Source organism: Peromyscus leucopus, chromosome 10 (genome assembly GCF_004664715.2).
Source record: "Peromyscus leucopus breed LL Stock chromosome 10, UCI_PerLeu_2.1, whole genome shotgun sequence".
Lineage (NCBI taxonomy): Eukaryota > Metazoa > Chordata > Mammalia > Rodentia > Cricetidae > Peromyscus > Peromyscus leucopus.
Genome location: NC_051071.1, coordinates 61777698 through 61849786, shown reverse-complemented (window position 1 = coordinate 61849786; position 72089 = coordinate 61777698).

Below are 72089 nucleotides of genomic sequence, written 5' to 3'. Positions count from 1 at the left end.
CCTTTATCCAGGTCTTTGGATGTTCTCGGAGAGAAGGGATGGAGCGGTTGATCCCGCTGGAGGACTGGAGGACCACCCAAAGGCTTAAGGCTGAGTTGCGCTTACGCTAAGGTGGGGTACTGAAACTACGCAAACGCTTTCCGCTTTGACTTTGTCCCCGCCGGGTCTTCACTCTTTAGCAACCTCACTGTCCCTCAGTCCCCCGAGGAACAGAACTCCGAGGTTCTCCAGACCTGACTTCCAGGGCCCTGTGACTGGTGCCTCAGAGACCACAAGGCTTTGGGGTCAACTTGACCCTACCTCTGAGTCTCATATATAGCTGTGTGGCTCTGGCCAGGCCCTTGGCGTCTCTGGGCTCAGTTATCCCGCAAACAGGCAATCTCAGTATCCACCTTACACATTCATGTGACGATCACACAAACAAGCACATTCACGGGCTTAAAAAATAAGAGGTTGAGACGAAATTCATCTGCTGTAAACCGGACCATTTTAAAGAGAACAACTAGCTCTGGCACACGTACCTGGAATCCCAGGTAACCTAGGACAGCGAGTCGCCCCTACCCCTCCCCCCCCCATTTGACCCCCGAGAAAACTGAGTCTTTGTAAGAGCCCAAGATTCAGCGAGGCTTGGTAATGTGCTGGTTTTCCTAGAGAGAACGTGGGCCAGACAGAGAGACTCACCCAGTGAGGGCCTAGGTAGTTAGCCGGCCACACAAGTAGGGTAGGGCAGGGCCCATTGCATTTGCCTCTTCTGTGTGTAGGGGTGGGACCTTAGACGAGCACAGATCTGGGAAGCCGAATCATCCTGAGACTGTAACTTCTACGTGGGATCCTGTGGAGGCAGGGAAACGTCCCGTCATCAGTATAGGATCCCGCACGTCCCTTGATTTCCCTCACATTTAGGAAGTGTGCACTTCACGCTACTCGTGGTAGCCACCAGGCTGATGCAACAGATGAGTGGATAACCTGCCGCACATGCTTATAATATCACCAGCTATAAAAGGACAAGAAGCCAAGAGCTGATTGTACTGCATACCTGTAATTCCAGCATCGGGGAGATTAAAGGCAGGAGGTTCAGGGACAGCCCTGGCCACATAGTAGTAGGGGAGGCCAGCCTTGGCTACATGAGACACTATCTCCAAAAGCGGTGGTGGGAAGGCAGGAATAAAATTCAGTTAGCTCCATTGGTCTCCCGAGTCTTAATGGCCTCCTTCCAGAAGGAGAGGTTTCAATTCTGAGGAAATAGCTGTACAACATCACCTTTTTGGTGGCATTAGAGATCGAACCTGCAGCCTTACCACAGGACAGGCAGGGGCTCTACTACTAACCCACACCCCCAGCACAACTGCTGACTTCAGTCGTTTCTAACAGGTCTTTTCTGGACATTCGGTCGAAACCTGAAGAAGGTGAAAGGAGGGGAGGGGGAGAGGCTGAGAGGCGAGCAGGCCCCACCCGTGGAGATCAGGCAGTGGACCACCCCCAGGTGGGTGCCAGGCGAAAGCGTTGTGAGGCGGCAGGAGTACCACCAGAGAGCGAGGGGAACCCCCCAACCACCTCCACCCGGAAAAGACTTGGGCTGCAGAGGAAAGGGCTAGAGGGCTCGGTGGAAGTGACAGAGGCTTCCAGAAGCTTCCTAGAATATTTGAAGTATAGCAGAAGTCCTCACCCTTGGTTGCCCAAAATTTCCATCTTGTTGAAACCCTAGCTCTGGATGCCAAGCCCAGTCCAAACAGGTCAGACATGCCCTCCATTTCCATCTCCAGGCATCGGAGGACAGACCTACAGACATTTCCTCCAAGGACCTTTTCTTTCAAAACAAGGTTTCTCTATGGATCACAGGCTGGCTTCCACCTTAGCAGCAATCCCCCTGCCCCAGCCTCCTGAGGGCTGATATCACAGATGTGTGCCATCATGCCCAGCTCTTCTAAAGATCTCGATTGGTTTTATTTTGAGATTCTAGGATTGGGCAACACTTTCTCCCATTAAAAGTCGCCTAAGGATGGGCTGGGATGGTTTTGGGGAGACCCGCTGAGAGCAGAAACAGAGAACCAAGGGTCCCTTTCCCGGTAAAAACCAGATCAGGGAAACAGATAAGAGAAAAATAATTGGGATGGTGTCTGTAACCCCAGCCCTCTGGAAGCTGAAGGCAAGAGGGTTGCCTGGAGTTTGAGGCCAGTTTGGGACACATAGTGAGCTCAAAGCCGGTGTGGAGCTACAGCGTGAGACCCTACCTCAACTCCTTCCTCAAATAAAAATTTTTAAAAAAATTAAATAAATGAGGATTGAAGAGGGAATGTTATTATCATGCCAACTAAAATTGGCCTTTTCAGGGAATTTCATTATTAAATCTTCATTGCCTGGTTTCTTGGCAGGTCAGAAACTCAGTTTCTTCAGTTTGGTAATGTGGTTGGCATGAGTGACTCCATTTTGTTTTCCAATCTGGTTTGTTGGGGCCAGGCACAGGAACTCAGTCCCAAACAATGGCTTCCTCTAGCTTTATTTGACATGTGCTATATAAACAAAAGATGCCAATGACTCATCTTTGTATCTAAAAGTAAGATAATTTGTGACATGCTCTGGAAACTACAGAATGATGATGGGTTTGCTGGGAACAAGCACCTGTGTTGGACTAGACAGTCCTGCAAAGCCCAGAGACCTTTTAGGATCCTACTGAAGCAATGCAAATACTGGAGGAACAGTGGTTTGTGTAGAAGGCAGAGCCATGTGTGATGCAAAGGCCCTGTGGTCTGCAGGTCAGTGTGGCTCGAGTCTGAAGTGTACTAATGGACATGAGATGAAGTCAGGAGAGAGCTCTTGCCAGGCATGATGAGGTTTCTTCTCTGAGGATGCCTGGACGTCTCTCAGCAGGGAGATGACACAGTCATCACAGTCAGATTTGGGACTTGAACTTATTTCAGTGACTGCTCTGTGGCCACTGCTCTGAGGAGAGAGGAGCAAGCGTGGTGATAGGGAGTCGCTCATGCTGAGGCCACAAGTTGCTACAACCGCACGAAGCTGTTCTCTGACCTTCCTAGAAGTCAGAGCGGTACAGTAGCGGCCTGCTTCAACTGCATGGCAGTGAGGATGCTTCTGTCTGTGCGGAAAGGACACCAACCAAACGGTCCGTTTTCTACCCCCCTCTGTCTCCAGCCTTACAAGGAAAGACTTTCTGGATCTGTTTGCATTTCCCACCAGCCCTACATAAAAGCCCCATTAGAAACACGTCCTACTGTTTTATGCAATGAAGTGTTGGCTAAGTCTAGAGCTGAATAAAAAGCCAATCAAGATCTTTGAAGTTAATTTCTTTTGGTTGAGTGTGTTTCTCGAGATCTTTGAGAGCAGATCTTCTGTGTCCTCTTCACTATTGAATTCCCACTGTCTAGGACAGGGTCTGGTACTGGGAAGTGCTCAATAAATGTCCGGATGAATGCTGGTGGGATGTTGAACTTAGAGAGCTATACTTCCCTCTGGGGCCTGGAACACTTCGTACGCGCCTTCATCTTATTGGAATGACCCAGATGTGCTGTGTCCTCCTCCACAAGGGCAGCAACCAGTTGCTGTATTACCTTCAACATCTACTACTTGTCAAGTATACAAAGCATGCTCAATAAAATGCTCTTTGTATCAATGAGGAATGGAGATGAAGATGAAAATGTCTCACTCTCTTTTTCTTTTCTATTTTTTGAGTCAGAGTCTCCTGGATCCCAGGCTGCCCTTTAATTAAGTATGTAGCTGAGAATGACTGTTAACTTCTGGGCCCCCTGTCTTCATCTCTCAAGTGTTGGGGTTACGGAGGTGACCCGTGGTAGCTTAGTTTATGCAGTGCTGGGGGCTGAGGTCAGGACTTGTGCATGCTAGGTGAGCAGTGTACCAGCTGGGGTGTATCTCCAGTCCTGAAGATCTGCTTTCATCCACATGTGACAAAGACCCCAAATAAAAGTGGCTGTTATCAACAGAAATGTCATTTTTTCCTTACATCTAAATCTCAACTTATATGCACTTGGCTTCATGAAGTGTGTGTGTCTTTTTCTGTAGCCAGAGGTGACCCATTAGCTTTTCTGCTTTCCAGTACCCAGGAAATCGGGAATTTATCTACATGTAGGACTTGAAATTAGGTCACTTCAGCTAATGTCCCATTGGCTAGAGCTGAGTCATGTAGTCATTTTTAGAAGCCACGGGGCTGAGAAATACACTCCCACAGAGAGGGGTGGTGTATCCAGACTACACTTTATTAACGTGGTGGTGGTGGTGGCGGTGGTGGAGGTGGTGGTGGTGGCGGTGGTGGCGGCTGCGGCGGCGATTGGAGAAAAGGTCTAGACAAGTATCTTTGGCTGGCCTGGAACTTGCTATGTAGAGCAGGGTGATCTTCAACTTGTAGGGAACCTCTGGCCTCTGTTTTTCTCAAGTTCTGGGATTCCAGGTATGCACTACCAAGCCCAGTTTACAACTGTGCTATGATGGAAGAAGTGGAGATTGACTATTGGGGGAGATCGAGCATTGTGGCCGCTGATTCCTCATGGCACTGCGTTGTAATAGTCTCTGCGACACCAGGACTCTGGGTCTAACACTTTCCATCTTATTCATGAAATCCTAGCACTCCAGTTAGGTGACTCAATCAACAAGAACTAGGAATGAGGAGCAGACCGTGGACTTGAGACCACGCCTTCTGCTGCCCTGTTCCTGGAGATCCCTCCTGTTATTCAGATGTCTGTGTGGACAACAACAGGAACACATGACCACACATCATTCCCATGGCCTCTGAGCACCTGCCACGTGCCAGGGCCTGCGGGGGGCCTGCTAACCAGGCACAGCCTCTCTGGCCTGGTGCTTCTGGGGACCACTAGCTTTACGTTTGAGGCTCAGTGACACAGCAGGGTCCATCTCTCCTGTGTTCACAGCAGCTAGCTGTCACATGGGTGTGGTTTTATACACAGGAGAAAGCTGGCATCTACAGCTACTGGACAGAGAGTGTCCGTGGCTGCTGGGAAGTTCATTCACTTATCTAATTCTCCCCAGCTACGGTGGCCAGGCACTAAGGATGCATCAGGGAACAACAGTGTAATTTTCCTGCCTTCTGCAGTTTGCAGATTGTAAAATAAGCACAATGTATGCATGTGGGGTGTTATGCTAGTTGGTGGTAAGTGCTTTGGAGAGCATGAGCTAAGACTGATGAGCCGGCTTAGCCCATGTAGACAGTCCACTTGCCTAAGTACCTGTAAAGCTTTGAGCTCAATTCCCAGAACTGCAAAATACTATGGCCACATCCAGGGGACGTACTGAAAATTTAAGCTCAGAGGTGGGTGAGCCCATCACTCAAACGTGATAGGAAACCAGAGAGGAAAATGAAGTGAAGGAAAAAGGATCACCAGGGACGAGACTTCCAGACAGGAGATGTTAGGAGGAAAGGCCCTGAGCTAGAAGCTGCCCAGGATTGAACAGACAACTCCAGTGCAGTTGGATCAGCGAGGACATGGAGATGCAGAAAGAGATGAGGCGGCCATGTGGGAGGGTCCAGTTGCAGACTGCTCACCCTACAAGGATGCTTGTGCTTTGCAAGCTTTGCATTCTTGACGCAGAATTTCATCTGCTTGTAGAGGAAGCATGTTTTTAGGTGGGTGACAAACTCTCTTTAGAATTTAATAGCTTCAATTATTCTGTGAGAAAGAGCGATCGATCGATCATTGGAATTCCCAGGGCCGAGGATACCTGCATCTGTAGTTCTCTTTGAAATGGTGTGAGGACTGCACGGTGGGGGCAAGTCAACAGGGCAGGAAGTTCTTGAAAATGCCGATTTCGAGGTGGACAACTAGGTTGACCAGTAAGCATCTCCAAGTCCGGCTCCAACTTTCTGGAACTGTGCCTCAGCACATCAGAGCTCCCTCAGAACAGCAGAGGTGGGGGCATGGCCTGCTGGAGTGCTCCCCAGGAACTGAGGCAAATGCACCTTCAATCTGTTATGTCCCTGAGGAAGTCTCTGCTATGGCAGACTGTGTGTTAAGTGTCCTCCACGGTGGCCTTCAGTATCCAAACTCAAGTCTCCTTTGCATGTCTACAGAAGCAGAGAGTTCCAAGGACATTACGCACTGCACCCACCCTCCATGGGGCAGAGCTGGGCTGCAGACCTGGACTCATCCCTGTCTTGCTGTGGATCACTTTATCTGGAAGGAGGTAGAGACTTCTGGGCTCTGTTCTTGGTCAGGAGCTAAACTGCGGGGGTGTGGGAAATGGGGTGGGGGGGCAGCCTCCCCCCCTCCCCAGGTGTAGGAAGTGGGGAGTGGGGGGCAGCCCCCCTCCCCTCCCGACAGATGGGAGCGTCTCACACCTCTTCTCTCTTGTTTTGCAGGTAAGTTAGGCAGACTGAGCAGGATGAAGAAGCCCTCCTGTTTCTGAAGAGGAACTCCTTCTGTAATTTCCTTTGACAACTCAGTTACTCTTTGGACAAATGACCTCCCGGGAGGGAGGGGAGTGGACTTATCTTTTCATCTAGTTTGCTAATAGGATGTCGACTCGTTGCTATTTGCTAAACAGATCACTTGGCCGAAGGTGAATGTGTCCTGCACAGAATGATTCAGCTCAGGGATTCAGCGGGGCAGGGTGGGCAACCCCAGGCCGACCCAATACACGACCTGACCTTTGACCTTTTGTGAGGTGAAAGGGAAGAGTGGACTGAACTAGACAGTGGTGGTCTTCATGGGGATTTTTTTTCTTTTTTTCTTTGTAAAATGGAGGGAAAGGGAGGCTGTCTTGACCTGGTCATGGATCTAGTCCCCCCATTTAAACACTTGCTCTGTCTTTTCAGAGGCGTGTGTGCCCTTGAGCTCACCTTTTTGAGCCTCAGTGTGTCAATTAGAAGAGCATGGGTAGGTAGAGGACATTTCAGGTGTTGACTATGGATTGGGGTAGAGTGCGTGTGACCCTGTGAGAGACTGTGTGCTTAGTATGCACAAGGTCCAGGGTTCTATCCCAGGAAAAAAAAATATTTGAGTGGTGACACACATCTTTAATCCCAGCACTTAGGAGGCACATGCCTTTAATCCCACCACCGGGAAGGTTGAGACAGGAAGTGATATGGCTGGGCAGAGAAAGGAATATAAGGCAGGAGGAGACAGGAGTTCGGCGCCCTTTTGGCTGAGGATGCAGGGGCATTCAGTCTGAGGATTCGTGGAGACAAGATCTTGCTCTTTCGGCTGAGGAGTTGGTGAGGTGAGAAGTGGCTGTGGCTTGTTTCCTCTGATCTTTCAGCATTTACCCCAATATCCAGCTCCGGATTTTTATTGTAAGGCCAATTAGGGTTCGTGCAACACTTGAGAGCTGTGCATCTTGTTCTTGGAGTCCTCACAGTCTGGCATCTTAAGGGAGCTCTGGGATCACATTTGGGAAGCTGGTGCTGCTGTCCCATTTTTCAGAGGAAGCAACTGAGGCACAGAGAGACCGAGTCCTTGCCTAGCTGCCACAGCTGCCGAGTGACGGAGTTGGGATGTGGAGCCGCTCAATCTGCGCCTGTAACTGCCTCATCGTTCACCCAAAGCTTTGCCTTGGGGGTGGGGAAGAAAGAAAGTGTTGTGCATGTACACTTTACCAAGAAGGGCAGGGAGAAGTGCTATACAGATGGACTGTGCTCAATGATGTCATTATTGGACGACTGTGTGACATTTCCCTACAGCCAAGAGGCTCCGAGCCAGGAAAGGCACCATCTAGTTCTGCAGTGCTGGGAGGAAGGATGGGTTATTCTCTGGGACTCAGAATCGCCTGGAGGTGGTGGGGTTGACTGGAGTCTGAAACGCTTGCCTTTTGGTTAGGAGCCCATGTTTCTGATGGTCAAGATGTGCTGTGGATAAATAATACTGGCCAGAGAACAGAGCTGTGAGAACAGACCAGGACCTGTGGACATGGGGGCCCCATGCCACTCACACAGGATGATGCCAAGGTTGAGGGGTTCATCAGAGGCCATAGAGGGCCAGAGTGGCCCACAGTGGGGAAACCGAGGTCTCCAGAAGCTGCTCTGTGCTGAGAGCCATGTAGAGCAGTTTCCCCAAACTCTGTCCTAAGATGTTTTTGGAAAGAACATTCTATCACTTTCTTGTACAGGGCACGGAAATTGTGGCTCAGAAGTGACAGGTCCATGCTCACACAGGTTATTAGAGTACAGCTGGATTCAAACTTCATTCCAGATCTTCCCAGTACTCCATAGTTCTGCCATTTTTTTCTTACAGCAACAACTGACTTATGTATTAAAACGTACCGTTTTTCTTTTCCATCCTTTTGTCTTTCCTTCCTTCCTATACCTTGTTCTTCAATAGAAGTTTGTGCAGAAAGCTGTTTCAACCGATTGTTTATAAGCCAGACCATGTTTTTGAAAATGTCTTCAGAGTCTGTGTTTCGACTTTTTGAGACAGGGTCTGGAATCACATGTCCGTAGCTGACCTTGAATTTGAGATCTTCTTGTCTCAGCATTCTGAGCCTCTTGGTACCCCGTTCACCTTCATATGCCTTCAACAGGGCTCTGTGATGAAATGTTTTTACGAGAATAATTCCTGAACACAGTAAAAGAGAAACCTCTCTCCCTCCTCCCAGGACTCACTCACCTTCACATCAGTCTTTACTTTGACGTCAGCTTTCTTGGGTCAGGGGTCAAATCAGTGGCACACAAGCAAGGTCCAGGCAAGCCACATGCCCAGCTCGGCAGCCCAGGACCTGGAGTGGAGCATGGATGGGGAACTGGGAGGCAAGCTGACCCTCCTGAGAGGTCATCTTCAGGTGCATCAGGCTTCATCTCAAACATGCACTCCCTTTCCAGACCTTCCTTGGAGCACCAGCTCTGGTTCTCAGCTGCCCTTTGGGCCAATCCATATTGACCCTCTGTGGTAGCATCCAAGTCAACACGTCAATGCCTGAAACCCTGCCTCCCTCCCTCACCCCCCCTCCCCGCTTCCCCTTTGCCTTGTACTGGTGACACTTCCTGCCCTCCGAGGTCACTTCACAGCATTCACTTGGCTGCCAAATCACTGTGCCTCCTCCTCTTCCCTGTCTTCTTTTGCGCTTGTCCCCCAAACCCTCCCCAAACACCCCAGTGCGTTTCTAGCTGTGGCTCTTGGATCACATCCGCTGTTCAGTTGCAGTGTCTGGAGAGAAGTCATAGCGAGCTTTTCCAGCCCCTTCACCTCTCTTTAGCATGAGCAACAGACTTTTCACTTTCCTAATGACTCTTAAATGGTCCGCACTCTTCTAAAGCTTGACTTCCTTTGGAGACAGGGTCCCTCCATGTAGGCAAGGCTAGCCTTGAACTTGGAATCTTCCCGTCTTAGCTTCTGGAGTGCTGGGTTTGTAAGTAGTCATTATCGAGCTTGGCTCTTAGAACCTGGCTTCCTCTCAGCCTTAGAACCTCTTCCCCCACCATGTGTGAGTCTCCTAAAGCCCTTCAGAGCTCAAGTAGAAGTCTCCCCTCCATGTGTCTTCCTTCCCTCGGTTTTCTAGTCCAGATGCAAGCAATCTCTTCCCTTGCAATTAATATTTTTCCAAGGGGACTCTGCTCTGCCTTGTACTGTGACCATTAATAGTTTTGTCTGATTCTTCTTTTACAAAGCTCTTGGCTGTGCTTGGGATTGAACCGGTGACCTTGACTGAGCTCTCCTACTGAGTTATAAACCAGCCCTACGTCTTATCTGATGCTTCCTTTCTTCAAGGCTAACACTACGTCCTCATCAGCTTTTTGTGTCCTGTGTATTGAGCCAGTTTTGGTGACTGACTCCTGTAATCCCAGGACTTGGGAAACCGAGGCAGGAGGACTTGCAAGAGTTTGAAGTCAGCTTGGGCTACACAGGGAGTATTAGACCATGTCTCAAAAAATAAAACAAAATGAGCTTACACGGCTGGGGTTCAAAAACATCTGTAGGTAGGAATTACTCTGAAGCTGGCATCCTTCTTTTTCAACGGAGAAGATCGCAGCTTAGACTGGACAGGTACCTTGGCAAAATGGATACCTTTCGGCTGCTCAGGTTTCAGTTCTTTATTGTGTACAATGACACAGACAGATAGTTATGGATAGAACTTGATAGAATACATCCAGATAGAACATGAATAAAATCAAAGTTTCATGACTCACAGGGTTTGGGGATAGGGCTCTTTTGCTGGGACCTTGTGGTGTGTGGTGTGTGTGTGTGTGTGTGTGTGTGTGTGTGTGTGTGTGTCTTATTTTGAAATGACTGCAAATTCTCTAAATACCTCCTGTAGGGAAATCTGCCTCTCCCTCCTCACAGAGTGATAAAATCTGAGCACAAAGGGAAACGGATGATAAATGGAGAAATCTGGCCCTCATCTGCAGAAAGAATGGTTTCAACTAAAGGCTCCATCCCTGGGACCTGTGATGGTTTGAAAACACTACACATTTTATCAAGTTCTCTGAGAAGTGCAGCCAATCAGACCAAAAGAGGTACCCAAACGACAAACTCCGCAATGGTTTTCGTATGGGGCGAAGGGTGACTTTTACCGAGTCTCTCTCTGCTCCCTCCTGGGGACTGCGGCGCCCGGTATCTAATCTACTCCCCACTTCCTGTGTTATGAAATGCTGGGCATAGCTCTCTCTTGGCTCGCTTGCCTTGTGCTAGAGCCAAGAGAAGGACCCAAAGCCACAGCGAACACTGCCCTCTTTCGTCCGTTTGGGGCTCTGCGGCTCCTCCACAGTCCCGGCAGGCAGAGGAGGCTTAGAGCCTCTGAGAGAGCCCGAGAGCCAGGCAGGTCTTTCCATCTCCCTGGTTTCTCTGTGAGAGACTACGAGGTCTCAGAGACGTGGACCATTTTTATTTTGGTGTCACAAATATCTCAACGTATCCAGGGCTGCCACTTTGCGCCAGACCCTCTTTCCCGACGATTGCTCAGCGCTGAGCTCCCAAGAGTGGGTGTGGAAGCAGAAAGAGGCTTCATTGTCTGAGGTCTCTCAGCTCCACTAGGACTGAGCATTGAGCTCAAGATAAAACCCCAGGCAGAGAGCGACACGTCAGCAGCCACACACAGGGCCTCTCTTACGTTCCCAACCACTCATTTGGAAGAGGAGGCCTTTCTCTAAGTGGGCTGAGGAATTCTTTCCGCATAATTTGATCAGGATGCTGGTCAGTATGTTGCGTGGGGATGGTTTTGTGCCCCGCCCCCCCAACAGCGCTTTGGTGCTCGACTCTGTGGAGGGAACGTTACCAAGAGAAAGACACCTCTGCTTGTGGATCTGCTTACACGGTTTTGATTTTTATTTTTTTAAACAGATACAACTAGGAATCACAAGTAGAAATTAAAGATTGGCATGACCTAATTGTTTGATTGACTTGAATCGTGTTTCTCACCTATTTCTTTCTTTGGGTTGGTGGGGTGCAGGGAACAGGGGTGAATAGTCAGTGGAAGGGACATGTCACTTAGGGATACAGTGTAGAGTCCTGTTGCTCTCTTCCCAAATATGAGTGATTTCGCTTGGCTCGAAAGTCTTCAAAAATAATGTTTATGAGATTTGATCTATCAACAAATTGTTGCAGGTCTGTTATATCTGTCACATTCTCAATCAGGGCCCCTACCAGGGATCAGGGGACCCGAGACAATAGGAGGATCGTGATCCAGGCAGGTAGGGAAGAAACTGTGTGGAGTCAGCTGTGTATAATTTTGTTCCTAAGCTTTGGCTCCAATTCCAGTGACTTCAAGTCCTTGATTTCCCAGGACGGTTCTAGGGGCAGGTATTTGGCTCCGAGGTGCCCAGCAAGGAACTTACGCTTTTCAGATTGTATGCTTTGACTGTCAGCTTGGAAAACACTAGATAAAATCACATAGACATAAAGTCACCCTCATCAGGGAAGGGTCCCTGGGGACCCTGCAGTGTGACTGCACATTCCGGGAATGTCAACGCTCCTGAAGGAGTGCTGCTCCTGCTATCTGCAGTGCCCTCTCCCCAGCAACAGATCTCCGAATTATCAGAGTCAAGTCTGTTTAAGGAGATGAAAACATCAGAGAACAAAGTCAGGCGATAGATAGGTTTGTTCTCTGGAAGGGCTTTTGATGGGCGTTTACGCTGGCTTCTCGGCACATGCACAGAACCAGGTGGATAAGCAGCGGGAATTTTCCAACAATGTGATGTTGAGAAGGCTCATCCCAGTAAGGGTAGCCAGTCAGATACCTGGGTCTGAAGTCTGAAATGGCGGCCGATGATCTATCTCTGGTAACTGCTCCGTAGTGGCCCTGGGTGGGATGGTTAGTGTGCTGCCATCACTGGAAAAGGCTTGGGGGTTAGAAAGGCGGCTCATTCAGCCAAGTCTTTGCTAAGAGTGTTGGAGAGGCAGAGTCAAGGGTCCCCATGATGCTTGCTGGCCAGTGAGACAACCGACTCCAGGCTTAGTGGGAGACTCTCTCAAAATATAAGGTGGAGGCTGACTGAGGAAGACAACCTATGGCTTTCATACACTCTCAACATACAACTTACAGCAACCACACAGACACATAGAGACATCACACACACACACACACACACACACACACACACACACACACACACACACACACACACACAAGATTTTATGCTGCAAAACCATGATCCAAAGAAAACAAATGAAAAGAAACAAATTATAGGAAAGTTCATCGTCCCCAGGGACTGATTTCAGAGCTGGATACTTTTTTTTTTCTTTTCTTTTCTTTTTGAGACAGGGTTTCTCTGTGTAGTTTTGGTGCCTGTCCTGGAATTCACTCTGTAGCCCAGGCTGGCCTCGAACTCATAGAGATCCGCATTGCTCTGCTTCCCGTGTGCTGGGATTAAAAACGCACCCCATCTCCCGCTCTGTCAGAGCTCAATACTTAAAGATGACTGCTGGGGAGAAAAGCCGTGCTGGGCTGGCATGATGTCCTCAGGAAGACAGAGTTTCAGGCAGGCTACAGGGAAGAAAACTCTCCAGCAGCTTCAAAAGCTAAGGGTGGTTTTGTTTGTTATTTTGAGACTTATGTAGCCCTGGTTGACCTAGAATTGACTGTGTGGACCAGACTGTCCTCGAATTCACAGAGATCCTTCTGCCTCTGTACCTCCAGGGCTGAGATTAATGGCGTATGCAACCATACCCAGCACTAAAAGGTGATTTTCAAAAAAAACTTTAATTTTTTTCATGTGTGTTTGTATGTGTGTTTGTGTGCATGTATATGGGGGTACATATGTGTGTTTGTGTATGTATACATGTGCATGTGTGTATGTGTGTTCAAGTGTGTGTATGTGTGTGTGTGTACGTATGTTTGTATGTCCAAGTGCATGTGTGTGTGTGAAGCTCTCTCAAATCTCTCTAGTCTTTTCTAGTCAATTCCTTTATTTAATCCTGGATGATATACTGAATACCAGCTTCTTGGGTTTCTGCAGCACAATATTTGTCCACGTTTTCCTCCTGGGGAGGGGTGGTTTGGAGCAGAGCTGTGCTGTGAGGGGAAGGATTGGGAAAAGCCCGTCTATGGGGAACAGAAACCAAGAGTGATTTCTTTCACTTGGTAAGTCTGGTGTTTGGCAAGCCATCTGGAGGGAGTGAGGTGATGGACAGGCACTTTGATTAAAGACTTATCTCTCTTCTTTTCAACCTCCCCCCCTCTTCTTTCCTGACCATAGGTCGATTGCATTTCAATCATTTGAAGTCTCAGCGGGGCAGGGCTGCCACAAGCTTGGGACAAGCACCTCAGTGAGGCTGCATCCCAGGGGCTCATCCTGGGATCAATGCTGTTGATGGAAACGTTACCGTATTTCTCCTGCTACTGCCTCCCTATATCTAAATTGTGTGGGGGCTGGACTGCCAGGACGCTGCCTTGTGCCGGCACCCGTATTCCCAGGCCTCTCTTGATATGTCCAAAATAACAAAAACCGTGCAGGCACCTAGAAAGGATAACGACTGTTTAGTTAGCCTTTCCACAAGGATCTGAGTCTGCCAAACACAAACACTGATTTACAGCTGGTCTAGGAACCAATCCACCCTGGCCCTGGGGTCCAGTATTTGGAGATGCTTTTCACAGCCTGACTTAAGCCTTGGCAACCCTGAGCAAATGAACGGAAGGTTCCGAGCTGTGGTGTCTCAGGAACGGCAGGTTCTCGGCAGTGGGCGGTGAAGCGGCTAGGCAGAGAGCCCCTGCTTGAACTGCCTGCCATTCGGCAGACCACATTCCCTAGTCTGGCTTTGAACTTGGAATGAGAAATGTGTGGGAAATGCGGTCTCCAGAAAGGAGAGCTCAGAGACCTCTGGGAACCAAGGGACCAAGGAAAGTTTTTGTTTAGTTTTGATTTTTGAGACAGGGTGACAAGATTTCACGATGAACCCTAGGCTGGCCTCAGACACAAAGCAGTGGTCTTACTTCAGCCTCCTCCTCCCACCAGGGTTACAGACATGCCACCACACACAGCAAAGGGTCACAGTGGTTCATCTCTCCAAACTCCTCTGGCTCTTCCACAGCACAAGCCTATCGTAACTGGGGAGTGCTCTGTGAATGACCACTGTTCACCTGACACCCTCCTCCTCTCCTTCCTCTCCTCCCCCTCCTTTGAGTCAGGGCTCCTGTATGCAGGCTAGCCTGAAACCCATAGCCAAAGATGACATTTGCCTCCGCCTCCTGAGGACCGGGATTGCAGGTGTACACCAACAATCTCAGTTTACGCCATGCTAGGGATCGGCTCCAGGGCTTCATGCACGCCACAGGAGCAGTCCCCCAAGTGGGCTGCACCCCCAGCCCTAAGCTGCTGCGCTTCCAAACTCATAGCAGTGAAAGCAGCTTTGAGCATCAAATCTCCAGAGGCTTGGACCATCCATCCAGGGACCCAGGGAGACCTAGTCTCTGTGAGAGATCTTGGGAAGGGGCTGGACGAGGCCAGAATGATTGAAGATGCAAAGTCCGCCTCAGCAGAGGCAGATGCAGCTCTGTGGAAGCCAAACAGGAGAACTGGCTGTTTTCAACATCCTTCTCTACTGTCTCCATTTGTCTGTCTCCTTTTTTTCTCCCTCAGCCGGGCCATTAGCCTTTTGAAATGGGAGAAAATAAACACTCTTGCGGAACCGGGAACAATGTGGAAGGTCCTGCAGGGGTTAGTGTCCAGGCCAGTCCTCGCTTCTTGAATGTGTGCGCTCACTTGAGAAGAGGGCCAGGGAAGGGGAGTGTACAGCTTTAAGGTGAGTTCAGTGGAGGGATGAATCTGTGGCTGCTTCCTGCACACATCGCCTTCAAGCTTGTCACCAGCTGCTAACATCTAAAGCAGAAAGAGAGACGTTATGGCCCAATAAAGCATGTGGCCAATAACCCTCTATTTGGTGATTGGTCATGCTCCTTCGTATCCTGCCTGGCCTTTGCTCATTTTTACCTCCAGACTCACATGGCCTTCCCACCACAAAGGCACATTCGTTACAGACATAAGCACCAGCTCTTTTTGCGGTCTCTATTCTGCCTCAAACAAGAAGACCCAGGGAAGCCAACAATAATAGCAGTAATCAGCACAAAACACTCAGGACTGGCTTTCCCGGAAATGCCTCTCACTGGGACAACCTGGCCTGGGATGGTAGGTTCAGGAACATTTCTCACTGAGGCCACAGTTTGCTGGAGAGACAATGGGGTGCCCTGCATGCCTTTGATGACATACGTGTGTTGATCTGTGGGCATCCATGCCCCAAGTAAAGGCGGTATGGGACTTAGAAGGGGCAATTTCAAGACATGCTAGCCAGAGCTGAGCTTTGCTAAGGGACAGTCCCTGTTCCCAAATCAGAGAGACCGAGCCTTAGCCTGACTTCATTCTGAGGACATTAAACTGTGCTGTGACAGCAGCTGCATTGAAGACCACAGAAAGTTCCTTCTCGGTCATTAACATTTACTCTGCAATGGGTTATCTCCCTCTTAAGCCTCCGAAGTAATTCTGCATCAGGAAGCCTCCATATTTATGCCAGCCACGACAGGTTAAAACTGGTTCAGAAGGTTCAACTAGCTGGCTTCCTTTGGGCAGAAGAGACAGAATATGCCAAGGTCCTGAGGTGGGAATCGGTGTGGGCTGTTGATCTCTGTTCTGAGAGTGAGTCCCTGAGGATGTCCTGAAATGAGATCTTCACATGGCTGCTTCCTTCGCTTCATTTATGTCTTCTAGAAAGTTCTCTATTCCCCATCACTTCTATCCCACTCTTCTGACTTGGTTGCTTAACTCTTTCCTCATGTAGACGTTGGATTTTCCTCTTATTGCCTAGTTAGCGGAAGAGTATATTGCGGGAAAGCAAAATTCACAGTGAGCTTATCCAACTCAGAAGCCGTCTCGGTGCCTGCTACAAGAAGACACACAGCTTACACCCCTCCACTGAAGCATGTGGGGTCAAGTGTTTGGGGGGATGGAGACTGTTTCAGAACTTCAAAGGTCATTTGGTTGGTACTTAGATTAAGTTACAGTGCTCACTTGAGGCTTGGGTGTCCCATATCCAAGAACCCCCTGCCCGTGTCTGTACAGCATGAGGAGGAGATGGGTCTTCTCAGTGAGAGTGAGGGAGACTTCAAACACGGCCTGGTATCCGGTCAGGCCAGCAGTCTTGCCCAAGGAGCTTGCTGCCAACGTCACAAAAAAGCCAGATTTCAGAACTTGGAGTAGACCTGCATCCAATTAGTATGTGTTGAGTGCCTAAATTAAAAAATGTGACCAGGGCCCATGTCCTGTGGTGGGGCTGGCTCCACGCTGAAATAAAGCAGACGCGATCATCACAACTCCTATCTGCAAAGAACCCAGGCAGATAAACAGCCACGGAGTACCCCATCTAAGAAAGTGAGCCTGCGCCTTCACAGTCTTCAAAGGAAACTCACTAAAGCCTCCCCACCCCCAATTCAGCCCGTCTTTGTTTCAAGTGAAGTCAGCATTGGACTTTTGAAAGTTTCTCTCTCTCCTCTCTTAAAAAATTTAAATCACTTTTATTTATGAATTTATGTGCGTGTATGTATATGTGCCTGACCTTGCTCGCAGAGGTCAGAGGATCACTTGACTCTCTCCTACCATGTGAATTCTGGGATGGAACTCAGGGTCTCAGGCTCAATCCCCACTGAGCCAATTTGCCGGGCCTGGTCTCTTTGATTTCCTCCACATTGAGGGTCACAATCTAGGGCCTTGTGCATTCAAGGCAAGAGCTCTACCACGGAGCTCCACTCACCCCAGGAATCGGGCCTTAAAACTTCTTCCTTAGTGTGGTGGGGGAATGGGGTAGGAAGGGAATTCCCATCTCAGACAGTGTCTCTTTTGTTCCCTCCCTCCCAGCAGGTCACAGGGTCAAACCAACCAGGACTGGTTCTCTTTTAGAGGGCAGAAGGGCTGATAGTTCTAGAGGCATGGCAGGTGGGGTGTGGAGGCATTTGGGGCTCCCTGGGGTGTCAACGACCCCTGACAAAGGCAGGAACAGACTGGATACTTCTGTGCTGCTTCTGGTCTGGTACCTTCTCAGAAAACCCAAGGCCTGTTGGCCTTTGGGGGGGGGAGGCGGGGGGGGTGTCTCCAGAGATCCCCCTGCCCACCCTTTCTTTTGCTCCCCCCTTCCCCCACTTACTCCTTTCCTTCCAACCAATCGCTCATTAACGCTCACTAACACCTGCTCCATGCCAGGCCCTGGCCTGGATGCAGTGGTAATCAGGTTAAAATCTGGGTAAATTGGTCACAGGATGGCGCAGTGTTGACCCCACTGGGTCCTAAAAAAGAAAACTTGGCTGATTGACTCTGTGTTAGGGTCATTTAGGAGACTGGAAGGCGCGACAGTTCTATGGTTTTGGTGGCTGACAGATTCACCCTCAAATACCAGCTCTCTCCCCCTCACTGGAGAATTGTGTTGTTTTGTTTTTAAAACTTAAACCTGAAGCCTCTGTTTTCTCATCTATGATCAGCTTACGATTCAGCTTCCTTAGGCTGTAATGGTGATTAAATGAGAGAGATGTGTAGGAATACTGGTTAGCATGACACAAGGCACGTAACCGGTGAACATCTACTCATTTATTGAGTGTCCCTTAAATGCCAAGCAGAGTTCTGGATGCCGGGGAGATGGAAACGAGAGGAAGGTATATCTTCTAGAACTCACAGGAACCTGCGCTGAATCGACTTTCTAAGCATCTCAGGTGGAGTTGGAAGTCAGGCTGGCTGACTCTCTCTTTTTCCAGATAAATGGTCTTGTGAGTCTCATCAGCTCAACTCTGGCCACACAAGAAACACTGGGAGGAAGACGGGGGAGCCCAGTGGTCCATCAGTCAGTCACGCTCAAGTGGGCCAACACACATCCGCTGAGCCCCTGTGTGTGCCTGCCCTGTTCTGTGAGCGGGACAGGATCCACAGCCAGGCAAGGCTGCTGCTTTTGTGACAGACACACTGTGGCAAGCAGACAGATGACAAACAGGCTGACTAAGGTAATTCCTGGTAGCCAGACTGCCTTGAGCCGAGGGTGGTTGTGTTTGAGAGGAAGCAAGAGGTTGAAGGTTCTGGAAAGGGATTCTGGGGAAGGGGACAGCTGAGCTGAGTCTGGGATCATGCATCGGCTGTAGGAAGGGCTGGGACAGGCATCGCTGGCCACCGTGAGTCTTGCCAGCGGTTTTCTATCCCAGCACCCAGCTGTTTCTCATTCGGTTCCGGAGGAAAATGATGTAGAGAAACCCGTGTTTTGCCGAAGATTTATAATTTAACCTTTCTGGTTCTAGAGCCAGTTCTGCCATGAGCAACCCATCTTAACTCCTCAGTTTCCCGTGAGCTCTGGGACTTAAGATGTCCTTTCAGAGGGTCAGCCGTGTCCGCCCTTGGGCTGAAATGCAGTAGCACCAAAGCCTCAGGAAATGAACCATCCGTAGACTTCAAATCCAAAAGGTCCTTTTCTAAATGTCCTGTTCATGACTGGTCTCCAGTGAGACAGGGCTGCACCCAGCAGAGCATGGCTCCCTCTGTCTAAAGATAAAATTGAAGGATGCTCTCAAATAGATTGAGGTTTATGAACAGAAGGATCCCAAGTACACCTACGAGACCCCTAACAGGGGTTGTGTAGGCAGGCACTCTCAGACACGTGGCCATTCCTAGTCTTAGCTATCCAGCCTAGTTCTGATCCCATGTAAGACCATTCTTTTCAATGAAAGTAATTAAAAAATTATTCACTTTATTTTATGTGTGAGTGTTTTGTCTGCACGTATGTGTATGCACCACGTGTGTGCTTGGTACCTGAAGAGGTCAGAAAAAGACATCCGATCCCCTGGAACTGAAGTTTTGGATGTTTTGGGAGCTACTATGTGAGGACTTGGAGTTGATCCTGGATCCTCTGCACGAGCATCACATGCTCTTGACTGCTGAACCACCTCTCCAGCTGAAAGGCATTTTTATTATGGGATTGGAGGGGATGGCTCAGTGGTTAGGAGCACATACGGTTCTTGCAGAGGTTCTGAGTTCGGTTCCCCGCGCCCATGCAGAGAAGCTCACAATCACTTGTAAGTCCAGGGGAAATCTGACTCCTCTGGCTTCTCTGACTCCCTCGGGCATCCACGTTTGTGTGCACATACCCACACTCAGACCCTTCATACACACAATTAAAAATAATAAAAATAAATCTTAGTAAAAAAGTCATTTTTGTGAGGTGTATAAATGTGATTTAAAATTAGTACTTTTTTTTCAAGAGTCTTCAGAAAACCCTTGGCCATGTCTTTATGTTAGATTCTGAATATATGATCACTGTAGTCAAAGGGAACTGTCCTAAGGTAAATTATACCGTATAATATAATACTATAGGAAGTTAATTGATACAAGCAAGTAGAAACTATTTTTAAAAATGGGATAGGGGAGCTGGAGAGGGCACCTTTATTCTACCACACTCTCTTGCCTGGCTATAGACCCAAAGCTAACAGGATCAACAGGCCGTGGATGAAAACCTCTAAAACTGTCAGCCCAGATAAACTTTCCCTCCTCATAAGAAGTTTATGTCTGCTATTTCGTAACAGGACTAGAAAGCTGGCTAACTGAAGCTATTTAGTGCATTCTACTCTATAGCCCAGGCTGGCCTCAATCTTGAGTTAACCCTCTGCCTCAGCCTTCCAAGTCTCCCATAGGCATGTGCCATGGTGCTCAGCTTGTATACCATTTTTTGCATGCATTATTCACTTAAAATACATCAGCTCATATAAAAGACCCCAAATTCCACAAATGCCCACATGGCATTGCATCCTCTAGATGACTCCTTTATTTGAAAACAGTTTCTTATGGCTGGGTATGCGGCCTTACTTTATTCTTAAAGTTGTTTAAATTGCTGCCCATGGTCCTGCGTATCATGATAGTGTCTGCTGTCTTCTCCCACATCTCTATGAGCTCCAAGTGCCTTTAGATCTGAGAGAATTCCTGCAGACTCCCGGTCCATTGCCCAGTAAACAATATAACTGTTGGCCAGGTTGAAGAATTCCAGCTCAGACTACATGGAGAGGCTATCTGAAAGGACAGAGTTTGAGACATACAGGACAGGGTTGAGGAGATGACCCAGGGGACCCTGCTGCACAAGCTGAGTCTGTTTTCCCAGAACCCAGCTACAGCTGGATGAGGTAGCACATCTGGAATCCCGGTGCTCCTACAGCAAGATGGGAGGCTGAGACAGGACGAACCGTGGGTGGAGAGGCTAAAACCAATATCTAACAGGGCCAGGCCTGGATGCTGCTCGTAACAGTTAGCCCTGAAAGTCAATAGTGCTGGAACTGAACATCCAGGCTATGAGGCAGCAAAAGCGCTTGGCCCAGAGCTGAAGAAAAATGTCATTGCTATCCTAAGTGGCTGCTTCATGTCGGGGCAAATGCTCTCACTTCCAGGAAAAAAAAAAATCGAGCCTTTTGATCTGAGGCACGGACTAGAATGCTATTAGAGGTGCAACATTAGGAAGAGGGTGCATGCGTTTAACCAGCCAGCTAGGCGGAGCAAAAAAGCAAGCAGACTGACTGCATACCTCATCCGAACACTGAGAGGGAAGGCAGTAACTCGGAGCCACACGCTTCCACACGTCCTCTCTCCCAAAGAGATCGTTTGGGGCTCCAGAGGCGAACTTCACAGGAGTCAGCTGACTTATCCAAATGGTAAATCATGCTGAGAAGTGACCAAGGCAGGCTAAAGACCTGGCATGCTTTTCTTTCTTATGGTGCTGGAGAATCAAGCCCCGGGCCTTGCTCGTGCTAGGTAAGCTCTGAGCGACACCTAAGTCCATCCAGACTTGTTGACTCTGAACTCTGCACCATTTCCATCAGACTCCTGGCCCCTGGCGTCTGTCCTCTCTCTTGAGACAGGCCCTCTGAGACCTAACCAGCTCCACCTCCCGTATCTGGACTCAGAACAGACACTGTATGTAAACAACAAGCTTAACCACATGAAAAGGAACCGAGTGATGGTGCACGCCTGTAATCCCGGCAATCAGGAATTGGAGGCAGGAGGATCATGAGTTTGAAGCCAGCCTGGACGGCCTAGCAAGACTCTGTCCTAAAATGAAATAAAATGAAAGGGAGGCTCTATTGGGGGCATTTAAGTGATGAGATCATTTGTGTTCATTCAGACTGTTTAACTTTTATAAAATTCCGAAGTTGATCTAATCTTATTAACTCTTCCCTGCCCCCAAAGGATTTAAGGACTCATGTCTCAATGATGTTCAACCTTAGTGCCCATTTAAATCTGCAAAAGTGAAAATGAAGTTAAAATAAAATTTGACTATTATTTAATTAAGCCGCCAGATGCATACTTGTTTGATTCTTTCACTCGCAAAAGCAAACACTACGCACTGCTCAAAACCCAGACATATAGACTTTTGTACACACTCACATACACATAGCGCGCACACACACACACACACACACACACACACACACACACACACACACGCCACAGGCAGCCTCTCTCTCTTTCTCTGTCTCTCTCTGTCTCTCTCTCTCTCTCTGTCTCTCTCTGTCTCTCTGTCTCTCTCTCTCTCTCTCTCTCTCTCTCTCTCTCTCTCTCTCACACACACACACACACACACACACACACACACCACCACCACCACCACCACCACCACCATCATCTTTTCTGTCTACCTCCACTTCCTTCCCTCAGCCATCTCCGCCCTCCCCCAGCAGGCTAGCAGCGGTTCCAGAGGTTCCATTAGGAAAGAGCCTTCTGGCTGGGCTTGGGGAGGAGAAGAAAGTTGAGCAGGGAGGAGAGCCACGATTCTGAAATGAAGCAGTGTTTTCCATCAAAAACAGTCTGTTTTTGGAAACAGCAGCTGAGCAGTGAGTTATGGAGCACAGTGTTGTGAAGCTCTCAGCCGGTCCTCTGGCTGAGGACAGTCACCTCATCGATGGCAGCTGGGTGGGAACAGCCCACTTGGAAATCCAAATATAGAGTGGCAGGGCTTATTAAATGTCTGCTGTTTTAATGATGGTGGAGTGAGAGCCTGCGAAGGATGTTGTTTTTCAGGCTTTTGGAAGGAGCTATTTGGAACGTTGGATAGTAAAGGGTTTGGAGTCTAGGCTGGGGTCTTCTGGAGGGCATGGGGACACTGTAGGTCTGAGCAACTCAAATGTTTTAAAAATAAAATTTACTATTTTTAAAAAAACTGCTAATAAGTAAAAACAGCACAACCAAAATTAACCAGTCCCAAAGTCTTAACAACTCTTGATGGTCATTTTTGAGACTGGCTTAAATTTTTCTCTTTTCCTGAATCCAACAGCTTCTAAGCATGAAGTCCCCAGGAAAACCCATAGGGATTATGGAGTTTTGCTTTAGAGGCAGAGATTTAGACACCCATGATACGCCTTGCTATCTACGTGCTGTCTCCTGCTTTGTGGGGATCTTCCATCATGAGCAGCTGGCTGCTGAGATAACAGGAGCTATTGCAGACTGGGCACTGTGCTTGGGAGTATGCTCCCTGTCATAGAAGGGGCAGAGAGCCCCAAGCCAGACACCTGGGACTCTACACTCCCCAGCGCCTCAGTCTCTACTAGGCTGCACATATGTCCATCTCATAGGGGACCAGAAGTCTTGATCCATTAGGGCCACTCTCCAGGGCCCTTGCTTGGGATCCCAAGTCCCCTTGCCCCAGGTAGCCACTTGCTTTTGCATGGATGGCTCCAGGAGTCGATGGGCAAGAGCAGTGGTTCAAGAGTTGGATGGAGCTCCTCTGCCATTTAGTTCTGTGACCAGGCAGGTCACCCTGTGTCCCTGGATTTCAATTTCTTATTGTGGTCACATAATGCTCACTAAGTTTTTGCTGTATGAATTTCTGTCTCTTGGAAGTAAGACTTAGAATTATATAACATAATGAGAAACACCAACTCAATGCCTAGCACATGGTCAGGGTTCCATAATTACTACCTATCACATAATAACATAAGTGAATACAATTTTCACTTGTATAATAATACCTGATAGAGACACATATATCATGCTACTACATATAAATACTATTCTATATGCTTTGTAAATATTAGTTTATTCCATTCTGCAACCCTATGAAGTATAAACTGTCATCATCCCAGTAAACTGAGGTGTTCACCAATTTGTCCAAGGTCTCTTGGCCGGTCAACAGCACAGCAATTCTAATGACGCAACCAGGTCCAGATCATCCCTCTCATACCCAGCAATGAAGTTTTGGAGGGCCACGAGATGACTTGGATGGAGTGAAAGCCCAGGTGAGGTGTCAGTCCGTGCCAGATGTTCCAGGAACTTACACGTGCATTGGGCACACAGCACAAAACACAGCTTATATGCCAGGGCACAGTTCTGAAGACTCCCTGTGTGATTCCAAACCTGCCGCTGAGTGTGGGAAGCTGTGCCACAAATGGTGTTTCTCAAGCTTGGAGGAGTCTCCAGTCATCCGAGGATCCTGTTAAAATGCAGGTGTTGATGCAGCGAGCCTGGCTGAGGGCCTGAATTTTTTTCCATCTCTCTACATTTCTTTCTATTGTGATGTAGCTCATTTATCACAAGATTTACCCTTTTGAAGTATAATTCAAGAACTTTTTTAGCCTACTAGTAAGGATGCACAAGCATCGTGGTCCCCACTTATCATCTAAGGATAGGTCCTAAGTCTCCTAATGGTTGGCTTATTTATTCTGTGTCTTTCCTTTATATAAACACCTATGAAAAGGTTACATTTATAAATATAAATATAGATGATACATAGTAATGTATCAACAAGGATAACAGAACACTTAATAACAATATGCTTTACTAGAGGTTTGAGAGTTTACTTCATAGTAAAGAGCACTTATTAATGTTGCAGAGGACCCGGGTTCAGTTTCTAGAACTCATGTGACAGCTCACAGCTGTCTGTAACTCCGGTTTCATCAGCCTCTGATGTCCTCTGCTGGCCTCTCTGGACAGCAGCACATGTGTGGTGCAGGCAAAACACTCGTGCACATTAAAAGAAAGTAAATCCCAATAGACTGTGGTAAATTCGTGTGGCTGTAGTGAGTCTCACTCCCTCAAAATGACACAGCAGCCATGCCACAAGAAGGAAGATTCGGCGCTGTGCATACACTGTGACACATTGTCAGGTGACTGTGACACATTGTCAGGTGACTACGTATGACTCACTTGAACGCAGCCCCTTGACAGACACTTCAGTAGTCAATCTGAAAACCAAGACTGACGCTCAGTGACTAGTGGATGGGTAGGTGGTGGGGCCAGCATGGGTGTGCGGACAGAGATGACTGACACCCAGTGGTGTAGAGTAAGTCTGTAAGATTGCGTCACAGAATGCACCTAGAAACTTCCAAACCGTCTGATTCTGGAACTCTTCATTTTACACCACAGTTGATGGCAGGTAAGTGAAACTGTGTAAAGTAGGGCCATTTTAATTTCAGGCTCTCTGCATCACTCCCACAAGAAATCTCTCCATTTTCCTTCCTCTTCGCCCATGAAAACCGACTTGTGTGTCGAATGCAGTGATATATCCCATGTAGTGTTACACACCGGGGTGTGTGTGTGTGTGTGTGTGTGTGTGTGTGTGTGTGTGTGTGTGTGGAGTGTCTAAGGCAGCAGGGTCTTGAGTTGGAGGCCAGTCTGGGTCACATTGGGAGTGCGGGGACAGCATGGACTCCGTAACGAAACCCTAGCTCAAAACCAAGCAAAACCGACGAAACACAAAACACAAATGGAATAATTCAATGTCTGTCTTCTTGTGTGTCTGGGTTCTGTCACTAATGGTAGTGTTTTCAAGGTCATTCACACTGTAGTGTAAATCAATCAGTGCTTGTTCCTTTTGGATACATCAGATGGGAATACATTGAAATGGATTTAAATAGTTTTAGATTATTTATATATGTGTGGGTATCCGTGTGTGAGTTGAGTGCCCTCAGAGTCTGAGAATGCTGGATCCCTGGAAGCTAGAATGACAGATGTTTGGGAATGGCCTGATATGGGGCCGCTAATGGAACTCTCTGAGAGCAGTGGATGCTCTTAACCGCTGAGCCACGCCCAGCCTTGGAAACACTGCACGGTTTAGTCATCCTCAATTGACAGGCATGAGGTTGCTGACACCTTTGGGCTCTTATGCACAATGTGTACAAGTTTGATATTATGAATATCTGTGCGTGAATTCTTGACCCAACATACTTCTTTAAATTTTTTTTTTTTTTTAGATTTTTCTTTAAACTTTTTGTATATGAGTGTTTTACCTGCGTGCATATGTATGTGCACCACATGTGTGCCTGGTGCTTTTTGAAATCAGAATAGGGTGCTAAATCCCCTGGAACGTGAGAGTCACCATCTGGTTGCTGGGAACTGAATCCAAGTCCTCTGTAAGAGCAACAAGTGCTCTTAAGTGCTGAGCCAACTCCCCAGGCCCCAGGCACGTTTTCTGTTTCTCTCTTATTTTATGAAAACATATTTTTATTGTATGTATATGTGTGCATATGATGTGTATGGGTGAGTTCAGGTATGCAGGCATGTGTGTGCTATAGCGCATGTGTGGCAGTCAGCAATGTTGTAGGGTTGACCCCCTCCTTCCAGCTCAGGGGATTGAATGCAGGTCACCAGGCTTACGCAGTAATCGCCTTTACCGGCTGAGGTACGGTGTTGGCTTTTTCATGCTTTTATTGTTGTTTCTTTTCTTTTTCTTTCTCTTTTTACTTTCTTTTTTGAGACTGGGTCTCATGTAGCCCAGGCTGTCTTCAAACTCACTACCCGCTATATAGCTTGGGCTGAACTTGAACTCCTGATCTTCTTGTTTTCACCTCCCACGTTCTGAGATTAAGGGGTGTACCACTGCACCTGAAGAAGTGGACTTGTTCAATTCTTTTGGACATACACCTAAACATAGTATTGCTGCATCATATGACAATGCTGCACGTTCGGTCTGTCTGTCTGTCTGTCTGTCTGTCTCTCTATCCCCCCACCCCTCTTCTCTTTCCCTCCTCACCCTTCCTTCTCCGTCTCTCCCTTTCCCCCTTGGAATTTCTCCCTCCTTTTTCCCCTTCCCCCTCCCTCCCTCCCTCCCTCCCTCCCTCCCTCCTCCCTCCCTCCCTCTCTTCTTTTCTTCCCCCTCCCTTCCATCTTCCATTCTCCTTTAGGTGGGGCCTCACGATATTTGCTAGGTTGGTTTGATATTGAGCTCAGGGGATCCTCCTGCCTCAGCTTCTCACATCACTGGGACTGCAAGCCCTACCAGCAGAATCACTGTTCCTGGCTTAAAAAAAATAAATAAATAAAACTAACAACAACAAATTTTTTTTTTTTTGTAGTATTGGGGACCATACCTAGGGCAGTGAGACAAGGGTTCTGCCACTCAGCCCTTTCTTAACCGTCTCCTTGGAAGTGCAAACTTGCAATCTAGTTGGTGTCCAGTCTGTTTTCCTCTGGGCTTCTTGCACATTTGGTTTTCTGCATTAGAAATCACTCCCTTATCCAGAGCCACAGAGACTTTTCATCTCTAAAGTCCCAGGTGCTGCTGGTTTGAGAACCAGTTTGTGCAGCGAGGAGCTTGGGCCAAGATTCCCCTCTCAGTGCCTTCTGGAAAAGGAACAGCTGCCTTCCTGGCTGTACTGTGTTCAGCTCTCACTCAGAGTCAGCCAGTTCCAGCTGGAGTTGTCCTTGGTCCGTCAGGCTCTACCACAGCTCCGGGTGTGCCCGGTTGCTTTTCCTTTGGTGGCTTCATCATCATCATTATCATCATCATCTTCATGATCTTCTTCCTCCTCCTCCTTTTCCTCTTCTTTTAATAGAAGTTCTGAATTTAGAGTTTGAATTAGTTCAAACTTCAGGTTATTAATTGTGTTCAAAATAGTGAAGTTGGCTATTTAAACTGTAGTGTGAATGAGGGAGACTTTGGCTCAGGTGACAGGGCTTGCCTTGTGAGAGTCTTTGAGACAGAAGTGGCAGGCATACCAAGGATTCACAGACAAGGTGTGACACTGCATACCTGTGATCTCAGCACTAGGAAGGCGGAGGCAGGAGGATTGCTGTAAGTTCTAGGCCAGTTTGGGTTAACTAGTGATTTCTAGGCCAGCATGAACTGTAGAGTGAGACCCTGCGTCTGAAAGTTAACCAACCAAAACCCAAAACAAAATACAAACCTGTTATTCTCACTGACAAGCTCTCGTTCCTGAGTATAGTGTACTCCTAAATGTCCCAGGAGCAGGACACATGGTTTGGCCTCCTCTGTTTATTTGTTTTCTTTTTCCTTAAGTTGGTTTGATCCCGAGCTCCAAAAACAAGCCCAGATTGTTGATGTCGCTATCTTTGGATGGTGGTCCTCCTTCTGACCCCTGTCTTTCATGGGAGTTTGGAAGGGGAGCCCCCACCTTCCACCTTCTGCCCAGATGCCAGAGATCTGTCCCCAAGGAACCCTCTCTTGGCTAGAGTTCTGCCAGCCAGCCAGCAAAACACCAACTGTGGGCTGTCAGGAAGGGAAGATGGGTGTTATTGCCAGTTTTTTTTTTTGTTTTTTTTTTTTTTTGCAAAGTCAGAGTGACTTTTCCTTCAAGGCTTTAGGAGGGAGGTATCACAGTAGGCACGATACATAAGCCCTTCCAGGGCAGGCCAGTAACCCAACCCCTAACATGGCCCTTGTCCCTCTGTCAACAGTATCTCCTCTCAACAGTCCCAAGCTGCTTCTCCCTGGAGCACGCAGTCTTTCTCAGTGTGGTCAGGACATGAAGATGGGGTTCATGGGCTTGTCAGTTCCTTCTGCAATGCTCATCGAATCCTTACTATGTGTGGGGCCCTGTGCGTGTCTTCAGAATTCTGTACCCAGAAAACCGTTTCAAAACCAAAGGTGGAATATGCATTTTTGAAGGGTTGTAAAAACTAAAGGAAGTCAGCGGGTGGCTAGATTTCATAGTTCTAGAAGGTGCTATACAGGTGGCTGATACAGAAAAGACACCAAGGGTTTTATCAGTGATGGACACTGCAGGTAACAACACTGACCCGCAGCGCTAACAGTGTAATAGTGGCAAGACTGTTATGGGGGTAACCAATTGCTCTCTTGATTGGATTTGAGACCCATTCCACAGAAAGGAATTCACGCTTGGTACTGTGAACACGGCCAAAACTCACGGCTAGCCCATTGATGGTGTTTTGCTAAATGAACACGTTGTCAAACGGCCTTCTGAATGTTTATGTTTATATCCATATGTTTGTGCTCCTCTCAACCTTGGTCAGAAAAGCTTCCTATTGCAGTAGAGAGTGGTTAATGCAGACTCAGAACTGTTCAAAATGCTGAGAAGAACTGACTGTGAGTGCTCAGCTGTAGATGGAACATCTGTATTGAGACCTCACCACCTATAAGGAGACACTGCGGTGCTCAGCTGTAGATGGAACATCTGTATTGAGACCTCACCACCTATAAGGAGACACTGCAGTGCTCAGCTGTAGATGGAACATCTGTATTGAGACCTCACCACCTATAAGGAGACACTGCAGTGCTCAGCTGTAGATGGAACATCTGTATTGAGACCTCACCACCTATAAGGAGACACTGCAGTGCTCAGCTGTAGATGGAACATCTATATTGAGACCTCACCACCTGTAAGGAGACACTACAGAGTGCAAGAGCCAGAGGATGGTATGGTGATATTGTGTTCCCCAAAATATTGTGCACCCTAATAAACTTATCTGGGGTCAGAGAACAGAACAGCCACTAGATATAGAGGCCAGAAAATGGTGGCGCTCACACCTTTAATCCTATAACTTGGGAGGCAGAGATCCATCTGGATCTCTGTGAGTTTAAAGCCACACTGGAAACAGCCAGGCATGGTGACTCACGCCTTTAATCCCAGGAAGTGATGGTAGAAAGCAGAAAGGTATATAAGACATGAGGACCAGAACCTAGAAGCTTTTGGTGGTTAAGCTTTTAGGCTTCTAGCAGCAGTTCAGCTGAGATTCATTCTGGATGAGGACACAGAGGCTTCCAGTCTGAGGAAACAGGATTAACTGAAGAATTGGCAAGGTGAGGTGGCTGCAGCTTGTCCTGCTTCTCTGATCTTCCAGCATTCACCCCAATAACTGTCACTGGGTTTGTTTTTATTAATAAGACCTTCTAAGATTTGTGCTACAGGATGGGGAGGAGTGACATGAAATGCTGGACATGACATAGCTGTGGTCCACAGGAACACATAGCAACCTCAGTTACCTGTGCAAGACCAAGCCACTCAAAATTTCCAACATGGAGCAGGGAGGGGCTCCTGTGACCCCATCCCTAGCTCAGGGGGTATTGACAGTTGATGACTGTTGGAAGAGAGAGAAAGAGAGACAGAGAGACAGAGAGAGACAGAGAAATTTTTCTTTGGAGGTTGACTACTGGCAGACTGCCCATGCCCCAGTGGATGACCCCACAGCCATGTGCATATGGGAAGCACTAATTGGCATCAGTGAGTTATAAAACAAACAAACAAAACAAAAGCAGAGAGGACTCGAAGCTTGTGAAGAGGGTCATGGGGAATAGGAGGGAGGGGGTCAGGGGTAATATGAGTAAGATGCATGATATACATCTATGAATGTTTCAAAGAATAAGGAAGGGGGGGCAATAGCAAATCTGTCCAGTGAGTATGACTCTTGTTTATTTTATTTTATTTTAAGTCAACAGTAAATCTGTCCTGTGAGGAATGGCTCTTGTTGTTTGTTTATTGTTTATTTCATTTTATTTCAGAGATAGGATCTCACACAGACCAGGAAGTCCTCAAACTCTCACGATTCTTCTGCTTGTCCTTCCACAGAGAAGACGGGAACAGATATCAAAGATGATCGTGAAGGAAGGAGGAAGGAGCTGGAAGAAGGCCCAGCAGTTAAGGCCCTTCCTGCTCTGGTGAGGACCTGGGTCGTCTCCCAGTACCCACTTGGAGACTCATAAATGCTTGTAACCAGGTCTGTTTCCCTCTTCTGATTGCTTTAGGCTGCTGCACACATGGGGTATGCATAGACACATCTAGGCACCCCACCCCAACACACACATAATTAGTTAGTTAGGTAGATAGATAGATAGATAGGTTGGTAGATAGATAGGTAGATAGTTAGATAGATAGATAGATAGATACATACATACATACATACATACATACATACATACATACAACATACATAGATACATATTTAAAGAGAAAGGAGGAAAGAGTACTGGGAATAGGAACACATGGAAGATAGTTGAAGTTTTCTAACTTAATTAATGCATTCAGATTTTAAAGTTTTCCCCCCAAAGTTTTGACTGTTTAAAAATAACAATGGAAGTCTGGTATGGTGGCTCATACCTGTAATCCTAACACTCAAGAAGATGTGGGTACATACTTCGTTCCAGGTCAGCCTTTGGTATAGTCAAGTCTAGGCAAGCCTGGGCTGCAGAGTGAGGCCCTGTTTCAAAAAATAAAGCAATGCATACTACTACTACTACTACTACTACTACTAATACTAATAATAATAATAATAATAATAATAATAACAACTAACTTGGTTTGGGGATTTATCCCATGCTAGCACATGACAACCGTGTAGAAGATGGAAGAGGACAGGTGGCACTATTCCACGGTAAGGAATATTTACATGATGTGTGAAGTGGAATGATATCACCTGAGGCAAGCTCAAGATTTGTATTCAGGCAGGGAGATGGCTCTGTTGGGTAAAGTCTTCTGCTGCCAAGTCAGATGACCTAAGTTTAATCCCTGGGATCCTCACAGTGGAAGGAAAGGACAGATTCCCCCAAAGTTGTCCTCTGATCTCCTACATTCACGCTGTGGCATGTGCATGCCAACACACATCCATGCACACATGCACATAAAATGAATTTTAAAATGTGGTAAAAAACTAAGGAAAAAGGGCCTACGCTTCCAAGTCTAATGCAATAATTACAACATCACAGAATAGTCACAGCTAGAAGTAGATGAAACCAACCCAAGAGAAGTTTCAAAAATAAAACAGCAAATAGAAAAAAACATATATAATAAGATGATAGGTTAAAAATCACCAAATTGATCATTTCACTAAGAGTAAATGTCCTAAAGTGTTTTACATTTTCCACTTAAAGGACAGAGGCGGGAAACATGATCTACCTATATGGTAATACAAAAATATACTTTGGCCGGGCAGTGGTGGCGCACGCCTTTAATCCCAGCACTCAGGAGGCACAGCCAGACAGATCTCTGTGAGTTCGAGGCCAGCCTGGGCTACAGAGTGAGTTCCAGGACAGGCACCAAAACTACACAGAGAAACCCTGCCTCGAAAATACTTTGTATTGAAGCAGAGAGGGGTTAAAAGGAAAAAGGTAGACAAAAGTATAGCTTGTTAGCATAAGAAAAGAAAGCTGTGATCGGTTAATAGCCAGCGCGTTTCAGAACAAAGACTATTTCTACTGACAAAGCTGTTCATAATAAAGAATCAGTTTATTAACAAGCTATAATTCTAAGTGTTTATTAACCTAACAACGCAACTTCAAAACAAATGAAGCAGAGAGCTGGGGACATTTAAACCACCCCTGGCCTCACCTCTCTGTCTTTCCAGCCTTACTTCCCTCCCTCCCTGCCTGGCTTCCTTGATTTCTTGATGTTTCTATAAAAGGTTTTTAAACATTTATTTATGTATGTGTGTGTGGAGGCACGCGTGCACGCGCACACACACACACACACACACACACACACACACACACACACACACACACATGCTCAGGTGCCCAGCGAGAGCAGAGGAGAGCATTTGATCCCCTGGAGCTGGCAATGGTGATCACAGGCATTGGTGAGCCCTCAAACATGGGTCTTGAGAACTGAACTTGGGACCTCTGGAAGGATAGAAAGTTCTCTGAAGAGTTGAGCCATCTCTCCAGCACCTTGACTTTTCTTTTGCTTTCTTCGTCCTTCTTCTACTTCCTTCTACAAATGAAGGACCCCAGGCCAAGTGGTGAAATCATCGCTGAACTATGCATTGAATGAGAGTAGATCTCTACCCAGGCTTTCAACCTTCTTTTTCTAGGATTTTTTGCGCTTCACCACAATTTACGACACTTGAACAGATGTGGCAGCGCTCTGATACTTCGATAGAGAAAGAACTCTTAAGAAGAGAGGATACTCGATGCATAAACAAACAGACCGAGGCATGGAGAGCAAAAGCGTGACCTAGACACTGTGCTGCATCGGTTGACAATTGATTGACATCAGTCAGCAAAGAGACCAAAGGAAAATAACACAGGTACTGGGGAAACTCTGGCTTGCTTTCATCAGTCCTGGCTGCCCTGGGACAGGACTTCTTTTTCTCAGGTCATCGGCCCTTCCTCACCCTGGGTGGCAAGGTTCTTCACACTCAGGCCTTCATTTGAAGTGAATATCTGAGGGCTTGCACTCAGTCAGCGGCTGTCCCTACCGCCCTCTGCTGTGTCCAGTGCCCAGGTCTGCCAAGTGGCCCGTGAATTCACACACAATCAATTACCAGCCGAGCAAGGGCTCTGGGGGTCTCTGAGTACTGACCCATGCACTGGGAAGAAGGCAATCAGGCATGAGGTCATCTGGGGTCAAGCCCATGGCTTTGGGATAGTCATTTGTCACTTGGAATTGGGCAGGAAACCATAAACACAGGAGACAGTGAGTGAAGTTAACTAATTATATACAACTGTGGCCGTAGTTTGGCCTGGCCAAACAGAGCAAGGTAAGGGCAGTTTGAAGGCAAAACTGTTTAAAAGCATGGCATTTCCCAGCTGGGACATGGAACAGTCCAGGTCTCCATTCAGAGGCCAAGCACACGGCCTTAGAGAGGAGTGGAGAGTGAGTTTAAGGTTCCCTACAGTTAAACCAGTAAGAGCTGTGTTACCTACATCAAGCTGGGGTGATGACCCTGGCAGGCAGACAGAAAAGCAAAAGTTCCATGTTTCTTCACCAGCTAGTAGTTCAGAGAAATGTAACCCAGATCTCCCTGGAGAGGCTGGGCAGTCAAACTGGTTGGCATAGGCATCTCTGTTATCATTGTCAAGGGAAAAAGGAAAAGAAAAAAAAAAAAAGACTCCACCTTCCTCCATGAGTCAGAACGGGGTGCTGAAGACTGGAGTTAAATGACTAAGGGCATTAATCTCTTCTCAAGCTCTAGAAACTGTAACTAGGGTCCAGTTAGTCATTTTTCCCTGATCATGTACACACATACATGGCTTGTATGCGTAAGGTTCCCCTGGGCATTGGGAGCCGACCAAATGGTCTCCTTGCTGATGGTAAGCACTGGATGACTTTGAGAAAACTGCCTTCTTTCATTGGTTTAATTTATTTGTTTCAGGTAGCAAAATGAAGGTCATAATCCTGTTCACTGGACCAGGTCATTTCTATCTTAGGTGCAAGACCAGAGCTATCGATCTGCTTGGGATGAAGACCAATCCTCTCTCCCTAGTAGCTCCCAGACTCCTGATGGTCGAGGTGCCCCCAGCCTTCATTCTTTACTTGCAAAGCTGGGCGTCTTCACTCCACATACACAGGCCTGTTTTCTGCTGCCCTAAGCCATACACCTATCCTTCGTGGGCTAGAGAATTGAAAGTCACAACTAAATATATTTAATTAAATAAATACAGTATAATAGCACATCCGCTAGTCAATTGCCACCTAACTCATCAATTACATCATTACAAATAAATTATATTGAATGATACATGTGGGTAGAGTATAGGGTGTCCCAAAAGGAATTCAGCCTGATCAAGGCCCTAGCCTTACCTATCATTTCCAGTAGGATCTCATCCTCTGTATAACAAAGGAAAGGGCAGTTCTCAAAGTAGATGCAAACTCCAAGATGGAAGGCAGAGCGATCAGCTCTCTTGTCCCTCATTGTCCTGTTCTGTCAGCTTCAGCTGGGCTGGTTTGAAGCTTTTCAAATTCTGTTGTCTACAATTTAGGCCCAACACATATCTTTGTTCATTTACACTAAGGTAAAATAAGAACATGCCGGCTAATGCCCTATTGTTTTTTCCCTAAGAGGACAAAGGATATGTACGTGGAGATCTCCTCTCTGCCTCACATGGGGTGTTTACAGAAGTCACTTGCTGAAGTGTTCAGGAGAGGCTGCTGTGTTAGTCAGGGCTCTACTGACAGGCCAGAGGGACAGAGATGAGAGACAGAATATGAATAATCACTCTAAAAATTGGCCCACATGATTGTGAAGGCTGAGAAGTCCATGGCCACAGATATGGAGAACCACCATTTAGTTTCCAGTCCAAAGCTACCAGCTTTGAGACCTCAAAAGAACTAATGTCTCAGTTTGCGTCCAAGGTCAGTGTCTGTCTGTCTATGTACCTTTCTTTCTGTCTCAGGTCAAGCTGTCTTAGTTGGTGGAAGGTCAGTTTCTCTTCGATGTTCAGGTCTTCAGCTGATTAGATAGGGCTTGTCTGAATTAGGGAGGGCAGAAATAAAGACTGCTTTATCAGTCAGTCTATTGATTTAAATACTAATCACACTCTAACACAGTCTAATAGAGCCTGATTAGATAGATATCTTTAAAATGTCTAAATATCTAACAAAGCAATCATTTACCAGCTAAGTTATGACTGAACTCAGCTGCTATTGTGTGGAAATTATGTCTGATAATGGACATAAAGGGGTGTGTGTGTGTGTGTGTGTGTGTGTGTGTGTGTGTGTTACATGTGATAGTGCTCCTGGAAGCCAGAAGCTTCTGAGGCCATTGCGGATGTAGTGAACTGAACTCAGGTTCTCTGGAGAAGCAACAAACATTCTTTTTTGAGCTCTCTTTCCAACCCCTGTAAATAGATATTTTAAATTGCAATATTGCAGCTCTCTTTTTATACTTTAAAGCTAGGCTTTTCAAAATAATATACTTTCAGTGACCTTTGAAGATTTCATAGGCTCTAGATTATGTCTGTAGTTGATAAATAGTCCTGACTTTCGATCGTGATCTGCTTTGATAGTGTGTGTGTGTGTGTGGGGGGGGGAGATGTCTTCAAAGTAAGAATGTTGAGGGCATATGAAGAGCTTAAAATAACCACAACAAAGACAGGTTACACACAGGCCCAGGATGAGGCACCTTGAAAAAAATTTGAGAAGGGCTTTCGGAGTTCATCAGAGACTGAGTGGATGTGCAAAGCCTTGTCCACTGAGCCTGTGGAGTGTGCTGAATTAGGAAGAGACACAGTATGGAGAAGAAGGTGTTTTAGTTAAAGTTTCATTGCTGTGAAGGGACACTGTGACCACAGCAACTCTTATAAAGGAAAACATTTAATTGGGGCTGGCTTACAGTTCAGAGGCTTTGTCCGTTGTTGTCATGTTGGGAAGCAGGCATGCAGACACGGTGCTGGAGAGGTAGCTGGGAGTTCTACATCCAGATTTGCAGGCAGCAGGAAGAGAGAGATGGCACTGGGCCTGGCTTGAGCTTCTGAAACCTCAGAGCCCACCCCCAGTGACACACTTCCTCTAACAAAGCCACACCCTCTTCCAACAAGGCCACACCTCCTAATAGTGCCACTCCCTATGGGTCTATGAAGGCCATTTTCATTTGAACCACCACAAAGTGGTGATGGAAGCTTAGGAAAAAGGCGTTAGTCCTGAGCCCATGAGATCTCCCCAGCTGTAGGTCAAGTTGGTGACCACTGACCACCCTTTGTTCTTGCCCCCTGCCTTCCTGTTATCCAGGGAAAGGACAAACGGGCTTCCACTACTGCGTGAGGGGAAGACAGTGGCTGAAGGGCTGTCTTAGTCTGTGTGTGCTGCTACAACAAAATACCACACACTGGTAACTTTTTATACAAGGAATAGACATAGATATATATGTCTCGCTCTAGAGGCCATCAAGTCCCAGATCAAGGCCTCAGGAGGCTGATATCTGTGGAAGACTTTTCTGTGCTTGGAAGATGGTGTCTTGAATGCCACACCCTCCTAGGTGGAGGGAAGTTGTGTCCTCACAGAAGACCAAAAGGGCATAATCCTTCACCAAGCCCTTTCATAGGGCAAACTGTCCCACTTGTGAGGGTGGAGGCTTCATGACCCGGTCATGTCCTCAGAGCCACACCTCCCAATACTGTTCTGGTAGGACTTAAATTTCAACATGATTTTTTTTTTTTTTTAGAAAGCAAAAAAATTTAAACTTTTCATCATAGATCAGGAGTTCAAGGGCAGGCTGGGCTACATGAGTCAGAAGGGTAGTACTCCCAAAATGTTAAGACAGTATTGATTCTGACAAGTAATATATATATATACACACAAAAGTCTCCAATACTGCATCTCTAATCTGAGAGGTGGAGCATCCTTGCTGTCTGTTCTAAGATCTTTTGCCAGTGTGAACCACTGGATGGATGCCTCATTACTCTCTGGGGGACTTCTAGCCTCCTCTTCTCAGACAAAATAACCAAGGGTCAATTAATATAACTGACCCCAAGCCTGCATGACACAAAAGACCTATTGCTGAGTTCTTTTGATCTTGTTCACAGCATCAAATGGCTTGTAGTTAGTTCAGCAAAATTCACTTTAAAAGCCAGCATATCGAGAAGGATTTTTGTGTGTTTTACTTTTGTTTTGTTTTGTTTTCGAGACAGGGTTTCTCTGTGTAGCTTTGTGCCTTTCCTGGAGCTCACTTGGTAGCCCAGGCTGGCCTAGAACTCTCAGAGATCCGCCTGGCTCTACCTCCCGAGTGCTGGGATTAAAGGCATGCGCCACCACCGCCCGGTGTGTTTTACTTTTGAACAAATCCATATATAGTTCCTGTTATGTACCAAGCATGGGTATTTCCCAATATGAAACTACGTACTCTTCATAAAACACCAGTAGATGGGTACCTGTATTTCTGTTATCTCCTTTTTACCCAAGGGACAAGAGAGAAACGGGGAGACAAACTGGCATACATTTTTGTTTAAATGAATTTATGGCACCTCAGGTGATAATGTTCCCCACAAGAGCCATAGACTATTTAACAAAAGCCCAGTGTCATGCATGGAAAACCTCCCTTTGAACTGTTGGTCAGAAAAGTCCAAAACAATATAGGTTATTGATGTTGCCTTCGGTTGTTACTCATAACTTGAAAGTAAGATTCTATTGTTAAAGATATTGCGCATTTTGGAGACGGGACTAGAGGTGTCAAGCTGGAACTTTCCTGGAGACCTCTTCCTTTAGGACTGACTCTCATCGGATCTGAAGGGGCTAGGCAAGCTGCCAAGGGCGAGGTGCAATCAATAGTCCTACCCAGCGGCAAAGCCTACTGACCAGCACAGTGAGATGTCCCCAAGACTGCAATAGTGGCACTTCTATCTTGTGAGTAACCAACAACTGTGTACTTGTACTTAAGGCCTGCCCAATGGGAGGAAATTCATGATGGTACTGTAAATATAGCCAACTCCCTATGGAGTTGGACCCTAGAGGAGAACCTATTACTACCACTTCCTAAGTTAGTATAATTTCTAATTGCATTCTAAATACTTATCCTTAGATCTGAACCCTCATCAAAGAAGCTTTTTACCATTACAGAACATACAACTGGTCAAATGCAGAGAACAACTAGCCATGGCATGTCCAACCCCAACCGATACATCTACAATACAATTTCTGTATCAAAAGCTCATGGAACATTTTTGCAGAGGGGCAGAAATATTGTAAGAGCAAAAAGACAAGGAAGTTTGTAAGATAGCATTTCCTATATGTGACAGCAAAGTTGTACCCATGAAATGTCAACAATATGGTGGCCTAAACAAGACCTGAACAATGACAACACCAGTTGGCATATCAATATGGATGGTGAAAATCACAAATGCTTGAAGGCTACCCTTTAAAACCTCAAAAATCCTATCAGCAGGCAGAGCGAATATTGTTTCTATCATCCTATAGATGAGCAAAGTGGGATCTAGATAGGCTCAGTCGCAAAGTGGCTAAGAAGCAGGATGTTGTACTAAAATCTGGGACTTCCACTTTGTTAATACCTTGACAACACCACCACAATTCACTGTGGTGAGTAGGACCCAATAGAGCCCAGCTCTCCTTCTGGTGGTCCTTTCAAATTCTTCCCGTTTCTGCTGTTATTTTCCTGAAATTCTTTACAGCTGTCCCGAAGAGTGTCCTTGGTTAACTTAATGTCCACAGTCTTTCCCCTCTTTTTCCTCTCTCCCTCCTTCCTTCCTTCATCTACTATTGATAGATTCTGGCTATGTAGACCATGCTGGCTGGCTTCAAGCTTGTAATCCTCCTGCTTCGGCTTCCCAAGGACTGTGATTACAATCAAATCATGACTGATTTGAGCTGACCTTGTAATCTTTCATCTTTAGCACCCCAAATAATTGTGGTTATACACTTTACTTTTGAGAAAGGATAGACAGTGTGCAAGACCAAGGCAAGAGGCAACCACTCGACTCAATCATCTCTAGGGTAGATTACGACGTGGGTGTTCATCTCAGGTGTCTGGAGCATTTTGTGTTTTCCTTCACTTGGCATTCACAGTGTTCAATCCCTTGAAAAATATCAGTCACAAGCAACTCTGGTAGTTGGGATCCAGCTCTCATTCTGACGTCCCTTCAGCTCATACCCACAGCTACATCATGCTTCCTTCAGCCCTGTTAGGACAGTCCCCTTGCCCTTCAGTCTGTCCACAGCGGAGGAAAGCAAAGTAGAAAGGACAGGTAGGCTGTTCCTACCCACCGTTTCCAACCCCAGTCCCTACTGATCTGGCTCCTATGTGCTGATCTTCTACCCCCGGTGGCTTAGCAGACGCAGCATGGGGTTGGGGAGGCCAGTGGGCCCAGCTGCAGTGGGTGTTTTATGCTTTGCAAGGCCACCTGGGAATGACCTCAGAGGCTCTTTTAGGGCAGAGTTCTGGGAGTGGTGACACATCTTAAACTACTTTACAAAATGTTTGAATTCATTTGATTCATTCAAAAATATTTATCGCATGCCAACTAATTCTAGGGACTATTCACAGGCTAAGAGGAAATGTAAAACTTTTATCTCTTATTTAATACTAAAATGCTTTTAACTGAGTGTGTGTGTGTGTGTGTGTGTGTGTGTGTGTGTATGTGTGTGTGTATATGTGTGTGTGTGTGTGAAGGCCTGCAACATGTTAAGGTAGGACTCACAAACTTAAATGACTGTATTTCAGGAGAAAGGACGGATGAGTGACGTTTGAATGTTTATCTCAAACTCGCTTGGCTGTGAGTTAAAACTACGCTCATTTTAGTGGTGCAGTTGGGTTGGGTGTCACTTGCTGGTCCTGTCTAGTCTTACCTAACTTGTCCATGTGGTTTTAGTCATCGGTTGAACTGGTTGCTCTAAAAAGTGGTCACCATCTGCAGTCACTCTAGGCTGCCAGCCAGACTGCTTCTGCTCCTCCTGGTCACCTGCAGGGACAAGCTTGCTTTGCTGCATGGTGGTCCCAGGGCTCTCAGGAGCCAAAGACGACAAAGCCTCATGTGTAAGCATCTGTCAGGCTCCTGCTTTTATGTGTCTCGTTGACCAAAGAGAGTAGCATGGGCCAGTTCAGTGTCACAGGAGCGTGGAGAGGACCACCCAAAGGCTCGAACAACAATCTGGCCCTACTGAAGTCTCCTCTGCTGCGCCCTCCCAGATGTCCCACAATAGGATGTGGCAGAGAACACGGGCACCAGGCAGTCACCTTCCCTACGGGTATCAGAAGCCACACACCTCTGGATTCCATGAAGGAATAAAGGCAGGTTCAGTGTGGCTCGATTCTGACTTTTGAAGAAAAGCTAGAAGTGAAGAGTCCCATGTACATTCTGTTATTTAAAATATTGTAAGTTGGAGCTTGGCTCAGGGGTTAGAGCATTTTCTCTTACAGAGGAACCAGATTTGGTTCCCAGAACCCACATGGTGACTCACAACCCTCTGTAACTCCAGTTCCAGGGGTTCCAGTGCCCTCTTCTTGCCTCTGCTGGCATTGTACACATGTGGCACCCAAATATATACACAGACAAAACACTCATATGAATAAAATAAAAAATGAAAAAAATGATTGTAAGTTAATGCAACATTTATAAACCTACTGTGGTCAAACCTGAGCACTCCTGTGGGCTGGACTTGACCTGGGAGCCCACAATCTTACATCCACCATCAGGAGTGGGTCAGCATGGTGTGTGGTACCATCTCTTAAACATTTGGGATTTTGAACAGTAAGAGAGGATAACAAATTTAAATTGTGCCAACTAAGTTTTTTTTTTTTGAAGCAACTTTATAATCGTATGATTTTATAATAAAGAGTCAAATATCCCACAATATCAATAACACAGATTCACAACATTGAATTAATGAGAACAGATTCTCTTGTTGCTTTGACCGAGTCACCTGGGAGAAGGCACCGTAAGGAGGGGTGGCACACGCGGGTGGCACACGCGGGTGGCACACGTTCCGGGGGTGCTGACTGGTCGGGTGACGAAGGCACAGTGGTGGCGGACTGCTCACTTGCTGGGCAGGTTGGCAAGCAGGGGAAGGGCAATGCTGGCACACTTTCCTCCTCTTTTCCAGCTTAGTTAGCCTGCACCCCAGCCCATGGGGTGCTCCTGCCCACATTCCAGGTGGGCCTTTCTTCGAAGTCTCTGGAGACACACCAGAGACCCATCCAAAGCTGCGTTTCTCTAACGCCCTGGGCATTTCTCCATCCAATCAAGTTGACAATAAAAATTAACCACTATACAGATCCTACCCAAAAGCCCGAGAAATTGCACAAATTCACTGTCAATGAAGAATTTTAAAATGAAGGCAGACTCTGGTAGTGGCGTGTTCTCCATTTCTTTGACTCAACACACAGTTTTATCACACACTAACGATTTTGAAATCACCGTCTGCTCTGGTTTCTTTTCTTTCACTGTGATAAAACACTCTGGCCTGAAGGAACTTCCACGTCCAGTCACGGGGCAGCATTGCAGGAAGTCAGGGCAGGATCTCAAGCAGGAACTTGGAGAAGAAATCATGGAAAAACCTTGCTTTCTGACTTGCTCTCGGGCTCATGCCTCATGAACTCCCTTATACAGTCCTGGTCCACCTGCCCAGGGATGGTGCAGTGGGCTGAGCGCCTGCCTCTCCATCAACCAACAATGAGACAAGCCCCACAGACATGGCTGTAGATCAGCCTGATCTAGGTAGACCTTCAACTGACACTCCCTTCTCAAATGACCCTAGGCTGTGTCACATTGATAGTCAAAGCTTACTAGGACATCTTCTAATCTTAATTTAGAAAATAAATCTGTATATACATGATATTATATTCTCCTCTGTTATTTAAATACTATCTTCTTAGAGTAGATAATTCAGAATTAAGGAAATCATTATATTGTCCTTGTTTTTCTCATTTTGTTCATGAACTAATGCAAATGAGTCAGGCATATGGACTGACTTCAGATAACTACTAGTGTGGTAGAGGAGTGAGGACTGGAGTTACCCCTATCTGAATTCTAATCCTGTCTTCATCTTTCGTAGCTTTGGATAATTTTATTAAGCTCTTTGATCCTGAATTTCCTTATTTATAAAGTGAAAATAACATCATGTCATAAATTATAGACAACATAAATTGCCTTGCAATGCCAGGCACAGTTGTCATAAGATATTCTTAGAGTCATGAGAACCGGTTCACTTGTTTTTGTGCCATGCAGGTGATTAAAGGGTCTGTCCCCTGCCCAGATGCTGAGGCGCAGTGCTGGCTGTGCTAGTCCACGGCAGTGAATGCATTTGAACAAAAGCCAAGTGGAATCCTACCGTAGAGAATGGCAAGTACCTACTGCATGGGACAATCCCGTCACACACTCACCCTGGTAAACATATTGGGGGTCATGACCTTCAGAGTCTTCCTCAAGGACCACTTCTGTAGAGTAGAGCCCCACCAGCAAGGGCACTTATTCACCATTTCTATTTGGCTACTATGGAACAGGCCATCTCAGGTCCACCTTGCTTTACAAGGTTGTGTATCATACACACAATCTAATGTCTTATCTATCCTCTAGACGAGGCATCGTTCTTTGCCTGTCCCGAGTCCACATGTTGCACATTCCAGTTCTAATGCTTTGCTTCTCTGTTGACTAGAGCACTCGGGGAGTCAGTGCTGGGACCACATCAAGCAGCATCCTCAGAGGCGCACCTGGCTGACTTAGCCTCACAGCAAGCTAAGCATATAAAAGACCATCACTCTCTGTGTTACTTTCCCCTCACTATAACGAAACACCAACCAATCAATCAATCACCCAGTCAATCAACTAACCAATCAATCAATTAATCAATCAGTCAGTCAATCAGCTACGCAGTCAATCAAGCAAGCAAGCAAGCAATCAGTCAAACAAACTGACTCCTCCTCTCCCAGAAACCATTACCGTCCATAGCTTCTTGGTTAGGATTAGGAGTGGGGCTTGAAAAGCCCTTCCCACGCTGTGCTCGCATGCTGACTGCAGGTTGTGTGCAGACAGCCACAGATGCTGTGAGTGTCTGATGTAGTGGTTCCTACCACACACAGAAGACACCGTTTCCGTGGGGCTCTCCCTGATCTCGGGCTCTCGCGGTCTTCCATGGGTGTTCCACTTGTGGCTGAGTGCTCGGCACGTATTCTTTGGACTTTGGCCAGTTGTGAGTTTCTGCTTTAACCACCACCCACTGCAGAAAGAACTTTCTCTGAGAGCTATAGTGACCTCTAGGTGGGGAGGCACAAATTTAGAGGGTATTTATGAACACTTAGTGTAGTAATAATAGTAGTTTCACCTCTGAGGCCTGTGAGCTCTGCTACCATAGATAGGTTCTAGGCAGGATTTACAGTACCGGGCATGTTTTTCTTCCTGTGGATTAGGCCTTATACCAAGTAAGAAAGTAATTGGTGATAACACTATTGAATCCGTGGGTCTATCTTGCCAAACCAGTCATTATTGCAGTTCCCAGCATTCACAGCGAGGTAAGACTGTTGATTTTTTTTTTTCTTCCAGCAACCTGCATAGCATCTTCCAGTACTGTGAAAGCTGGCCTGCAGGGAAGAGACGTCCTGGTTGGTGCCAACTTGATTTCACCGTGTACTGTGACCAATGTGTGTGGTGTCTTCAGCAACAGGACTTTACTGTCAGGTTCTCGTGGACATCCAAGAGCAATGTCAACCATCTGTGTTGTTGTGGGAGGCAGATACCATTCCTTAAGGCCTCTCGTCTGATGAGTTCGCGTCTCCACGTGGGGATACAGGGTGCTCTGCACATAGGCACTGCTTTCTTTGTCTTTGCTATTCACCCCACTTTGCGCTCCAGCACCAGGGTTAGTCAACGATTTCTCTTCTCTTCCAATTCAAACTATTACCCACCCACCCACCCCCAACACCCCCAACTCAGGTTTTTATGGCTTTACTGCTCCATGAATTGGTTGTTTGCCTCCCCTAACAGGAAGGAAAAGCTGTAAGAGCTGGGACCTCTCCAGTCTGGTCACTGAGCTTGGAGATTGCCCACAGCAGAAGCTCGGTGGACGGATGCCTCTACACCAAAGACTTGGCCTCCAGGGGATCATCCTGGCCAAATTAGAACCACTGGTCTGGGGATCACAGAGGAGAGACTGTTCTGGAAAGACTTCCCTGGCTTCCAATCCTCACCACTCACACTCTGGAGGGTTACCAAAGGATGCTGTTTTGGCCTTCCTTTCTGTACCTGATTCAGAGATGGAGCATGCAGAAGGGGTGGCAGCCATCGACATGTCCCCCAAAGCTGTGACTTGTTTCATTCATTGCAACCATCTCTCTTTTAATTGGCTATTTACAAACTGTTGAGTCAGACACCCCACCCTGCCTCCTCCATTGGCTGGGGACCCGGGGAGATGTGGTTTATATTAGTGACCTGGAGAAAGTTCATGCCCTCTGGGAAGAGCGTGTCCATGAAATGGCAGGGTGATTAATGGTTTGTTTATAGCATTGACATCTAGCCTGTCAGGACCCTTCAATGGCCTTTGATGTAAAACACACTGAGAGGCCCTGGGACCTCCTTATCTCCTCTGAGGAGAGAAATCAGAAATGAAGAATGGTGGGCTGGGGCTGACTGCTGGCCTTCAGGGGTCTGAATGGTTAAAACAGATAAGGGCCAGTGATGGGGGGAGGGGTGCTGAAGGGGACCCAGAGGGTGGGCAGTGCTCGGCAGGGACTCCCTGTTGTCTTTCTTATCTCTCCCCCTCCCCACTCTCTTCTCCCTCTCTCTCATCTTGTTCTCCCTTGGCACCCCCAGGTCCACACAGCTCCCTAAAGTCCCACAGATTAATGATCTCGCAAGTTACACGCCAGTGTGACCAACCAGGAATAAAGTGATGGGCACTTTATTTCTGAGGACCCGTGGGTGGGCGGTAGTGTAGCCCTAGAGCTGAACCATTAACGGTAATTTAAAGCCCTCTGGAGCCTGGTTGAAGGAGCCATGTTTCTTTAAGAGAACAGAAGAATCTGAAATGATTCCCAGTTGCCCAGGCCAGGGGGATGGAGTTTGCAAACAGGCGGCCTATGGACTGAGCCCAGCTCACAGCTGTATTTTGTTTGGCTGCAGAGAGAGGGACAACTTTGTAGCGATTGCCAGTGTTAAACAATAAGATTTCAGTTTCACATAAAAGTTCGAATTCCTGCTGTCTTCTGAAAAAAAAAAAACAAAAAACTGGAGGTCTGAAGTCACCAGGCCTGTATCCCCTCACAACAATGGAGACTGAAAAGATGTTGGCGTCCCTGGGATGAGAACAGAGCTGGGCCCGTTGTCCCCACACACGGTGTGCTGTGGTTCTCGTACATCATCCCTGGAGCTGGAAGGTTGTTTCTTTCATTCCGAGTTCACTATGTGCATTTTTGGTGAGTTGTTTAATCTAAGTTCTCTGACTCAGTAAAAAAAAAAAAACACGCCCATTTGTGAATACAACGGGCAGGCCGAAAGCAACCTAAGAGCATCGTGGTGATGTTTATAGGAGATACCATTAGGGGCTTAGCTCAGTGCCGCCGTGTCCGAAGTCTTTAGTAAATGGCCATGGCATGCTGAAGGCAGCAGGCATGAATGGAGACCTCCCTTAGATTAAGCAAAAACACTCTTGTTGGTTTTAAAGTTGTCATTAAAAAAATGAGCCCATTTTAGAAAAGGCTTTTTACCTTTATTTCTGAATACTCATTGACGCCTCAGTATTCTAATGTAGCCTGGGGTCTGACCGTTCAAGAACATCTTTAAAAGATTTATTTTAATTATGCGTGTGTGTTTGTGCCTGGGCGTGGGTTTGTGCCCACAGAGGCCTGAAGAAGGTGTCAGAGCCCTGGAGCTGGAGTTACAGGTGGGTGGGACATGCCTGACGGAGGTGCCGAGAGCTGAACTCTGGTCCTCTGAAAGAGCAGGATACATTCTTAACTGTGGAGACATCTCCCCAAACCCTAACGAAAGACATTTTGAAGCTGAGAGTTGGAGCTCATGCTCGTCATTCCAGTACTAGAGAGGCTGAGGCAGGAGGATTGCCCCAAGTTCAAGGCCAAGACTCTCCTGGGCTGTGGAGTGAGTTCCAGGCCAGGTTAAATTATACACACACACCCCACACACTCCTTTCTGACCTCCAGAACACTGATCTCACAGGTTCTGCGCTTTCTGAGGTGAGACCGTGAGAAACACTGAGAACTCAGAGAACTTTCTTCCTTACTTCAGATTGGGTTAGTAGTGTGCCAGCTAAGCCTGCGTGTGGACACAAGAGTATGAAGTCTATAAAGACAGTGTGGGAAGACACCCTCCCACAGCCCTCTGGTGGCTGTTTCTGGTCCTCTGAGGGAAAAATGAGGCAAAGGTGAGCTACCGTTGTTCTAGTGAGTCATAAGCCATAATGAGACACCGGTGGCCTGGAACCTGTGACTTCTGGCCACTTTCTCTCATCCTCTTATTTTGTAATGCCTCAGCTGCTCCTTGCCAGCCCATTGCCTGCAGCTGGGAACCCAGAGGCAGGGCTTGCTGCAAGGTGATGCACACACAGTTGCAACTGGTCTTGCCTGTCAGTCAGCACAGCACCCCGCACAGATGCACGAGACGGGCTAGTTTGTTTGGAATCTGACCCACCCTGAAATGGTTGCCAACTCTTAATGATTTTTTTTCTCTCTGCTCTTTCCCTGGCAGAAAGAGCCCAGCACTCCTGATGCAGGCCTCTGGGGTCTCATTTTCCATTCTGCCGTGATGTGCCTCAGTACTCACGAGTTCAGGTGCTTTGGCTGCAAGCAATGGACACATCATATATCGCTCTATCATCTCATTCACTGGGAAGTCTGGGGGTGGGTTCAATTCCTACCAACGGTGCCAAACCTTGTGTAGGTGAATGGGCTACATTTCCCAAGTAACTACAAGAGAGACCTATAACAAAACCCCAGGAAGAGAAAGAACAACATTGGCCTACACAACACCTTGCTATAGGCCCCGGGTAAAACCATGTGTCAAGAAGTTGCTGGTGGTTCACAGATAAATCCCTGGTGTAAACACTTGTTTCTGTCACAGGTAGGAAAAGAAGAGCCATGCTGAGAGTTGGTTGACATCTGTCCAGTAAGCAGAGGGCTAGAGTCCCTGAGTGTCTGCAACATGACAGATATCATAGGAGACTTTGGGTTGTAATGGCTGTGGATGGCAGTCGGATGACCAAGGCCACAGAAATACGCTTTGTGTTGTGTGGCTTAAAGCTTTGCTATCCAGAGATGTAGCTAGCGCATAATGTCAGGTCCCTTTCTGGGAAGGGTCCTGCGGTCAAGGGCTGAGCATGCTTTATCTGCCTTCTTAGCAGCAAGTGTTTTGTAGACAAAGAAAATTCTCTGCATGGGAAACCAGATAGTAGAGACTGTGGATGGCATGTATCCTGGAGGGACAAAAGGTGAGAATCTGAGCTGATATTCTGCCCATCTTGCTCCTTTGAGACGGGGTCTCTCGGTGAACCTCAAGCTAGGCTGGTGGCCAGCAAGACCCAGTGGCCCTCTGGTCTCTTCTCCCAGTAATGCTGGAATTACAGGCTCATGCAGACACATCTGTGAGTTTACGTGGGGGCTGGGATCCAAACTCAGGGCCTCAACCTTGCGCAGCAAGCCCTCTTACCTGCTGAGCCATATCGTCAGCCCCTGGGCCTGTATTTTCAACATGTAATCACTATCAACTCAACTCTGCCCTACCTGCTTAGATGCTTGGGAAGGTGGCTTCTGTCACATTCCTTCAGAAGATTCCACTGCTGGCTGCTTTCCTAAAGGAAATGGTCAGGACACTGAGGAGATCTCTGACATTCACGTTTATTGCAGTGTTATTCACAGTACTCCAGCTACAGAAACAATTAAATGCCCACCAAAGAATGAATGAATGAAGCAAACACAGTCATATACACAACGGAATTCTATTCAGCCAACAGAATCATGGCGTTTTGTACGATCAAGTCAGCCTCATTTCAAAGATGAAGGGATAGACTGACAAATACAAATTAATAAATGTAGTATATTAAATAAATGGATTCAAGGATCATCTCAGTGGATGCAGAAAAGCCTTTTACAAAACTCTATATCCCTTCACAATAAGAGCCCCCTCCAAAAAACTTATAGAATAAGTATATCTCAAGATAGTAAAGGCTAAATATGACAAACCTATAACTAGCATCATGTTAAATGAGAAAAAATTCAAAGTATTTCTACTAAAATCACTTTGTCTATTATTATTCAATATATATTCTTCTTGAAGTCTTAGCTACAGCAATAAGAAAAAAATGAAGAAAACAAGAGGGACAGAAATAAAGAGGTCATATTGTCCTTATTTGCGATTATGATTGTATACAAAAATACTCTAAAGACTGCCAGGCCTGGAGAGCTGCTTGTGGTTAAGTGAGAATCCTGCCTCGGCAAAAGAGCTAGTTTCTTCCCCAGCACCAGGTCAGGTGGCTTGCAACTGCAGCTCCAGGGGATCCAACACTCTTCTGGCTACACACACAAACACACACACACACACACACACACTCACATCCATACACACACACACACACACTCACATCCATACACACACACATACACTCACATCCATACACACACACACACACACACACACTCACATCCATACACACATCCATACACACACACACACACACACACACACACACACACACACACAATTAAAAATAAAGAGAAAAGACGAGCAGGAAACTCTTGATCCAGTAAACACTTTTGCCACAGTGCTGGGACATATCATTCCTCTCTACCAAAAATGAACTCACTGGGGAAGAAATCAGGGACACCACCCTTATTAAATAACTGAAATATTCGTGTAATAAAAACTTGAAAACATGGACGAAAGTAATTGAAGAGGACACTAGAAGATGGAAAGATCTCTCACACTCAAGGATTGGAAGAATTAATGTAAAAATGGGTATCTTATTAAAAGCAATCTACATATTCAATGAAATCACCATTAAAATTTGAATGCCACTCTTCATAGAAATAGGAGAGTTAATCTTAAAATTCATATGGAATCACAAAAGATCTCATACACCCAAAGCAATTCTGCGAATAAAGAATAATTCTAGAGGTATCACCATACATGATTAAGTTATATTACAGAGCCACAGTAACAAAAACAGCATGGACTGGCACAAAATCAGAAATGTAGATCAACGGAATAGAATAGAGAACCCAGATATAGATGAGGCATACAGCTACAGCCACCTGGCCTGGTTTTTGACAAATATGTTAAAAACACACTGAAGAAATGACAGTCGCATCTGTAAACAGTGCTGGGAAAATGGATATCCACATGCAGAAGATTGAAGCTAGATCCCTGTCTCTCATCCTGTTCCAACATCCACTCCAAACAGATCAAAGACCATAGTGTAAGATGCAAACCTGCTAGACCAAGTGGGAAACATTTCAAGGTTTCAGCACAGGCAAGAGCTTTCTGCACAGGACTTGAGTTTCTCAGGAACTAACAGCAGCCACTAGACAATGGGATCCACAAATTAAGAAGCCTTTGCACAGCAAAGGAAGAAATAAACTGAACAAAGAGATAGGCTACAGAATGGGGAAAAACAAATCTTCGCTAGTTATGTATCTGATAGAGGAGTAATACCTTATATATACAAAGAACAACAACAACAACAAAAAATCAGGAAATCAAACAACCCAGTCAATGAATAGGCTAATGAAATGAACAGATCGATCTCAAAAGATGAGACACAAATGGCTAATACACACGTGGAAAAATATTCAGCTCCACTGGCCATCAGAGGAATGCAAATTAAGACTACACTGAGATTTCATCTCACCCCAGTCACTGCCAATTATTAAGGAAACAAATAACAACAAAGGTTGAAAGTACATGCACCTACCAACCACGGTCCAGAATCTCCAAAACTAAGAATCAAAGGAAGTCTTTCCTCATACAAGTTGATTCATCTCAAGTCCTTGTTTTGTGGCAGTAATGGAAATGTGACTAACACAAAGTTCCTGAAAAGCACTGAGAGAACAAAGTTTAAGTCTTCAACAGGAAAAGGTAATACATAGGCCAGTTGTCTCAATCCAGCGCTTCTGTTGTGTATACAGACTTCAGAACAGCATGATGCATGTAATACATACATACATTTGTATCTGCCAATTAAAATGAATAATTTTAAAATGATTTATTTATTTTTGTGTGTGAGTGCATGCATGTGTGTGCGCGCGTGCGTGCACACACACACACACTCACATGCTACAGTGGTTTTTTTTTTTTTGTGTGTGTGTGATGTTCACAGATGACTAGACTACAAGGATGTGGAGGTGACAGATGGAGAGAATTTGCCTTCCCTGGAGGCTCTGCCATTTGAAATGATAGACAGGAACTGTGTGTCCCCTCCTTGGTGTATTAGCGACCTTTTCATTGCTGTGACCTAATACCCCACAGAAGGGACTTAAGGAAAGAGGTGTTTATTTGACTCATGGTTTGGAGTTTTACGGTTATTCCATCATGGCATGGAAGACATAGCTTCTGAAGTATGAAGCCGCTGGTTACATTACATGTACAGTCAGGAATCAGAGAGAGAAATGAACCCCTGTGGTGGTTTGAATAAGAGTGGCCCCTATAGACTCATGTGTCTGAATGCTTGGCCTGTAGGCAGTGGCATTATTAGGACGTGTGGCCTTGTTGGAGTAAGTGTGGCCTTGGGGGAAGTGTGTCACTGTGGGGGCGGGCTTTGAGGTCTTATATGCTCAAGCTATGCCCAGTGGGATACACAGTCTTCTGCTGCCTGTGGATCAGGATGTAGAACTCTCAGCTCTTTCTCCAGCACCATGTCTGCCTGCATGCTGCCATGTCCGGCCATGATGATAATGGATTGGACCTCTGAAACTGTAAGCCACCCCATTAAATGCTTCCTATATAGGATTTGCCATGGTCATTGGGTCTCTTCACAGAAATAGAAACAAAAGATACCTTCTCACACATCTTCTATGTTCTATCAATATCCATAGGTGATTAGATGTTCATGCTCAGGGTGACTTAGGAAGCCAACCTGGGCCCATCAGCTTGGGTCTCAGGATGGAGCCTTCCCATGCATTTTAAAGGCCGATAGACTAATAATTCTATAACATACAAGTCTTTCCTACAAGTCATACTACATCCTGTCCCTCAATGCCCTTGAGCTTTTGTCTATGGCACAGAGAACATGGATTGAGTTTTGATAGCTCGGCAGACTGCAGTTAGTTGTAAAAGCATCAATCATTTTGCTGGGTTTGGGATAGCCTAGAGAAACAAAAAAGGTAAGCCTGTGTTCACTGAGCAGTCTGCAATTCAGGGTAGAGGGTCCTTTTACAATCCCAGTCACCCTCTCTGCTGTAAAAGCTCATAATTCCATAACAGAGGATTTGCAAGGGTCACGGAGAGAGCCTATCCTCAAGACAACTCGAAGCTTTATTATGCCAAGGAATGCTCACGAGTCTCTCTTAGGGCAGTATTTTATGACGAAGTCAACAATTCCCCCACAAAGCATGGATCCTGGAATCGTCTGAGTAACACCAGTGTCATGCCTTCATGGGTGAAATAGTTTCCCGTTTGACCCCCAGGAAAGCAGACCTCCTCATTCCGAGCACTTCATCTCCCAGGCGTGTTTTTCTTGGTCAACTGCTCAGTCATTTCTTTCGGCAGCCAAAAGCAATCTCTTGGTGTGAAGCATCCAGCTTTGCTTTCCAGTCAGGAAGGGCAGGGCAGCACAGTCCTGTCTGACACACGCTGATTCATTATTGCTCTAGGGAAATCTCTCCTTGCCATTTTATTAGAATATGAATCTGGTAGTAGTGGCCAGATTTCAGTTTGTAAAAGCACAGCGGAAAACACACGTGTTGTAAAGCATGAGGGTGGATATATGTGTATGTCTTTTGTTGGTTTTGTTTGGGAGAGTGTCTTGTGTGGAGTCCGGGATGGCCTTGTAATCCTCCTGCCTCAGCTTCACAAGTGCTCTGCTTTTCTCTTTTATGACACCGTGAGACTAGGAATGGTCAAGGAGGCGGTTCTCAAAGACTGAAACATGGAGAGTTTAGAAAAACAGGAAGGGAGTTTGCTGGTAAGGGCATGTAGAGGCCCAGTTAAGCTGTTTTCTTTTTTAAAATGTATTTCTTAGTTAAAAAGTTGAAGTTAGCATCCCAAATGATGACTGAGTTATGGCATTTCCGGCATCTCCATCACTATATTTTTGAGCCTCCTCTCCTGCCATCTTTTCCCTTCCTCCCTGCCCCCTCCTTGCTGTCTCTCTTCCTCCCTTCCCAAAGCTGTTTCCAGTCTGATGAGTTGGCCATAAAGTCTGATGAGGACTGAAAGACGGAATCCTTCCTGGGTAGCTGGCAAGCAGAGAAGCGGACTGTGTGAGGCCATTCTGGATTTTTTTTTTTTTTGTCACTCAGAGGGACCCCCTGCCCACTCCACACCTATACAGATAGAGCGTGTGGTCAGATTGCTATGGTTGTCTGAGTGTGAAATGTTCACACTCTTGGTCCTCAGCTGGTGGTGCTGTGTGAGCTCATGGATCCTTCAAGAGGCAAAGCTTTGCTGAAGGATTGAGCCACTGGGCGTGGGACTAGGGTTTTATAGTCTGGGCCCACCACCTCCGAGTCTCTGCTTCCTGACTACGACACACTGTGACCAGCTGCCTCCTGCTCCTGATGCCTTCCCCACCACGAAGGCTTTATCCCTTCAAACTCTGGGCTAGAATGAACCCTTTATCACTCAGTAGTATCTTGTTGGAAACTTTGTAGATGTAACCAATCGTCTTATTAAAATAAGAAACACAGAGCCAATGTAAAAGAGAAAGCCGAGAGGTCAGAGCTCAGAGATAAAATCTTACCTCCTGCAGTGCTCCTAACTTCCCCGAGAGAGAGCGCTACTTCCTGTTTGTCTGTGTTTAAATAGTCTTTCTGTTCTGCCTTCTCATTGGTTGTAAACCCAACCACATGACTGCCTCATCACTGCCTGTAAGTACCGCCCTCCAGGTCTTAAAGGCGTATGTCTCCAATACTGGCTGTATCCCTGAACACACAGAAATCTACATAGCTCTTCTAACCACCATGCTCTTGCTATGGCTCTAATAGCTCTGACCCCAGGGCAACTTTATTTATTAACATAAAATTAAAATCACATTTCAGTACAAATAAAATATCACCATAGAACTTTGTCTCAGCCACAAGGAAAGTGGTAGCACAGTTGTGATACGCCATTCGTTAGAGTCTAGGGCGTTGGGGTTTTGGGCTTTGGCAATGGACTCCTAAGTTACAAGGCTGAGGTTGATCGCTGATTGGCCCGTTCACCCAACCAGCATGTGACATCTTGGAGGTTCTGGGGCAGGAGATTGTGGTTAACTAGCAACCTGAGGGTTTCCTCTGAGGGCTTGCTTCACAGTCCAGGAGGGGTACGGATCAAGGAACAGAGTCAGGGACCATGGAGTGCAGGGAGCTCTTTAAATCATAGTAGAGCTGCAAGAGAGACCAGACAAGGTCTTGTCAATGCAGCTTCCTGGAAGGACCAGGGGAAGCTTCCTGGAAGCCTAGATGTCTAGCCTGTGACGTGAAATGTCGAGGGACATCCAAGTAGGTGGAAGCTGCGCTTGCAGGAAGGAAGGATTTGGTCAGGGAAGAGGTTGAAGGAGAGAATGAAGTTGGGTGAAGGCAAGGGCCAGGTCTTGCAGAGCTTTGCTGAACATTCAGAGGAGGCAGGGATGTCATTCAGGAGAAAATGGGAGCTACTGAGGTGATCTGAAAATGGCTGGATTCTTAATTAGTCCTGGAGATGGGTGACCTTACATCAGCCACTTGTTTTGAGAAGGTGACTGGCATGACTGTTCTTGGTTGTCAATTTGATTACCTCTGGAATTAACTAAAATCCCAAAATGGAGGGACACACGTGCGAGGGATTTTTGCTTAATTTGAAGTGGAAAGATCAACTTCTATTAGGATCTTTGGGGTGGGAAGACACAGCTTTAAACCAGATCTTGAGACAGGAAGACACACATTTAATCCAGATCTTTTGAGGTGGGAAAATCCACCTCCAATCTGGGCCACACCTTCTGTTGGAAGCCTAGATAGGACATGGAAGAAGGAAGCTCTTGCTCTTTGCCTGCTTGCTCTCACCTTGCTAGCAAGTCCATCCCTCCACTGGCATAGAGCCTACTTTTTTATGTATGTATCTTTGGTGTATACTGAAGACCAGCTGAGACATCCAGCCTTGTGTACTGAACAACTACTGTGTTCTTGGACCTTTGGTTCAGAGGCAGCCGGTGTTGGACTAGCTGGATCAAGCCTGTAAGTCACTCTAATAAATACCCTTTCTATATACATGGAGAGATTCATTCTGTAAATTCTGTTCCTCTAGGGAAACCTGACTAAAGCAGTGACCACAGAAACAAGCGGTGTGTGTGTGTGTGTGTGTGTGTGTGTGTGTATGCACACCTGAGTACACACTCACTCAGAGTAACTTCATCAAGTGCTAATTGTTTATTAGCTAATGTTTCACATGTACAGTCTGATGAGCTTGGACCCCTGCACACACCTGTGAAAATGCCATCACATTTAAGGTAAAGGTGTATGTACCCCCCACTTCTGAGAACTTCTTCATGTCTGCTTGCTGTTATGAAAACACATAACACAGGATTTACCTCTTTACATGTTTTCAACAGCAACACACGCTGTTAACTTTAAGCACCACATTTAATAGTAGTTTCCAGAACATTCTCATTCTGCGCAACTCTAGCTTTTCATCTGCTGAACAGCATCTCCCCATTTCTCCTTCCCGAAGCTCCTAGCAAACACCGCTTGACTCTCTGCATCTACGAGCTGTACTGTTTAGATACGTCCTGCCCGTGGAAGCACGCACTGTTTAACCTTCTGCAACTGGCTTCCTTCATCTAGCATCGTGCCCTCGTGTTCCTTCGTGTGTCAGAAATGACATCGTTGCACTCTTTTCCAGGGCTAAGCAATATTCCGTCACTGCAGATTCACTCCTGCTGACATCACAGCACAGGACTTAAAGAAGCCAGGATCCCCTGCACCAGCACAGGGAGGTGGAGGGGGTGGGGGTTGATGGGGAAGAGAGAATGCAAATGTGGGCACATTAGTGTGAGTCTAGCTGGCCTGGAAGTTGTAGTATTCTTCAATGTGAAACTATGTCCCCAAATATCTTTCCATAACAAATACCTGAGACAATCAGCTGGTAACTGAGGATGCTTCCCTCTGGAGAGATTGGTCTAGCTGCCTCTGGGCCTGTGGGGAGGTTGTAGCAGACCCACACCACTTACCTCATATCCCAGAAACAAGAAGAAGGAAGTAGAGAGAGCTGGGGCCCTACCATCCCCTTCGAGGAATGTCCCCCGTGGTCTGAAGTCTTCCCACAAGCCCCTTTGCTCTCAAGAGCTCCCCACCTCCCACTAGTTCCACATCTGTGATGTGTGGGTCAAAGTTAGACAAAGTGAGCGCAGGAAGTGTTGCGCCTGTATTTATTTGTGGGTACCCTCTAACACGGAGCTGGTTGCAAGCTGTTTTGAGAGAGGACATCGGTGTCTGTGGAGCTAGGAGCACTTCTGGGAAGAGCAGGAGGGCTTGGCAGCCCCTGAGTTCATGATTTGCAGATGTGCCTGCCAACTGAAGGTCTATGACCTATAGATGGACAGTTTCTAGAGTCATTCCTCCAGGATTTGATAAGCTCTTCAAGGAAGTGTGTGGAGTGTAGAACAGAGCCCAGGGAACACTCATTTATTTGTTAAAGCAAACGGTACCTCTGCATCGGCAAACCTCACAGACGGTAACTTGCTCAATATTTGAAGTAGGTCTTGAAAGAGTAGTTGGAGTCTTAAACTTGACATTGGAGAGAAAGAATATATATATATATGTTAAGAAGAAACTGTTGATGCAAAACAAGACAGTTCTTACCTCAAGGGAAATAAGAGGTAGTTTATTCTGGAGCCATATTTGAGCAACCATAGCCTGGGAACTATGGGGCTTGGTTACCCCAGGTTCCACATTCTCCTGGAGTTTTATAATAACAGAACAAAGAGAATTATAAACCAAGAAACTTAAAACACACGTCGGTGGAAACATCACAGAGGTAGGTGATGCGGAAAACTCTCCTTGGCCCTTAGATACTATCTAATGGCATCCTTAGCTTTAGGGTTGGTGGAAGCCAATTGTCTGCTACGTTAATTGATTTCATAAGGTTTTTATCTATTCAGAGGAGGCTAGTTCCAGACACAGAGATGGGCAAGGAATGTCTATTAGGGGGCTAAAGCTCACCTAAGGTAAGTTCTAATTAGACTCTGGATCTGCAACATTCCAACCTCTCCATGTCACTACAGTTCTAAGCCGCCCATCAGACCTTGTAGATGCAGCTCCTTCCCAGAGAGTGTTGTTCACAGAGTTTATATATAGACAAATGTTGGACAACGGAAAATCATGAGTGATTTGGACACATTTTAAATGGTAAACTTTAAATTACATTTTATTTACTTATTTATTTGTGTGTGTGCACGTGTGTGCGTGTGTGCGTGTGTGCATTTGTGTGTGTGTGTGTGTGTGTGTGTGTGTGTGTGTGTGTGTGTGTGTGTGTGTATGTTGCACACAGGACAGCTTATGGGTCTCTGCTTCTACCATGTATGCCTGGTGGCCAGTACCTTTCCTACCCAGCCATCTTACTAGCCTTTTAAGTGATCATTTTTAATGGGAAAAATGGTATGGGGAAACCCTTAACACTTACCTCTCAAAAGGCTCTGCAGAAACGAAGCAGATCCAGCCTGTTCGCTCCCCCACACGGGGCTTGGGGGAAAATGAAAAGTGTGAGACAATCTTCCTTTGCTGATCGAGGTCAGAGGGCGCCAGGCCAGGCCTGGAAGACTTCCCTGAGATGTTTTATTGTCAAGACATTCTCGCCAATCGATGCAGCTTCTACCCACTTTGGATCTCACGAGTATAGAAAGGGTGATTTGAGAGGAGAGAATGAACACATGATAAAAGCTACCTAACCCCTCCCCCCCCAGAAAACTAAAACAACCACCATTCACATCAGGAAAATCGTCTAAGGTCTGCTGTGGTCCGGTGAGCCTGGGAGGGGGGTTTCAGTGATTCTAAGTGAACAGTACCAGGCACAAGAGGAGGCTGAGTGAGGCAAGAGGAGCGTGAGTTCGAAGCCAGCCCAGGTTATGTACTGAGACTGTCTCAGAAAACAAAAACCAAACAACAAATAACAACAAAAATCCTAAAACAACAAGATGGATGCAGGGGCGTTAAAGCTGAAGACAGAACCTGGTCCCTGAGAGGGGTCTTCCCACCGGAATGAGTGCCTAGTACTTCCAACTATTAATATATATATGGAGAGAAACAGAGAGAGAGAGACACAGAGAGAGAGAGAGAGAGAGAGAGAGAGAGAGAGAGAGAGAGAGACAGAGAGACAGAGAGAGAGACAGAGAGACAGAGAGACAAAGACACAGACAGAGACACAGACAGAGAGACACAGAGAGAGACAGAGAGACAAAGAGACAGACAGAGACACAGACAGAGAGACAGAGACACAGAGAGAGAGCAGAGATAGAGACAGAGACAGAGACAGAGACAGAGTAGGAGTAGAGAAAATATCTCCCTAGTTCCTAGTTCCTCCCCCAGGGACTGGTTTAATTAAATTCTTAGCAAATGTGAATTCTCCGGGCAGTCTTACCTTTCAGACACAATTGGTGTCTCCCTTTTACAGAAAAACATACAGAGAAGCTGAGTAACTCGCCTGAGGTTACCCAGCTGGAGAGTGGGAGGACTGGGGTCCAGATCCAGAAAGGCAGGCTCCAGGGCATGTTTCAAAACTGCACACGTCACCACTTCTTGATGAAATGACTCAAGGCCTAAGGAGATGCACAGAGTCAGGAGTTCAGGGTTTATGGTGTTTTCACTTAGCTTGGGTCACACACACACTTAGGCAAGAGCAGATTTTCAAAGCCTGCCTCTGTACTACATGACCAGAACAGGAGGTCTAGATGTCCACATCTGATAGGGATCCCGTGACCCCCCATACCCACATGTTCTCTGCTCACGGGTGGTCCGATTTCATCTGCCATGCCAAATCAGCCCCCCACTGGCTTCTCCTTCTGGTGGATGGTGGGTGGGGGCTGGTCTGGCCTGCAGCGTCAGGGCTGTCTTCCTGGCACAGAGGGACAAAGAGGGGCTCTCCGTGCCTCGTGTTCAGTCACAATGTACACTACATGTTCTAGAAAAGAAAAACTGCCTTAAGTGTAAGCAGACTAAGCAAACCCATCCAACACTATACACCATACACACACACACATACCGTACCCCTCCACACCACATCCACCCCCATACCATACACCACACACACACACACCATACACACACACCACACACTCACACACACATCCCATATATACCCCCAAACACATATCACAAACACCGCACACACAACATAACACATATCACACCATACATATACACACCACACACATGCACACACATATACACTATCACACGCATAATCACTATGTCACACCATATATACAATCACACACAATCACTATTGTCATCCACACTCCCATGCATACACACACCATACAGCACACACATATATACACATCTGCCTTCCATACCATACACCACGCACACCACATACACACACATCCCACACATACCCAAACACCACAACATACCATACACACAGCCCACACATATTTACAAACACACACCACACACACCACAAACACCACACACCATATACCACACACAGACACACGCCACACCACACAGACACACACAATACACACCACAAACTCGCGCGCGCACACGGCTACACCCACTCCTGTGCATACATACACCACACATACACAGACAGATACATATACCCCCCCATGCCTTCACACCCCCACAGACCTCCAAACGCCACACACACACACACACACACACACACACACACCCTGAGCCTCCCGCTGAATCAGGACCCCCATGAACAAGCATTTGTGTAGAGGCCTGCGGGGCCCTGCTGTGCTTGGGATCAGGCCTGAGAACCCATGAAGAAACGGCTTTAGCAGAGTGGAGGCTGCAACTGACCCCATAAATCACAGCGCTGACGAGAGAGGAGGGAGGAGATGGGTAGAGCACTTTTGAGTGGACGTTTATGAGTGGATAAAGTACTTAGAAACCAGTAAATCTTACTGCGTGGACCTGGGCTTCCCAACAGGGTGTTCGGGGACACAAATAGACTGTGAGAGAGTTGTCAACAGTGAGACAGACGGACACGTCTCTCATCGCACGTGGTACTTCTTTTTTTTTTTTTTTTTTTGACAAGAGCATCTAAAATCTACCCGACAAAGTCCCCAACACGATACAGGTCTTCAAAATGCATTAAATCTTGTTATGTGTGTATTTTTTTATTGAAAATATTTTTTTTCACGTAATGTATTCTGATCGCAGTTTTCTCTTCCCCAACTCCTCTCAGATCCTCCTCAGCTCCCCAACTCCATGCCCTTCCTCTCTTTAGAAAACATACAAGCAATCAAACAAACAAACAAACCCCAAATAAGCCAGAATTTAAACAACAACAACAACATCAAACCAGAAGAAACATGCAGACATAGACATACACAAAATCCGTAAAAACACAAAATCAGAAACCATAATACACAAGCGGAAAACCAGTAGGGCAAAAGATGCCCAAACACAGCAGTATGAGACACAAAGCCTACAAAAATGCCATTGAGTTCATTTTGTGTTGACCATCTACTGCTGGGGATGGGCCTGCCCTGAAATATTGTTCATACGCACACTGAGACTCCCCTTGAGAGAATTACTTTGTGAAAGCAGATGTCACTTGCACATAGCGTCTTGATTAGGGATGGGGGCTCAAGTCTGCTTTCCCATCTCAGGGCTGGGACCATGGCTGGCTCGAACCTGTGCAGATGCTGAGCAAAAGTCCCCAACACGATACAGTTTTACAGACTTTCCTCCTCGGGTGGCCTATCTGCCGACTTGCTCTCTATACCTAAGGTACATGGTAGGAAAATATTCTCACCCTATTCCTTTTCCTCTAGTTTGGTCAGGCCCTAAAAACAAACAAAACAAAGAACAAAACATGTTTTCCTCTTGGGAAATTATAAAGCAAGCAAAGAAAAATCTATAGATAAAATTCTCTACATCATAAAGTAGATGTTTTCTCTTCCCTTTAGCAGACCGGTTTCTTTTATGTGAAACAGAACCACAAAAACTTCCTTTAACTGGTTTCCCAACTTTATAAAAAGAATTTCCGTTTGCTTCTTTTCATAAAAGAATTTAACACTTTCTGCTCCGAAAGGGCTAAGTTGTGGTATATAACCATAGATTTAATCAGTTCCTAAAAGACACATGTAAAGGCTTTGGCAGAAACAAAATTCTAAATGGTATATTTAATCCAAGGAGCGTTATTTAAAGTACACCTTCCTGTGGCCACAACATACCAGGTAGCCGACCTGCCCAGATTTGCATTTTTCCAACTAACAGCCTTAAAATTTTAGCTTTGTGACCCGAACGTTACCTCCTTTCCCCCTTGAGTAAGAGAGCTTTGAATGTTTGTCAGGCATCTGTAAAGAAAAGCGTTTGCCTGCAAGGTGTGTGGGACCTCTGTTCAAGAAGAGAATGACCACAGGGTTGAGACCATGGCTGTCTCTCAGCACTTCCAGATGTGGAACCAAGTGTCAGCGTAAATTTCTCCAGATTTGCTCCAAGTGCGGGCTTGGCTGGCCTTGGTGCCTGGGACACACGGGGAGATGGTGCCGAGGCAGTGGCCGTCATCCTGCATGTGTAAAGGCTGGGCTTGTGTCTCTCCCAGAATCCAACTCTCATGCTCAGAAGCCAGCTCCTGGGAGACAAAGTCTGACCACAGTGTTGGCTGTTTTGGAGCAAACTACAAGTCTCAAGAAACGCAGGAGTAAGGGAACAGACTGACCGAGAGGACAACTCTCTCCCGCTCACACACCTTAAGCTTTGATTTAAGGTGCACTGAAAGATTTAGTTGGTTCCCAGAGCTTCTTGTGGTGGAGCCCCATGTGTCTACCTGTCCGCTAATTCACAGCGCCAGGTTTAGTCTCTGACATATCTGCTAATCCAATTCACCGTCCCCTCGTTGGAAATCAAGCCCTCTTCTGTTTAATCTGTTGTCTTTGTGTGTTTCTTGGTGTTGTTTTTTTTAAATACGGTTTGTTTGCTTTTCATTCGCTTGTTTGTTTTCTAAAGAGAGAAAGGAGGCCTGGAATTGGATGGGTGGGAGGCAGGAGGACCTGGGGGATGGTGGAGGAGGGGACTGTGATCAGACTATGGTATATGCATTTTCAGTTCAAAAAAGAAGACTTGCCAATTAATTCAGTTAGTAGTTCCATGAACGTAATTGTCTTTAGAACATTTTGTGGGGTTTCCTGCTCTTCAAAGTGTGCCTTCCAATGGCTCTTACGTGTGTCACGAGAGTGGGGGCTTCTTCGGCGATTGTCACATGACCTCTGGAAAAGTCACTATCAAACAGGGAGTAGTATGGAAGGATGGAAAAGAGGAGGAAGGAAGGGAGGGAGGGAGAGAGGGATGACAGAGGAAGGGAGGGAGGGAAGGAGAGGGAGGGAGGAAGGAAGAAAGGGAGGGAACGGGGAGGGAGGGAGGGAGGCAGTTAGTTTTAAAAGGACTGAGAAAATGTGGATTTGGTAAAATCTGAATAGAAATAGGCAGATACCTATGCACTCCTTTAAAACTCAAAATAATCTTCTAAATACAAAAGGTAGAGGGGTAGACAAAAAAAAAAAAAGTTGTCCACAACCGGAGTCACCTGCATGATAAGCCACACCCACACATGGAGGATTTAAGCCCCTTTTCTCCACCAGTTTGCGTTTCCCAGGCTGAAACAGCGAAGTGCATGCTCACAAGTTCATTACGTGCTCACTCTGTGCTGGGGAGTGTTTGGATCGGAGCTCCACCTCAACCCCTGGCAGGCTGGCATCCCTGTACCCAAAGAGTCCAGACCGTTTGGAAGGAGTCTGGTGGAAGACCCACCTCCCCAGCTCCTCCCCAAAACCGCCCCTTCAAAGCCCGCCAAACACATCTCCTCCCCCAGAGATGCTCAGGACCACTCCCACAGGGGGATATATAAGCGGGGCACCCCAGAAAACAGACTCATGGTTCTTTTGGTCTAGTGTCCCAGTCTCCTCTCCATGGGTCAGGGAATCGCCCGGGAGTGCTTTACTCGTTAAACCTGGGCTTTCCAGTTTGGTCTGATTCACTTTGTTGCCACAGCAGAGAGACAGACCTTCAGCGGGCCTACAACTTATCGGGGAGTTTTGTGTCTTGTGAGATTTATTAACTCTTAGGAAAACCTATGAGAAAACAACTATTATTCTTCCTATTTACAAGTGGAGACCGAGCCTTGGCAAGGTCACAGAAATGCCCAAGGTCACCATCAGGTTCTTAAACTCTCCCCCAGCTGCATCACTGTCTTGTAAGACATAAGATGTTCCTCGGGTTCCTCTGCTGGCGGATCCCGGCGCTCCTGCCCCTGCCGCCATCTGGGCATCTCCCTCATCGCTCCCCCGGTACCCTCACCACGCTTCTCCTTCTGTTCACGTGAGCCCCTCTCCTGGTTTACTCTCTTGGTTTGCCAAAGCACCCCCGGAGAAGAGTGTAGGCAGGAACATTCTCTGAGAGCTTGGGTTCCAAAAATGCCTCTCAGGTGCTGGACGTGGAATCCTACCCTGACGATATTTTGTTTGCTTGGTTATTTTAGTTTTTTTTTAGGTGGTTTTTCACTGGCCTTGAACTCACTGTGTATCTAAGGAGTCCATGAACTCATGAAGCCCCAGCCTTCCAAGTGCTGACATTACTGGAGTGTCACCGTGTCTGGGAACCAAGCATTTTCTTCAGAAATGTTAAGGAACTCTTCCTCAGTCTTCCAGCTCGCACTGTTGAAAAGACTGGCATCCCGAGTCTTGATTTTTGTGTGCAAAACCTATTTTCGCTTTCTAGAAGCCTTGTGCATTACCCTGTTATCTCTGATTTAAATAGGCTGGGTGCCCCCCAAATAGAGGATCCCTCAAATCTGTGAGTAGATGTGTGTGTGTGTGTGTGTGTGTGTGTGTGTGTGTGTGTGTGTGTGTGTGTGTTTAATAGAGAGATTGCTCTCTGAAGGCATGGGGTGAAGGTCCCGGGGGAATAATGGAAGTGGCGTCACCAGGACTCTACCCTCTGACTGGCGGGAGGGTCTGTAGCCTGAACTGCACCACAGATTTGTCTCTCTCTGGAGAGAGAAAAAGTGCCTGGCCTTTTGACCCTTCACGTCCGTCTGTCAGTCATGGGCTGTGTCACTGTCCTGTGCAGGGTGTAGTAGCGCGTGGGACCTGCTATGAGGCACGACTTCTGCTTGGGTGAGGGAATTCTCCAGAGAGGGGAGCTATGAGACATGGCCCTGCCGTGGTTTGACGTCTCCCCAAAGTTGGAAACTTAATCCCCCGAGTCATATGATAACGATCACTTGGGAGTGAGACCTTTGCAAGTAATTAAGTTGAATGAGATCATAAGAGTGGGCCCCATGGCGGCCTCGGCCTCGGTGACTCTGGAAGAGGAGGAAAACCAAGTTAACACTTGCTCTTCCTAATCACGTGGTCAGTCAGGAGGGGGCCCTCACCAGACCATGCTGATGTCACACTCTCAGATTCCCAGACTCCACAACTCTGTCCTTCCTAAATTACCCAGTCTCCGTACTGTTACTGCTGCGGAAACAGGTCGGGGGCAGCCAGCACTCCAGCTGCAGGGCACACTTGTTGGGCACAGGGGACAGGGGACCAGGGGACAGGGGACAGGGGACCAGGGGACCAGAGCAATTGTGTCTCCTGGACAAGTGCTCTGACACTTTACGGCCCTTGCCTTCTCCTTACAAATGCTCATCAGTCCTGGAGCGTTATAGTCAGTTGTTTTGTGGATGATGGGTACCCCTTTTCTGGAACTCCTCTTGTTCAGATGCGGGGGCTCTGGGACTTGTCTTCGCGCATCTTCTTATCCGTTGTCTCATAGCTTTACCCTTTCCATTTCCTTTTGTCTTTAGTTTTCTTCCTTTTGAGCGTCTGATGAATTTCTGAGATTTTAATTTTCAAGTCCCCTTTTGGACTCTGATTCCTGCTCGTCTCTCGCGGCTGTGACATAATCTCCGAGGTCCAAAGCTTTCCTCTGAAAGAGTTGCTGGTGTGTTCATTTACGACAGTAGGCGACGGAGACACTGGTGGGAAACCCTGCGTCAGTGAGGCGACCGACCTTGATCTTCATCGACAGTAGAGTGAGCTGGATAGGCCCGTTAGTGGTGGGGATGCCATGAACGAGCTGCTTCTGTCGCCACACATTTCCTGACAGGATAGAAGTTCTGGTGAGGAGGAGTGAGACAGTTGTTCTTACCAGCTCTCTCTTTTTCTTATTTCTACTGGACCAGACCCCAGGCCCTGCTCACAGGACGGTGGTCCCCATTCAAGTGTGGCTCCATCTCCCCTTAGTTCATGCTCTCTGGAAATGTCCTTACAGATACACCGAGGGGTGTACCTCACTAAACCTCTCGGCATTTCTCAGTCCCTGAATTGACAATGAAAACTTAGGCTGCCATATAAGAATGTTACTAAGAGCTGACTTGGATAAAAATGCCTTGAAATTCATCACTAAGTTCTGCTGTTTTTTTTTTTTATATTGAATTTCCAAGAGGTTTTCCTATTTAATTTTCCATCTATTTCTATTTTTCTTAAACAGAACTACCCGGTCCTTGATTCTCTGTTTGAATGAGTATCTTTTGACAGTCACCTAATGGGTCCCGTTGACACTCAGGAAATGGTAAACAGTGTCAATAGCTAGTCACATAAACCTCATCAACAGAGGCCTTATCATGGACTCTCACCTCCCGGGTAAACAAAGAAAGGCTAAGAAGTGGTGTGAACGCTCAGCCTAGTGCCAAATACAGGAGCTGCTTGAATTGGTGCAGCCAGAAGGCTTTCTGTACCACCAGGCTGGTTCCCCTTCTCCCCTCCCCACACAGAAGGCCTTTCAGAAACATTGACCGTCTGCAAGGGCCATGAGTATAAACACTGCTGAGCGGACAGAAACCAAGCCACCAAGTGAGTCCCAGAGCTATTCACAGAGCTTGGGAAGCAGGGAGCAGGCAAGAGCAGCGGGCTGCAGGGATGTGGTTCAGACACTGTGCTGGGGACAGTATGTATACTTGAGACGGGGGCCTGGATCTCAGCCACTCGGTCTGTGAGCCCAGGCACTCATCAAGGCTCTCTAACCTCAGTTGCTTCAGGAAAAATGGGAATGATGTTGACATTTAAGAAGGTTCTCTGGGGCTGGTGATGTGGTTCAGTGGTAGAGCACTTGCCTAGTACTTGAAGCCCTGGATTCTACCCCAGCACCAGAAAAAGAAAAAAAAGAAATCAAGCATTCTTTGTGGGATTAAAAAAAAATATGTTGCGTAAAACATCCAATTATAGGGCAATGGGCTAGTTCTGACTGTCTCTCCTTGCTACTGGACTGATGTGGTAATTAATATTCCACCACTCTTTGAACGACCCAGTCAATACAAAGTAATTACCAATTTCCATTCGAATACTTATTCCTTGTTTAGGCTGTGATTCCAGGTCACTTACGACACATCAAACACTGGCTTTAGCTCTTTGCAACATCCCCTCATTTAAGTTATTTTTCCCTCCTTTTCCTTGAGGCAGGGTCTGGCAGGGCAGCCCAGGCTGCCCTTGAACTCTTGATTCTCCAGCCTCATCCTCAACTTCTGAGTGTTGGCAATACAGATGTGTGCCACCACATCTGGATTATTTTATATATATATTGAGCTGAGGACTGAACCCAGGGTTTTGCGCTTGCTAGGCAGGCGCTCTACCACTGAGCTAAATCCCCAACCCTTATTTAATTTTTAAAATGGTCTAAGAGATGAAACGTTTCCCCTGATTTATAGGTGAGAAAGCCCAAGTTTAGAGAATTAAAATAATTCTGATAGAGACTATCAAACGCATGGTGGAGCCGAGATGAAAAGGCAGGCCCCATGGACCCGCGGCCCTTGGCAAAGGTGGGATTGAATTAGGCTCGTGGGACTTTGCATCGGTGCCCTTTGGCAAATGTGCGGCTTGAGTTAGCAGGAGTCGGGGTCGGGACAGGTGGGAGGCAGCTGAAGAAGGGCTTGAGCAGGGATAAGCAGGACATACTGACGGGACAAAGCAGAGTTTGTCCAAGGATTTGGGCAGCCACGTGATGGCTGGGGTTGTTAGATGTGTTCTGTCAGGTGTGTGTGTGTGTGTGTGTGTGTGTGTGTGTGTGTGTACACATGCGTGTGTGCTCTTACTGTTAGACATCCAGCAGCAAGGGATTGGGGACCCAGCTGGAAATGGCCTAAAGAGAGGGAGTCAGTATCTCACTAAGCACCCACCTTGAGAGGGAGGGTTCCAGGACAGATTTAGCCACTGGTCTGTGACCTAGCATGTATTCTACATTCTTTCACTCTGCCCTAGTCATGACGCCCACAATTTCCTCTTCCCCTGAGCTGCACAGTGGTTGAGGAAGCTCTTAGCATTTCATGTAGAAAACTCATACCCAGCCAATGAGGGGGTGTGTCCTCCTGGGTGCCTCTGTCTACGGAGTCCAGGGGAAAAATCTTTCTGGAAGCCCCCCAGATTGTCTTCCAGGTTCCAGCTATTAGGATTGGAGATATGGCCTTGCACAAACACTCTATGTCTATGGCACGGGAAGGAATTACTACCATTTCCCAATATCTGTAGGGGATTGGTACTGAGGCTTCTCTTGGATACTCTTAGTCAGTGTTCTATTGCTGTGAAGAGATACCATGGCCATGACAACTCTTATAAAAGAAAGCAATTCAATGGGGTTTGCCTACAGTTTCGGAGGGTTAGTGGAGATCATCATGGCAGGGAGCATGGCAGCATGCAGGCAGACATGGTGCAGATTAGCTGTGAGTTCTACGTCCGGATCTGTAGGAAGGAGCAAAAGCCAGGCCATGGGCCTGGCTTGAGCATTCGAAACTCCAAAGTCCACCTGCAATGACACACTTCTTCCAACAGGGCCACACCTCCTAATCCCTATCAAGTAGTACCAGTCCCTAATGACTCCCAAGCATTCGAATATATGAGCCTATTTGAACCACCACAGATAGCAAAATCCATGAATTCTCCTGCCTCTTGTATAAAATAGCATCATATTTACATATCTCCCACATACTTCAAGCCATCAACCCAACTACTTATAATACTAAGTAGACAGTACTGTGTAAGTGATTGCTGTACTCTATTGCTTAGGTTACAATAGCAAGGAAGGAAAGGTCTCTCTGCACATCGTCAGGTCAGGGGCAAGTTCTTCCCAAATTATTTTTAGTCCACAGTTGGTTATATTCAGGAATATGAGACCTGTGCGTAGGCAGGGACAACTCTAGTATGATTAGCTTCAACTAAGCAACCGTCACCTACTGGGACCGAGTGAGGGGTCTTTTTCCTTGAATAGTGTGGGAGGGGGCAGGAGTATGGGCCATCAGACCCAAACTAAGACTGCTACTGAGAAAGAAGCATGTGACCTGTGTGTACGTGTACGTGGAGTGAGAGCCTCTGGATGGAAAAGGAAACTGGTTCCACCGTCTGCCTCAAGAGTAATGACAGCGTTTTTGTGGACATAGACAGTACTAATGAATCAGCACTGAACTTTCCAAGCCAGAGGCCTCCCCGTTTGCTGGTGCTTCCTCTCTGCACTCTTTAATCCAGGCCTGCCTCAGTTGTCCTCTTCCTTATGGCTGCTGTAAATTCTCTCCAACAATTCCAAACATTGACCCCCCCCCCAAGGCCCTGGTTCTCTTCTGTCTTCCCAGCTACTCACTTTTCTAAAGAAATGCACATCGATGACATGAAAACAGCCTGGGAATGGTAATACCAACAATTCATTCAGCCATAAATTACTATTTAGAAGGAAAAACATAACCACAAAGACTGTTTTGGGGGAAGAATATTTTCTCCTAAATGTTTCTGCATTTTTAATTCCTACTCAAAAAGCCACTTTCTGTCTTTTATGGGACAACAGAAAAACAGAAAACACGTCCCCGTCCCTGCTTCCCAAGGGCACATCCCTGTGGTAACCCCAGCCACTGCCTCCCTGGCAGGCACCAATCATGATGGAGCCCATCCCTGCTCACTCTCCATTCACTGGGGTGGTGGCGGGGCTGGGGTGGGGTGGGTGGGAAGAGCCTAATACTAAACAGGGCTGCTCCGGTTCTGAAATGAGTGGTGGCAGGGAGCCCAGGATTAAAGACATAAATAAGCTGCAGGTTTCCAGAGACCTGCCAGCAGCCCTCTGAAACAGGAAGACGATACTTGGACCTGTCCTGCTAACTCTCAGCCTCCGCTCATGCTCAAGGCTGAGACTGTCTGGCTGCTAAGCACCGACTTGGCGGCTCACTCCTAGGGCACCAGGCTGAGACTGCTCCCTGAGATATCAGAGTGCATAGGGCATGTCCCTAGTCCCCAGATAACTCCCCCATTTGCAGGAGTTGGTGCGGTTATAAATGTCATTCCTTTTCTGGGAGATGAGCTATTAGACGCCAGTAGGCTTCGAGGAGAACTAAAAACAAACAGAAATGAAAGGGATTAGGATAATGGGTAGATAGGGGCTTGCCTCTTGCTGTTGCTTCAAAGCTGTTCCCAAGTACCTTACATCCTAGGGCTTACACTCAGCTGGGACTTAGGACTATGTGGTTCATATGTAGAAAGAGCTGGGAAAGTGTTTTAAACTCTGCTGCACTCAAGCTAGTATGGGAGTCAAGTAGGAGAGTCGTTAGACACGCATGGAAAGCCACCACAGATATATACAAGGGGTACAGCAGAAACAGAATCTTTCCGTAGAATCTACAGCAGTCAATGTGTGGCTGATGGTCTGGTCACATCAAGAATCATGTGATAGCAATGGACCAGGGCTTTGGGGGGATGAGAGTCAAGCCTGTGGTTACAACTGTGTTTTATACACCAAGGAGATAGCCGTCATGTGCTTAACGTCAGAAGTTTAACGTCACACCACAAGTACATAAGCTTAGCAGTTTAAATGATAGATGAAGAGAACCGAAGAGGTCACAGGCATTATTTGAGAAGTGATGATGTGTGTGGTGATACCTTAGCATCCTAAGTGGGCATGACTGCAGAGAGGCCAAGTGGTCTACTGAGGCTTCTGCGAGAGATGGGTTTGGTGTGGGGATTACAGGATAAAGGATCTGGGCATGTGAAGGGGAAGGGGAAGAGGGATGCTGAGGACAGAGCAATAGCTGTATGTGATCACTGCCATTTCACTTGGGAGTCTCCGTCCATCTGCATCTGTCTACTTGTGAGCATCTGCCTGGACAGCATTGTCCTCAAGGCTTTTTTGATACTAAAAATTCATTCTTTTAATTATATTTATTGTTATATTTGAACACAGCTTTGTACAATAAATCGTGCACATGACACACCCTGTAATAGGTCTTGACATACATGTGTAGCTCTGACATCAATGCAGTCAATCTAGTAACCGTATTCATCCGCCCCTGGAGAGTTAGAGCCTTGTCACATAGGAAAGTCATCCATGTGACTTCAGCATTCCTACCCTCTGGGGTTCTAAAGATCAACTCCTTTCCCTCCTCAGGGAAAGAACCACAGAGCATAGATCTCATTTTCTTTTTCCAGAGATGAGGGCCTATTTTTTCTTTCTCTTTCTTCTTTCTTCTTCTTTCTTTCTTTCTTTCTTTCTTTCTTTCTTTCTTTCTTTCTTTCTTTCTTCCTTTCTTCCTTCCTTCCTTTCTTTCTTTTCTTCCTTCCTTCCTTCCTTCCTTTCTTTCTTTCTTTTCTTCCTTCCTTCCTTCCTTTCTTTCTTTCTTCCTTTCCTTCTTTTCTTTCTTCCTATCCGTCTGTCTATTTTTTAGATAGGGTAGCCTTGAACTAGAAATTCTGCTTCATTCTTCCAAGCACTGGAGTTACAGGAGTGTGCCCCTGCAATGCCCAGCTTCATGCTTTAGTGATGGCCACACCAACCTTCTTCACTGACAGCATTTGGCAGGTCGACATGTACTTGTGCTGTGGATCCTAAAGAGAATCCCAGCAAGGGGGCACTATGACTTTAGTCCCATTCCACCGGAAGAGAAGACAAGTTTTAGACAGGTCAGTCACTTGCCCGCTGTGACAGTTGGGAGAAGGAAGTGCCACTGCTGCCTCTCAAGTCAGCTTACCTTAAAAAAAAAAAAAAAAAGACTTATTTATTTTTTCAAAATTTAGGTATATGTATGTATGTTTGTATGTTTGTGTGTGAGCCTGACTGAGTGTATGTGTACCACATGCGTACAAGAAACCATGGAGGCCAGAAGAGGGAACTGGATCCCCTGGAACTGGAGTTACAGGCAGTTGTGAGCTGTCACGTGAGTGCCAGAAACCAAACCCCCATCTTCTGCAAGAATAGGGAATATTCTTAGCTGCTGAGCTTTCCAGGGCCTAAATTCTACCTGCCCGGCAGTCAGGGAAGATCAGCTGGGTCACTGTGGAGTCCTGACCGTGGACAATCTAGTGAGCTCAGGTTGGCTCTGTTAGCTTTCATTTCCAGCACAGTGCCCATGGGCTCCCCTTTTCCCACAGCCTCACTGGTGACAGAGCTCATATCTGGTCCCTTTGATAACAGTCACGTTAGTAGGTGTGAGATGATACCTTGAGGCACATTTGACTTGCTTTTCTCCCAATGTTTAATCTGTGTCCCCCTGTACACCATAGCATCATTCACAGCCAAGGTGAAGAAACATGCCCCAAATGTCTGTCATCAGGAAAGCAGATAAAGAAAATTACACACACACCCCAGAATATTATTTGACCTTTAATAAAAGAAGAGGCTGCTGCCATTTGTGTGATGAATGACGCATGATGAACCTGGAGGATATTATGTTAAGTGAAATAAGCCAGGTGCGGAAGCCCAGATGCTGCAAATCTCACGTATATGGGTAATCTCAACGACCAAGTCCATACAAGCAAAGAAGAGAATAATGGTTACCAAGAGCTGGGGATTGTCAACTTGGTCTTCATAAAGTTGAGGGGGTAAAAACTTGACCATGGCTTCTGCTTCCTATAAAAGAGCCTTGGTGGTCCCTGGTGGGAACAGTGTGATGGTCCTTCTGTCTACCACTGCCCCGAGGTCCCAGAGAATCACCCAGCCTTTCCTTAAATTGAACCAGGATTCCCACATGCCTGGCAGAAGAACCTCAGCCCAGAAAGAGGACAATGGGCATCTCCCGATGTCCATGCTTCCTCCCGGTCTGTTCCACACTTGGGAACCAGAACTCTGCTTGAAGCTGCTGTATAAATGTCCTGTCAGCCTGTTTATCCTCACAGGGCAGTTTCTTGGCTGCCCCAGCACTGTTAATTGCCCCCAGCTCAGGAGTCTTTGAAGGGATAAAAGCCAGATTGCAGACACACAGCAGTGTTTATCACGCACGTCTTTCCTGGGGGTCCCTGTCCCGGGAAGGGGCAGGTCCTTTTCTTCACGTGCCAGCTCTGCTGCCTGGGGTTGCCTTGTGCCCTTCACCAGCTCCCTTTGAACTGCACTTCTGATTCGCAGAGGACAGCTCATTCTAGCCTAGGAAGCTGCAGCTCGGGATGGGAAATGCTGAAGCGGATTTGTTTTCCTTACCTGTGTGTTTCTGTGTTGCCATATCCCATCCTCCCATCAAGGCCTGATCTGTCCTCTGAGAATCCCCTCTCTCCTGATCCTCCAGGCAGCGTCCCCTCCTACACTTTAGATGTTTTCGTTCGAGGGCCAGGCACAGAAGTACCCCACAAGGGTTCTTCAGAGTTTATTTCTGTAAAGCACCGTGTTGACGGGAACTTTGTACAGGGAAACACCACACATGCAAGCATGGCTAGACTATTACAAACACCATGAAATCTCGAAAGAGACACGATGAAATGTGGACTCTCGAGGGAGGGAGAGAAGGCACCCGACTCAGCCCGACCAGAAGGGGCCCCATGTCAATTCAGTTAGTCTCTGATCACATCGCTTTCCCTTCCGAATAATTATAGTAGATATGAGAACTGAGCAAGCATTGAGAATGTCGGCTCCCGACGCTCAGGCTTCCAGGGAGCATGGCAGGCAGGGGAGGAAGGATCTGCACCCTGGAAGCCTGATTGTTTTTTTTTTTTAATTCTTATTTACTCTTGGGAATAAATACACATACACAATGAAATATGATCATATGTCTCCC